At 43.5% G+C, this 60948-nt stretch overlaps 2 protein-coding genes across 10 annotated transcripts; one reads left to right on the forward strand and one right to left on the reverse strand.

The window, feature by feature from the left end:
- Positions 1-17797: 17797 nt before the first annotated feature.
- On the forward strand, positions 17798-37736 carry vwc2l (von Willebrand factor C domain containing 2 like). 3 transcript variants are annotated; one of them, XM_023794072.2, is made up of 4 exons: positions 17798-18684; positions 20343-20744; positions 32834-32963; positions 37027-37736. In XM_023794072.2, exons 2-4 carry the CDS (start codon positions 20358-20360, stop codon positions 37176-37178), a joined length of 669 nt encoding a protein of 222 aa, XP_023649840.1. In that variant the 5' UTR covers positions 17798-18684; positions 20343-20357; the 3' UTR covers positions 37179-37736. The 3 variants fall into 3 exon arrangements, with proteins under 3 accessions (XP_023649840.1, XP_023649841.1, XP_023649839.1); XM_023794073.2 differs by lacking the exon at positions 17798-18684 and adding an exon at positions 18700-19134 and having other exon boundaries at positions 33097-37169; XM_023794071.2 differs by lacking the exon at positions 17798-18684 and adding an exon at positions 18705-19134.
- Positions 37737-39450: 1714 nt separating this feature from the next.
- Positions 39451-60680, reverse strand: bard1 (BRCA1 associated RING domain 1). Of its 7 annotated transcripts, XR_002836041.2 has the most exons (13): positions 59104-59432; positions 58824-58880; positions 57670-57818; positions 56429-57369; positions 55569-55649; positions 53062-53234; positions 49714-49840; positions 49191-49323; positions 47878-47970; positions 45479-45576; positions 43145-43347; positions 41631-41747; positions 39451-40059 (listed from the first exon to the last, which is right to left on the reverse strand). XR_002836041.2 is itself a non-coding variant. In XM_072700167.1 (12 exons), the coding sequence occupies exons 3-12, from the start codon at positions 58868-58870 to the stop codon at positions 43006-43008; spliced, it is 2184 nt and encodes a 727-aa protein (XP_072556268.1). In that variant the 5' UTR covers positions 58871-58880; positions 59910-59956; positions 60347-60680; the 3' UTR covers positions 39451-43005. The 7 variants fall into 7 exon arrangements, 4 of the variants coding, with proteins under 4 accessions (XP_072556268.1, XP_023649837.1, XP_023649836.1 ...); XR_002836040.2 differs by having other exon boundaries at positions 39451-41747; positions 42329-43347; positions 59104-59431; XR_002836039.2 differs by having other exon boundaries at positions 41631-43347; positions 59104-59431.
- Positions 60681-60948: the final 268 nt, after the last annotated feature.

Genomic DNA, 60948 nt, shown 5'->3' on the forward strand with positions numbered 1-60948 from the left:
CTTACCCATTCGGCCATCTGCTCCGCCATGTCTGACTCCTCTCTAGTCCCTAGGGGGCGCCCTTGGATTCCCTCTCTCCTTTGTCTTCACCGTATACCCCTACAAGCCGACCAGTAGGTGAGAAGTGTCTCGATCATCAAACCCACAGCAGACGCATTGCATGCCTCACCCTTTCATCGTTGTTCAAAAGCAAAGGCCTCGCTATCGCAATTAAGCTGACACATATTTCTGCAGTTTATTCATCATTTATATATTTGCTGACTTATTCATCGCTTGCCCTTTGTGAGCTCGGGTTTTGAACACAGCTGGGCAGTAAACAAAGAAACGCCGCGTCTTGTTATACCGCTGGCTGTTTCTGTGGCCAAAGCTTTGATGCATTGGTGTGTTGACGTGCCCAGATGAGCTTTAAATCCAAATAGAAAAAAAATATCACTTCCACACACTATGATGCCATAACAGTGTCACTTCAAAGGAGTGACTGAACAGCATATACTCACATTGGGATGGGTGATATAAACATAGAGATGGGTGATATACACATAGGAAGGGGTGATATAAACATAGGAAGGGGTGAAATGTATATAGGAAGGCGTGATATACACTTAGGGAGGAGTGAGACACTGGACCTAATGACCGGCAGTTCACAGAGGCCGCTACTCCAACAGGACAGGTCTATATAATGTTCATTCTCTTACAGAGATTAAATTTTAAAATATTGATTGATAGTCTGTATTTTACATCCTGACCAGGTCCCATATTTAAATATAAAGACAAAAATTAACCATTTGAATTCACAGGTTTACTTCATTGCAACAGTAACGTTGCAAAAAAATTTGCAGCTCTGCCAGTTCAGAGTCCAATGCTGAATGGAGGACTAAGCCTAGAACGAACATTAAATCCCCAGCTAAAACAGAAATCATATCACTGCCCTGGACGGACTCAGACGGACTCAGTCTGTAGCAGCGAGGTGCGTTATGGACCAACACCCTGTCCAACCTTTCACATTCCTAGAGGCTGCAATAGGCGACATGCATCAATGCAGAAAATTGTTTTATGACACCAGGTCTCACAGGTAACTGTATCCATGGGGACAGAACTCTGTTTATCCATTGGATGAATAATTACATTGGTGGAGAGATTAGAAGACAAGAAATCCAACGAATGAAAAAAAAACATATGAAAGAACTATACACTAATAGCACTGTAGAGAGAGGGCTCTGGTTATGCTGGGGGCTCTGGTAATCCTATGGATTTTGTAGCAAACAACAGCAGAGGATGGTGTAGATCAGTCTGCACAGTTGCCTGCTGAAACACACCTACTAAACTTGACAATTAACTGATGAGCTGAATAAGGTGTGTTCAAGCAAGGAAATCAGCAAACTGTGATGTAAACTGGCCCTCTAGGATCGGAACTGGAGAACCCTGCTGTAGATGATTGACAGGGCACTAAGCAGGTCTCCAAGAAGGATATAAGATTCTGAGATGATGCCCTTGTAATACAGAATGATTTTGGTTGGGGTTATGTATACATATTAAATAAATGTGGCTACAATTTTTGAAAGAATATATTGGCATTTACAGAGCTATAGTTTGAATAGTGGAATTGCACCACTTTATTTGGTTGCTTATGTGACCTGGTACAGGGAGGTACACGTGATTGGCAAGGGTGGCCTCAACGGACATGACCAGGAGCCCCCCCCCCCGCAGGTTTTTGCTTGGACTGTATCGGCTTCCGGATTAGTTCATCAGTGGAGGGTGAAAATTCTGGCAGACAGAAGGAGCACACGGTCCAGCCAAGGGAAATAGCCAGCTCGGTACTGGAGAGCACTCTTTGCTGAGGGTCCGTGCATGGGCAAATGGCCATAGTGAAAGCGGAAAGCAAAGTAGAGGCCGGAAACACGCGGGCAGATTCCTCGGCTGCCAAACCACCGAAACGCGCGCCATCATCACGACCAAGAGCTAACCGCTTCTCAGTTGGGGACCCGCTGTTTTATTTTGGTTAATTCAGGCACTTAACCTGAATTACATCAGTACCTTCTATCAGTGGAAAATGTAATACTGACTTCCTTTGTTAGGCAATGACTGTACCAAATGAAAAACAAAATGTATATAGCAGAATGACAGGGTACAATACCTAATACATCATACAGGCCCTTGGTGTAAACATACAGTACTGTGGAACAGTGTTATGCCAAAGACGATGTTTAAATTATCTTCATGTGGCTGTAAAACTATGACATTATGTCTATCAAAGTGTGTCAGCTTAGCCATGTCAAAATGTCTCCTAAAGTCAACCCAGAATTTCCAGTAACCATCCAATACATCAACGTACTTTTTGACTCGATCACCAGCACGCCTTGTAAGGCTAATCAATACCTCATTGATGTTCTAAACTAATTAAATTGATTAAGTGAGCTGGCGAAAAAATGTAGCTAATACATGGAATGGCTGGGGTGCTGGGGGAGGTTTGGGAACCGAAGCCATATTCTTCTAATTTCCAAGAAAATATCAGTAACTTTCTGGAGAGCAGAAGAGATGCTTGTTAGTTTTTATTGTGTTGCTCTCATTTGCATATGTTCTAATGTTAAACTGTGTTTTTCATCAAAGCAAATACACACTATCCAGGGAAAGTGAATCATCTGTCAGCAAATAAACACACGCGGCACACAGGCCGGGTCAAGAGACTCACTTACTGTTCAATTGAGCGTTAGATCAGCGCGAAGGCTGCGTTGAACGAAAGTCATCTAGTCTGCGGCTGGCTGTGGCGGAAAATGCCAGAGATCAGAGGAAAATGGCCAGACTCACTAAAGCTAACAGGAAGGCCGCAAGTGCAAAAATAACAGCTCAGTGCAACAGCCGTATGCAGAATGGCTTCTCTGAGTTCACGGCTTGTCTGCGCTTCAAGTGGTTATGGAGGCTAAAGTGGGTCCTACTCAGTACTAGCTAGGCATACCTAATAAAGTGGCCCCCGAGTTAATATACAGCACTGTTCAAAAGTCTTAGGCAGTCAAAGAAATTGATGTTTAAATGATCTTTGTGTTGGTGCAAATCTATAATGTTTGTCAAAGTGTGTCAGGTTAGCTATTTGCAGACCTCTCCCAAAATGACCCCAGTTTTTGCAGCAATAATCCAATACACCAACCACTTTTTGCAGAAAAGATGAAATTCTTGTTAGCATTCATTGTGTTATTATTCATTTGCATATGTTCTGATGTTAAATTATGCATTTTCCTGAGCAAATATACACTTACTGTTCAGATAAATAGCTTTAAACATTTACTTTGACTGCCTAAGACTTTTGCACGGTATCGTGTGTATATATGCAGATGTGGGTGTGTGTGTGTGTATGCGTGCGTGTGTGTGTGTGTGTGGGGGGGGGCTCCTAAAGAAAAAATCCCTGAACCACAATAAAGAATAGTGCAGAATGTCTTTTGTCTAATTAAAGAGATTTGACCAACAATCTAAATGCCGCAGATGTCAGAGGACGATTGAAGATCGCTTTTGGAGGAGATGTACCACAGTTATGAATAATAGTCTGAGGCCGGAAGCATTACGCTGGGCTGCAAATTATGAGCACATTAGTTACTAAGGGAAGATTACGCTCTTTTGTCTCAGAATTATATCAGAGTTGGAGGTCCACTTATTAATTAACAAGAAAAATTACAATATGAAACACACAATGCATACCGCAGTCTGGGTGAAGACCAATTAATGGAAAAAAGAAGAAACACAATGTAACCAAAATGTTCTGGCCTACACTAGATCGAAACACTTTCTCATTAACGCAGACATACACAAGCAGTGCTGAAAGCCAACGTGTGTCACAGGGAGAGGACACAGTCCTTCTGTGGGCTAAATTGGTTCCGCAGAAAATGTAGTCAGACCCCGAATCCTGACCCCAGTCACAGCCGATTCTAGTCATACATCTTTAAACAGCCAAATTTCTGTGGCCAGTCTTTCTTTGGACGATTTAATATATTATGGTTTATAAAGTCTATAAAGTTACGTTTGCATCAGCATTAAAACCTCTGGGCATTTTTGCCTGGACCACGGGGTCTGGCATGATTGCCATATAAAATGGCTCTTTGCTGCCACAAAGAACCATTAATAGGATCTTCATCAAACCCTGTTCCCCACCCAGGTAACTGCAATGTAAATCATCGGAACGCCTCACCCCAGGTATTGCTGGAAAATAAATATCAGAGTAACAGATAATAAATATGATGAGGTATTTTGTATTTGTTAGGGTTTAGGAAAAAAAAAGAAACTTCGGAGAAATGAACTGCGCAGTGACGGCAGTCACATCCTCTCATGAACACGCACATAAAGGAACATCCCATTTAAGGAGCACAGAGCCTCGCCTGTTGCTCACTCTCAGATTGCTGGTAACCTGGATCAATTGCATGCCACGGTAACCTCACAACATTTCCTGGAGCACTGCAAATAACATTCAGAGCGTAATGGACCTCAAGGCGTTGGGCATGCAATTCCTCTTTAACTGAATGACCTTGTAAAGAACACCGTAATACAAAAGACCCAGCACACAGATTACTACACAAAGAAACCTCAAGGGGGCTCTTTGCGAAGACGCTGAGGAACGCTGAGAACCACTACGCTTGGTGCTGCGGCATGTCAGAGGCCACGGCAACTTTGCTCGATACGTTCCGGCTCAGGTGACGGCATCAGCTGGGGCTAACAGAGGTTTAATGAGGGCTCACAGCTGCAGGGTGAGCCGGTTTATTGTCATTGCTGTTCCCCTCTATGAGTCATGACCCCACCCATTCATTTGCTATGGACACCATCCATCCATTACATGTTTGTTTACTTTAGTTGCCATTTCACATTCTCTCCATGACACCTATGGCCATTTTATTCCAATGAAGTTTCAGTTGCTATTATACGTAGTTAACTCCTCAATAGCACCCATATAAGAATGACCGTTAAATATATCATACAGAAGAATAAGATATAGTAGTTTTAATTATAAACAGCAATTTTATGTATGACTATTGGGGAAAAAATCTAGTCTCCTATTGAATGCAGTTTTGACGAATTATTGTCTATATTTTTTGTTCTATTACCAGAAGCCAGATTCCTTTCATCATGAAAATTTACATCTCATTATCACAAAAAAGCCCTGCTTTCTGGTGCTCACATCACAGAAAGTGCTCCTCTGCACTGGCTGCTCATTTAACAGCATGTGGAGATATGTATGCTCAACACACACGCCTGTCTCAGGTCTAAATAAATAGCCTACCTGTTATTAATTAATGGTGAAGAATATTTACAACTTGCCTGTTCACAAACTGTGCCGGGAGTTTGTACAAACAAGTGCTTCCTCACAGACCAGACTGTTTGCATGCCTTTGTTACTGGCATTACATAAATAGATGGTTAATCCTCAAGATTAATTAAGATCACTGCAAAATACATATTGGAAAAGCTAAGACATACAGCTAGGAGACCAATTTATCACAAAGGTTATTTTCCTTTCAGTTCACTGAAACCATGAGTAAGCAAAGTGAAAATAGGGAGAAGGACTTTTTATAATAATTGATACTTCTATTGATCCCTGTGGGGAAATTTTTTTGACTGCTCCCTCAACTTACTCTTTGAAGAGTAAGTTGTCTGCGAAGGGCAGCCACCTGTTGGGGGTTAAGGACCTTGCTCAAGGACCCACAGACAGGCCGAGGCTGGGTTTGAACCGGCAACCTTGTGATTACAGGCAGACAGGCTTAGCCCACTGAGCCACACGCTGTTTGCATTCTGAGCTCAGTAGAGGTGAAGAGTTTACGCTGTTATCGCATGAACGGTCGCATGTGTGCCAAGTCGCATGTGTGCCACGTCTGCAAAGCTCACCGGTATATTAATGGTTCATTTTCAGATGGGTGAGCGGTTAAGCTATGTGTGGCTTTTGCATGCGAGTGAACGGCGTAGTAGAGTATAGCTCGCCGTACATAAACAGGCTGCAAGCACACGGTCGCAATGTACATGCCTGAATTCTGCAGTGAAAAGGGTCCATCTTTCCTCATGTGTGAGACAGGAAGGCAAAGCCGGGGCTGTTTGCCTCTCCTCTGTGCTCTGCACTTTCCCCTCAGGGGCAGAGAGGCATGTTATTTGGGCATGGAGGGAGATGAAAGTCTGCTGGCCAGGAGGTTTTTGTTCCCAAGCGTGCAGTCCCTGGGGCTCGCCCTTCGCAGTCCTGGGGGCTGCGTCCTCAGACTTCTCTGCTTCATCCAGAATCCAGTGTCATTAGTCTGAAACAAAAGGGTGCAGTTTTGCCCGTAGCGATAACAAAGGAAGTCTGAAAATCAAGTTTTTCCATTATTCTATTTCTTTGGTAATACTTTACTTAAAGCATTCATCATAATGCACTATAGATACCTTCATAATGCATTATAATGGTAAGTATAAGCCATTATAAGGTATTATGAAGGTATTTATAGTGCATTATAGATGAGAGCTTCACAGAGCATTCTTAATGCATAATACTTACGGTAATAATGTGTTATGCCCTTTTATAAATAGATTTAGTTATGTACATGTCTTGTATGTCTTCCGTGCTTTTGATTGTTGTTCTTTGTTTATAATGTTGCAGCTGCACAAGAATGCAATAACATAGAATTCTATTTCCATATGCACCGGTGTGTTACATTTACTACTCTGCGGAGTTTACAGCTACAAGAGGATGGTAAATATATTCGTAGCATCTACACTAGACACAGCATGTGGTGCAACAGGGACAACACGGTGATGGGCTCGTAAGGAGAACGACCCGAGTGTAGGAATTAATAGCTCAAATAAATTTTAATATTCTCCACCAATATGTTTGAATTAATTAAAGTTTAATTAATTATTATTTAATGCTGATTATTAATCAATTGTTATGCCGAATGGTCGGCTCCTCCAAACTCAATTGCGGTATCCCTGTGAGTCTGTTAATGTGAGACCTAAATGGGATTCACTAATTACCAGTATCGCTTAGTAACCTGGGTTAGAAGGCTCGTCCAGCGAGCTGCATCACCAGGTAATGTACACGATTGGTAGCGAAGCTCCCCTCACGGCCAATGAGAGAGAGTCTCGCGATGTTTCAGGCGAGTTTGAGGTTCAGAGCGTGTAGCAAGATCGCACAATGGCAGGAACTTATTATGAGACACACAATGACGGAGGCTAAAGTTGTGTAAAAGACATGCATTTATTCCTAGCTAACACTACAACTGACATAAGACAGACATTACACCTAACACAAACAACAAACACGAAATAACGGAATAAACAAACAATGTAATTATGAAAATGCAATGACCGGATTTAAATGAGTAACCTGAAATGGGAAATACTGTTCTGCAAAGCAAGCATAGTTTGTGGAAACACGACCCTAAAGTCTTATAGCAGGTTAAACAGAACAGCTTAAGTTGTTAGAATGAAAGGAAGTTGGTTTACTTGGTTGAAGAGTGGGGGGGGGGGGGTCTTGGCAGTTGATGGCAGAGTTGCTGAGCTGATGGCACTCAGGAAGGCGCGGCGTTTGGAGCAGTGGAGTGGAGTCCCTTTAGATTCTCTCTCCTGGTGAAGCTTTGTCTTGGGTGCTGTTCTCTGTTCAGCTGGGCCTTCACCGGAGGGCTTCTTGTGGGTTTCTCTTCTCCCGGGCTGATGTTCTCCTTCGGGCGGATGGTTTTCTCTGCGCCGGCTGGCGGTTGTTCTGCTCTGCTGCTGGTTGTTCTCTGCTCCTCTTTGTTCTGAGGTGCTAGATTTTTATGGTCTAAAGTTCATGAATAGGGATGACCAGGAATTCGACTCCTGGCCCAATGGCTGGCCATCCATTTGGCGGGCTTTTGGAAGGGGGTCTGTATCAGTCCTTTTGAGATTTATGGCCCGCCTGATTCTACCTTTACTGATGATTTTCATTAAGCTGTTATAACTTTTGATACATCCACTTTTATGGTAATCACTGACCAGATTTGGAATCAGGGGTGATTAACAATCAGTTTGATACCAAACATGCCATACCAGCTTCACAGGTACATACCTCATACCATCTGCATTAATTGATTAAACAATTAATTATTGTATCTATGTGACTGATTCACATCAGTATAGGATACAGGGGTTTTGGGTTGCACCTCAACAGATGTTACACTTTGTGCGGATATTACATCAAATATTCAAATTACAAACAGCACATCTTATCCATAGATAGGCGTGGCCGTTAGTTTGTGGTAATATCAATATAAGTTGCACATCTGGAAAGAACATAATTTGTTTGGTGTGGCTTATGCCAATTCATCTTCTCCAGAATGGATAAAATACACCTTAATTCAGTTCTTTTAACATAGCATGGTAGAAACAAAGAAACTTGGTGAGGTCCACCAAGATCAGATAAGGACCACAAAGGAATGTTGGAAGAGAAGGGGGGGTTTTAACACAGAAGACTCTCTAAAAGTTAGGACACATACAAACATAACGTATCTGTATATTGAGACTAGTAGTCGTGAGTAAATCAATATACAGGGTATACAAAAGCCAAACTTAAATGAAATTTCCTTTAGGGTGCTTGTCTGTTGGGTGAGTGAAATGTAAGGCAGAATGTATGGGGAGGGGGTTGTGTGCCAAGTCGAGGGACCCCTGTCCGTGAAGTCCACTCTGCTTGTCTGTAGGTCCCTAAATCTTTGGGCAATAAAAGTTGGAGTGCTAGCCTCCCTGGTTATCTGTGTGTGTGTGTTTGTGTGTGTAACCCCCCTTTGGTGCCTCTCGTACCAGGCTCGGCCTTGTCTCAGGCCACCTGGAATTTAGGCCCTGTGATATGTGCATGTGTGATCCTACATGAGCATGACGGCGGAAGCAGTTCACTCCAGGAACGATGTAGCTCAAGTCTGCCGAAGACTCTGCTGATTCCTGTTAGTCATGAGAAAATAGCCGAAGATTTCTGATCGGTTCATTTGTCAAGCACTAGAGAAAGGGAAGCTAATAGTTTTGTAATGGCACAGTCTAATGGCACGAACCTAACAGAGCTAACATGGATTTTTTGGAAGCTGTAACCACTGTGATCCTATTCCGCTTTGAATGCCGTTTGTGATTACAGATATAATAGATTTCTAAGATAGGACCAGGCATAACTCTGACCAAGGCCTGGCCAAATCATGTGACATAGATTAGATACAAGCTCACACTTACCTTCGTAGTGGCACTAACTACCACATTTTTAGAGCTGGTTTGACTCGCTTAAAAAATATTTGGCTTACACTGCATTCAGCCAATAAAGATCATCACTAAGGTGCACCAGCTGTGGTACATTCTTTGAATATAACATTCTAAATGTACAACTTTACATTCCACATAGACACTGTTCATTTTATACATTATACACATATACGGCTCTCTACCACCTACACCCAATTACCATCGCTCTCTTCCAATTCTGCACCTCTTATGAATTCTTTTGTACACTCCTCTCGCTCCCTTATATCGCCGAGCTTTGGGGAATGTACATTAAAGAGCAAGATAATCACTATGATGAAACCTTTGACCGTGGGAGGCTGTGAGTGGCTTGTCTGGGGTTGAACACACTTGTGGCAAAGCTGAACACGTGGTGTCCTTCATGGGAGCGGCACATTGGTCAGCATTCCCCAATAGTGGCCATGCCCCTCCCCCTCAAGGTAATTGGCCAATCATGGGAAACACCAACTTCCACCGGGATTGGAGGATTCCGTCACATCCTGTGTGTTGGGAGTCTGCATCTTCGCCTCATTGGCTGTGCATTGATCTCCTCCTGCCAAAGACATTGCATATGCTGTGCTTCTCTGTAAGTGCCCTGTGATGGACTGGCATCCTCCCCGGGGTTTTACCCCAGCTTTAAGCCCTGTGCTGCTTGGGACAGGCTCCAGGTGCCCCACAAACTAATTATATTTTTTGTCACATTGGTTATTAGGCACATATACAGTGAGCATCATATACACAAAGGTCCTGGGTTTGATCCCTGGGTCGGGCGTAGAACACATGCCCTCCCCGTGTTCGTGTGGGTTTCTGCCGGGGGCTCCGGTTTCCTCCCACAGTCCAAAAGTGTGTGGTAGGTTAATTGGTGACTCTAAGTTGGCCCCGTAATTGCGTGTGCCCTGCAGTGTGTTGGCGGCTGCCCAGGGTTGGTTCCTGCCTGTGCCCCTTGTTCCCGGGATAGGCTCTGGTCCCCCACGCGACCCCAGTTGGGATTAATCGGTTACGGTGATGGATGGATCGATGGATGGATGGATATGAGCTCTGTTTCATGTTTTCTTGTTTATACGTTATATGTATATACCTATAATGAATAAACAAGAAAACATGAAATAGAGCTTTGGTTTGCCTTCAGCTGTCAGGGAAGTCACGCGGCTGTTCAGGTTCCAAAGAAAACCATGTGTGGCTCTGAAGCTGGAGATGTGCATTTGTGAAATTGCCAGTATTATTGTGTTTAAGACCATAAAAGCTTTTCAATTTGGCAAGCGGAGAAGGGCTGGCCTCTCTTTACTGTCATCAGAACTCTTCATCAGATGGGGTTAAAGGTTGTTCTGATACAACCTGCGAGGATTTCTGAGGAACAGATGAACTGCAAAGACCAGCAATTCATTATGTCACTGCACTGTCAGTGTGATTACCTGTTTAGGATGCTATATTTAATCTGGGTGTGGTTCCTTTACAGTGAAAAATGACTGTGATGTATTGCTAAATATCATATTATCCATTATCACATTCTGGGTTTAAAATACACTCCCACTTGAGCAGGGTGTCACAGCACAGATTAATAATGTATTTTTGAGGACAGAATAGTGTATTTTATGATGTGTGCAGGTTGCACCAGTCTGGGTCAGAACCGATGGGGATGTGTGGTGAGAAATGGACTAGATGGTTTTGAAGTTTTGAATATAACACTTCTTTTGTTATTCATTTAAATCCTGTGTTGCGTTTCCCCCACTGTAAAAAGCACATGTTTTATGCTGCTTTACATCCAACACCTTGCTAATACCTTAAAGCCTAAAATGAAGGCCTATTTTCCCCCAAGAGAACAGGCTCTCTTCAGTTATTTTTTATTTTTGCAAAGTATAGCAAAATATTTCCTGTGTATTGTTTTGCTTTTTGTGTCCCATAATATTAAGGTTATCTGTGTTTGATGGTGTCATCAAGCCAGACGGTGGCTTGATTTTTTTTCCCCCCCTCATTTTAATGAGGTCTTTAGACCCACTCAGAAATCACCGTGTCATTCATTTCTACTTTGCTCTGGCGCAGGGACCACGGTCCAGCATAGATCATTCGAGACAGAGATGGGCATTACATTCACACCCACACACGCAGCTGCACCGTGTAGCAAAATGATGCATTTGTTCCATTAACGACTTGCTGTGAGGCAGAACAACAAGGCAATTGCACACAAGTCCAGTGTAAACAGCATTTTCATTGTACTAATTAATTCCTCAACAACTTCTGTGAATCTTGGTCGCCGTATGAGAAAAGGGATAAAGGTCAAGTGCGGGCGTGCTCCTGACATAATCCTAAACATATTAAACAGATGGTCACATGACTGGTGTCGCTGAACTATTCCTGGAGGAGAAATTGATTGGAATTGAGTCTTGAACAAGGATTTTCCCACATGAAACCACAGCCTGGGAATATTCAGGTGACCCAAGGCAGAATGCAATCTTAGAAGGGGTCATTGAGACAAGGGCCTAACCAGAGGCATACAGCAGAAAGCACAGTACTCCTAACATCTCTAACGGGGTCACAGAGGGGCTCAGCGCGCACTGTGTGTTTCCCACGGCTGAGCAAAACAACGAGAGGCTGAAATGCAAAAGATTGCGGGCGGAAGCATAGTGAGGGTACGACAGGGTGGACCACGCGGCACAGGGATTCGGAACTAAGGAGCTGAAGAACTCATTTATATATCTGGGGAACGGGGCCAGGTGGGTTTAAATAAAGCCAGTCACCTGACTGTGGCTCAGGATAGCTAGAGGTCTCTTCTTAACAGACTTCCCCTGGATAAAGGCAAACTTATGCCAATGAGTGTCAGTTTTAGCTGTTATTTGTTACAATTCAGTCTTTGTTGACTCATCTGTAAGACGTTTCATCTCCCTTTTGTAAAGCTGCTGTTCAGAAGGCTACAAAAATACATTCTTTTTTTCAGATAATATTAGTGGTTTTTCAGCATTATTTGTATGTAACAGGCCACCATCGTCCTGTGAGTCAGCAAAAACGCAGACCTAGTGTGTGAAACTGCAGCTGTACTGTAGGATACGTTTGCCATATGAAGTTCTGAGGTGCAAAGAAACTTTCTCGTGTTTCTTTGTTCCTAATTTGGACGTCATTGTTCATACGCTGAGCATCAGTTTGACACACGGTGATTGCAGCTTTCACCTCTCAGTAATATGGTCAATGCACCCATTTCCATTTGCCATAATTACTGCTATGGACCAAAGTCTTGGGAATAGGGTCATATGTTATATCTGACAAGTGTTCTAGTGAGATGATAAAGACCAAGAACATTGCTGTGTTATAAAAAGAAAACAAACGAGCAGATAAAGACTCCTTTAAAACGGAATCACATATTTGAAGATGATTTAGAGGGTTTACATAGATGTTAGCCTGAATCCGCATCCCCTTTTGCAGTCAAAAAACAGTTTTGTCATTTTCTATTATGTTTCTTTCCTCACTTGTAAACTCTGCAATAGTGTCCATAAAGGAGTGAAAAGTTTGGTGCCAAAACTGTGTCATTGTTATTATTATCCATCCATATCTGCTTGTCCTATCCTGGGTTGCAGGGTCTGGAGCCAATCCCAGAAGCTACAGGGGCAAGGCAGGGAATAACCCAGGATGGGGCACCAACCAATCACAGGGCACAAGGCAGGGAATAACCCAGGATGGGGCACCAACCAATCACAGGGCACAAGGCAGGGAACAACCCAGGATGGGGCACCAACCCATCACAGGGCACAAGGCAGGGAACAACCCAGGATGGGGCACCAACCCATCACAGGGTACAAGGCAGGGAATAACCCAGGATGGGGCACCAACCAATCACAGGGCACAAGGCAGGGAATAACCCAGGATGGGGCACCAACCAATCACAGGGCAAAAGGCAGGGAACAACCCAGGATGGGGCACCAACCCATCGCAGGGCACAAGGCAGGGAATAACCCAGGATGGGGCACCAACCCATTGCAGGGAACACACACCATACACACACACACACACACCATTCACACACACCATACACACACACATCATTCACACACACACACGCACACAGGCTAACGATTTGGCAGCACAAATTCACTTCTACATGCCTTTGTACTGCAGTGGATAAAACCTGAGTTCCAAACCATGCAAACCCCACACACATGGAACCCTGGGGGGGGGGGGGATTGCAGCTTGGTCCCAGAGGTGTGAGGCGACAGTGCACCACCATAATATTATTCTTGTTGTTGGTGTTAAGAAATTCAGGTAATCAATCCAACTGTGTGATCTGATAAAGGGATGTATGTACTGTAGTGAAATCTATCAATAACCAATATAATATATCAGTGAGTAATTTAAGCAAAGCTCATCAACTTAATTATGTTCCATTGCAGGCTACGGCTTTAGCAGATGCCCACACACTTGCCCTTGTCTTTGTACACCATTCCATCAAACTGGGACCAGAAAAGCGAAAGGTTCTGCATCTCCAGAGCTTCCGGATGTAGGTTAGGGGCTGCAGTCTGTGCGTTTTAACCCTCTAACAGAACATGGTTGTCACATTAGGCAATTATTACTTTGTCTACACGATTCCTTTTCGAGCTGATCTTAAATCCATAGGAGTTTGAAGTCTCTGGACAGAAACAATTTAATTTGTTTATCAGATGTGACATCATTGCCTTCTTTGCTCGGGTGACATCCTCAGCCTGATAGGGGGGCAGGGGTGCGAGTGTCCAACTTTATTCCAGCGGAGGAGGTAATTGGTGCTGATTACATGCAAAGCATGACATCCACAGCGGGTGGCCTTTGACAGTGACCACAACGACAATTTAATTTGTTCCAGAACGTCAACATGAGCTACTTCACTCCCTTGTCCAGACTTGCTCTCCCCCTGTGACCTTAAAATTTGCACGTGACTTTAGTCTTTCTCTGGCTCAGCCTTGGAAACAAAGAGCTCGGTCCTGGCAGAGATCAATAACCAGGAAAGTAAGTGGTTGAGCATGTGTGTTTGAATGGTGGGAGTGCATAAGGCAAGCGGCTCAGTAATAACATGGTTGCAGACGAAGTCTTTGTCCCTTAATGACTGCTGCACATTGACCTCTGGTACATTTTACTTTGAGACGCTGCTTTGGACAAAAATGACAGCTAAATAAATTAATTAAAATCCCAAAAAGCAACTCCATATCTGCTGGCTTGGCCACTCACTTATCATCACTGTAGCCACAGAAATGCTATCTATAAAATATGTTAATTATTCAGAATTTAGTCACACGACAGCCTATCATAATTAGATAGTCAGCATGGCCACGCCCCTTAAAGCAGCTGATTGACACTCTCTTCCAAATTAGTATAACACCTGGAAATTGCTGATCTGCTGGATCCTTTGTCACTAAAGGAGGAAGCACTGTACAAGGACCTCATGAGATGCTGTGGCACCACTAAAGTGGGCTCTTGTTTAATTTGGACCACTGCCTCCCGTAGTGCCTGAGAACCAGCATGCTTTTGGTCCTCCCATGGATTTCCATGTCCTCACTTTAGAAAATAAGGGCAGGCTGCCTCTGAGTGAGTGGATTCTGTTTTCAGAGAAGCACAGAGAGGACTGCGGGGCCATTGACATGCCGCTGAAAAGCTCTGACGGCCACATTAACACGCACCAATCACGGGAGGGCAACTGCCACTAAGACACAAATATGGCTCTTCAGAAGCAGTACACAGTCCAGCCTTGTTCCTCTGATTAAATGAGCAGGGTGACATTATTATTAACCATCCCCGCAGGTTCCAATGGACTAGACCTGTTCCCAAATTCAGTTTCTTAAGCCAGTGGGAAGACGTGGGTAGGTATAATGCGGGGCAACCAGGAAGCAACCATTTACTGTAATTGCAATATTTCTGTAGTTATAACAGTGCTTGAGGTTGTTGATCTGCAGGCACTGGGGAAAAGGGCAAAAAGGAATACTCATGAATCCTGAGACTAATAATAAGCTCTACTCAACTGTTTCTACTTCAGTCAGACACATATGAGACAGACTCAATCTGGTTTTCAGACTGGGAAATGTTCACGTTTCATACAGTAAATACACATACATGTAGACATACATACATACACACATATGTGGTAGTCTAAATGTTAGGGAAGCACACTTTTGATAGAAAGGTTGTGGGTTCAAATCCCCGATCAGCAAAGTACTGCTCCCTGGGTGTTGAATTAGCTGCCCCCTGCAATGTCGCATATGGGTTAAATACAGAGGACACATCTTGTTGTTGTGTAACAAATAACAATGAGAACTAATCACTTTCAATAGATACAGACAGCAAGAGCGTAACTTTGGCTGGAACATTGGGGGGGCCGAGGTCTCCACCCATTATAGGGGAAACATGACTATTGGGGGGGTTATATTGGCTGGATCCTAACCCCCCTGGAAATAACACCCATGACAGACAGACAGACAGACAGACACACACACACACACACACACATATGGAACCTGCAGAATTGCAGTAACAGGTTTCAAAGAAAAAGTTCTTATGAAGATCTGTTCCAAGCACTGACTTTAATACACTGCCATACAAATGGTATGTGAGAGAAGGCTGACTTTGTAAGCCAAATATCTGAGACCAAGTAACAGAGAATACAGGGAAAATAAGGAGCTGAGAGTATAATTATATGTGTCTCTCGGGAGCACCTCTTGTTATCCATGTTAGGTAAGTATGTCACAGTATGAAATATCACAGTCACATCTGGAAACGTGTTGCCTCATTTGGGGGAGCTTTCTCCATTCTCCATACCTGGGTATCCAATGCAGGGTCATGGGTAGCCTGGGGATTAGGCAGCATAGCATGGGGCACACCCTGGGTAGAGTGCCAGCCATCGCGGGGTCCATACACACACACATACACACACACACACTCCCTGCTTAATTATATAGACACTGCTTTACTTAATTGCATGTTTTTGGACAGTAATAGGAACCAACGCACTTGGACGAGGCCAGGCAAGCACAAGGAGAACGTTGAAACACCACATACGGAAATCCAAAGCCTTGAATCAACCCAAAAAAAATATGTTTATTTATCATCATTCATCTTTGCAAAGGTCCAGACATATACAAGGGAAAAACAAAGCCGGCACTTAGATTTAAAATGTCACAGAAACATACTGCATTGTGGTCTGGTAAAATTTGGATATCAGCAGGGTTGCATGTGGCAAAGCTCTAAGGTTCTGTGCATGTAAGTGGCAGCTGGAACAAGTCCAGTCTGGTCCAGCCACCTCCATTTAGCAGCGCTTTTCCAGATGGAGAGTTGACTGGCCTGGCATGTGAACAGTGATCTCTGAACACTTTGCCAGAGCAACAGTGACAGAATTAATCTACTTCCAGCACATTTCAAGAACAGCTGACGCCTTTAGCTAAGATGACTTACAACTACTGTGCTACTGGAAAGAAATGACAAATACATAGTCCACAGGCCACTGTTTAGATTATGCATTACAACTAGAGTTGGGATGTTAAAAAATTTACTTGAAATATCCATCCGTCAACCGTCCCTTTATCCAACAGAGGACCTTAGGGGGCTGCTGGACCCTGTCCAGGTGCATCCTGGGTAGGACTGCCAGTCCATTGGAGGGTACACTCACAGACACACAATGATCAATTTAGAGATGCCAATTTACCTAACTGCATGTCCTTGTATTGTGGAAGGAAGCTAGAGATTCAGATCCTCTGTAAAACCTGGTTAATGTTTCTATAGGAACAAGATTCAATAACTCTACCTGTGGGTCAGCTTTTATTTATCTCCTGGGGGCTGGCAGAAATGATGGTTTCATAACTCAGTACCTGTTAAATGTCTGTCCATTTCCGATGCATGAAACATACAAAAACCCTTGGATACACAATTATGTGGAATAATTTTCCTCAGTCTTGAAGCAAGCTGACCGATTTTTTTGTCATTAGCCTCTTTACTGATCTACAAGTCAGTAGGCGAAAAAGAAACAGATTCTAAAATAAAGAAATGAATGAGTCGCATTTTATAGTAATCACTTAATTAAGACGGTGTCCATTATGAAACTTCAATACATCTGCTTCAGTGTGACAAATTATATATAACAAGATTACATGTCCATACAATAATGCAGTACACATTCAATAAAAAGGATCCTATCAGACTAATGTGTACATAGGTTCCTCCAATAGTAGGGTAGTGTCCTCTATAGGCAAACTGAAATAAAGCAGTTTTCAAGAAAAGCACCTTATTCCTATACAAACACTCAAATATATTATGGTGAAATTAAATCCATGATAAGATAAACTGCCAGAATGATGTCATTTGTAATGCAGTGTGTGCATCTATTACTAAGCACACCTCATCATAAAGAAGCTTTTATTATTATTATTATTATTATTATTATTATTATTAGTCTTTTAGTGTGTAGTGGTCCATGTTACAACCTTCAAGAATATCCCGCAGCCAAGTAGACCTAAGAAAACCACCCTTTAAACCGCAGTCCTTAAATAGCCTGCATAATTTATGGCCAAATACAACGAGAGGAAAGACAATGGTAATGCTAAAAGAGAATGAATAAGCCGCCGATATTTACTGCTGGCCTTCCGTCGCACCGTTTACAGGCAGACAAATCGTTAGAGCCGCTGGACTGGGGCTGGAGTTTCCTGAAGCCGCCTCTGTCCGCGGTGCTGAAACGGGGCAGAGCGCCCCCTCGCTCCGGAACAGAGGGGGCTCTGTTAACACAGACCGCCTTACTGTTCTCAACTCGACTGGTTTGCTTGGACTTGGATCGGAGGCTTTTTTTTTTTTGCAACAGCACTAACGCTGTACTAACGGGGCTGCTTCGCTCGTCTCTCTGACAAGTCACGGATTACTCTGTGTACATTACGGCGTGTACAAGCGGAGCTTTAACTTTGCCAGGCTGCGCCGTGAAGAATGCTCCCAGTTTGTATTAGTCAGCTCTTTTTCTGCTTAAAGATGGCAATGCTGAGAAATATTTGTATGCATCTTCTAGCTGGAGATTTGCAACAAGATCGACAGGCTTTTGTGATACCCTTGAAGAATTTGGAAATCGATTGAAAAAGGAGGAAAAAAGAGCCGCTTGCACTGGATGTTGAAGTGAACTGGAAATAAGCCGGGAAATACAATTCCAGACGTTGCTATCCCCACATTTATGTTGCTCACCATAGCTGGCCAGGGTCTTATTATTCTACAGTGAGCCGTCGGGGAAAAGCGGGCAATCATGTTTCCGACTGGGTTATATGAGAACACCATGTTGCTGGTGCCGCTTGCTAAACACTGGAAAGGACAGCAGGTGTGATGTATAACTCTACTTAAACGGCATTCCCTGAATACAGGATTACTTTTTTCCTTCCGGAATTTTGCAAGCTGCCTTTGCTAAGCGGTTTAACTGGAAGTTGCGCTATGTGCTGGTCCGCTCCTGGAGGACCTGCTTAATTCCGACTAACAAAGTGGAACCAGGCAGTTCTGCGCGGTGAGTTAGTAATGACCATTATCACTGTACCATTATGCGCGGTTAGGTGTCGTGCACTTCCTTGCAACAATAAGTAAATCTTTTATCCTCCTGCATACAAGCTAAGGGTTATTAATATTCCGCAATTTCAGATTCAATTGTTTACCTCGCATCGCTTAACGATAATGCGATGCATCAAGCTTGGCTGCTCCATACAGCGGTTCGGCTTCTCCAGATAATGATGCGTCGCATAATCGCATAGAAAGGCCGTGCGGCTCCTGGACGTGGCTGCTTTGATGGCTCACTTCTTGTTCCGTCGTAAAGGGTCAGCCATTTGGAATAAAGCCCAGGCAGACCGCGGTTATTAATGACTGGGGGAGATTTCACTTGCTCAAGGCTGCCGGATTAACGAAGTTAGGCACAAGAGGAGATGCGCACTTACGGTCATCATCACGCACCCAGTGACAAATGGTACGAATTATTGATTAGAGGAACTAAGTACATAACTACCTGTTGGTCGTGTGATCCTAATTAACCTGAACGGTGTGTAGAAGATGTATGTATGCTGCCAAACCAGATTTAATATGATTTTTAGCCTGAATAAATGTAAATGAGTCTTGGGAAGTATAAATAAACAAAAACAATTTGATAATCCGTTTAAAACAAATATTTCGGACTCAGGTGAGTAAATGGGTACCCTGTGAAATTTCTTCGTCTTATATCCATGGTTAATATGGTTATAAATTTAAACAAACAAAATGTATATACACATGAAACGCCTTCCCTGTAAATGCATACTCAAAAAATAAAATAAATAAATTCAGTGTAATTGGCTCCCCAAAGTATAGCAAACCCACAGTAGCGGATTCTCACATCTCTTTGAACCATATTTACCGTGACTACACTACTGTCTGAAATACCAATAAGCAATGTTCTGCTGGTATTTTACAATGAGGTTCGTACGCGTTTTTTTTCTTTTCTTTTTTTGCCGTAACTTGTAATATTGTCAGTTATGTACTGACATAAGAGAATTACAAAGTACCAACTCGTTTTAAAATACAGCAGTAAATTCAATTTTAATCTGCATATAGCAATCTCGTACATATATGCATAGGCTACATGTATAGATATATAGGCTACGTTAATAAAACGGATCAAACTACCAAAATGTTTTTGCAGGCAATCATGAAATAAGCCTGATGTAACACTTTAACCCTTTCGATAAAGGGGCCGTTGTAGTAACTTTAGCAATCACTGCAGAACATTAACAAAGGTGAAATGACAGTTTTATCCAGGGTATTTCTACTCAAAGCCAAGATCTAGATGTGCGCTACGATTTCTTTTCCAGTTTAAACCGTCAGTTCGCGTTTTATTTATCTAACGCTAAGCGCTACTAATCGGTCTTTTCTTGAACTGCTTAAATTATTTTGACATCCCATTAGCGAGATAACGTCCTTTTCCTAAGGACAGCCTGCATTGTTTCTTTAAGTTAATCATGGATATGCTCCGCTTAACATCAAAGTAATTCTAGGCCTATGTTCGGAGCATTTTAAAGAATAAGCAGAATTCACTTCACTCCGTAAAGAACAGTTTAATGAGAAAAGTTGCATACAATCGGATGTTGCAGATTGGTACCGTGTCACGGCTGCTGACACCCACCCTCCTTTCTGGATGCGTAGGAATTACCGCGGCCAATGATGGGTCTCGCCCCTGCGACCTGCGTCCTGCTGCTCGCCCTGATCGCCGTCGTGTCACCGGCCTCCGTCAGCCCCGAGGATTACCCAGCGGATGAGGCCGAGAGGACGACCAACAATGACATCATCTTCGACGACTACCGTGGGAAGGGCTGCGTGGACGACAGCGGCTTCGTATACAAGCTGGGGGAGCGCTTCTTCCCGGGACACTCGAACTGCCCGTGCGTGTGCACCGAGGACGGGCCGGTGTGCGACCAGCCGGAGTGCCCTAAGATACACCCCAAGTGCACCAAGGTGGAGCATAACGGGTGCTGCCCAGAGTGCAAGGAAGTGAAAAACTTTTGCGAATATCGAGGAAAGACCTATAAGGTCTTAGAGGAATTTAAGGTAGGAGCAGTGTCAAAGGCATAATGCATGGCTTTCTGAAGAATCATACCTAATACCTACCTGATTTATAATCTCAAATAATAACCATCTTCACCAACCATAATACCCAATTTATACCGGTAACCAATGGAAGCTATTGGTAATGGACCAGTTATTATCAGTGCCGGTAATTGGACTTAGAACTGATATACAAAATGCTTAATACCCAAGGGAAAGTACTACCCCCACTATTTTCTTTAATCGATTAGATGTTTTATCGATTGGATGTAATGGTCCAGTTGACGCCCTGTTTTGCGAAATTAGTTTTTTTTTCTCTTCTGCTTGCGTGACCCATCAGCCAGTCTTTTTTCTTTTAGGGAGAATTGTAATTTTATTCATCGTGATATCCTGTGCCTGAAAATAATCACAGGATTCGGCAAAGAAAATCGTTCTTCCGACTGAACACGCGATCTACGTAAAATTTAGTGTTGCACCGCCTTCGGTTTGTTTGAAACACAAAGGGGGCAATTTCATGATTAAAAGCCAGATGCAGGTGCTACGTTTACTTCTTGAGCGTGATCCCAGATTTTCTCATGATGATTATAAACGGATTATAGATCGTCGGAGGAGTGCAGCGAAGACCCATTCAGTTGCCGTGGTCCTGTTTGCATGAAAGTTGCTTGCTTCTTCTTCAGTCAGCTGACCGCAGGCGCCTACATTGAATCTGCAGTCCGTCCGCAGTACCAGACAGCGAACGAAGAAGCATAAAATTAAAAAGGTGACTTACATTTACGGCATGGTATCTGTGGCTGCGAGACAGGATTGGTTATAAAAACAGGGTCAGGTACAGCTCTGAGAATGATGTCCTTAAGGGGAGGCTTAATTTCCTAAAGAATAGACATTTAATAATGAGTCCTTCAAAACAATCTGATTTGCGGGTTTAGACTTTGATTTTAATGGCATTATAGAAATCAAATTATTGACACAATGGCCTCTGGTGGAATGTCTGAATTTGAGTCATGGTCTAATTATAGTCCTGGTATTTTGGGAATATTCAATTATCCTTGAGTCTAAATGAATTTAATTTGGGGGATTGCATGGCACAGGCTGCCTGTGTCAGTAATAAGCCAGATGGAGGAAAGGATGGAGCCTGCAGTGTTCAGTTTCAGGGCCTTAGTTTCAGGGCTAAGGTCTGGGTGGTGCTCCATTGCGGATGCTTGTCACATTTTGAGGGGAGGCTAATGATTTCTGCCATTTATGACAGAGTGGCCCTGTTATTGAAGCCAGGTCACATCTAAAATGATCCCAGCTATTTACACAGGCTTTGCTTTGCTACAGAAGGCACTGAACTGATGATTTTAAGAATAAACCCAGCTACAGGTTGCTTCGCAAGTAAAATACAGTGCAAAAGTCTGAAATTTTCTATCAGGTTTTACTACAGATGGACGTCACGTTGAGTGCTGAAGGTGTAGAAAGGGGAATACCTGGAATCTCATTGTTATTCACTTAACTTCATGTCGACTGATTTCCGTGGCATTTTGCATAGAAAGTAAGCTCAGAACGAATCTGTTCTCCCAACGAGAAATGCCGCTTCCATTTTACTTTAGCCCTGGAATTTGTACTGACTATAGTTCAGAGGGAAAAGCAATTATCACATTGTTGCATTATCTATTTTTATTGTTATTATTTTATTTTATGCAACCGTGTTCTTCATAACAGCTGATGCTGCTATCTGAAGACTATAGACAGCTATGATGCAGAAGTCTGCTTCAGCAAGGTCCATCGTAAAACTGGATGCGCTGGAGTCCATGGGCCCTTTGTAGTAGCTGGCTGGAAATTTCAGCTAAACAAGCAAAATACGCACGACACAGACCAAGATGCAGTAGGACCGCGGTGACACATCGCTGACTTATGCAGATATGTAAGTGAGGCTGTCACTCTTGCATTAATTTCAATGTCGTCAGCTATAGGACTTGTAAGTACTATTTCTAAGTGAAAAAAAATAAGCAATAAGCAAAGGTGCAGAAACTGGGCGGTCGGGGAGGAACAGACATCCATCCATTTTTTGTAACTGCTTGTCCTATTCAGGGTAGCAAGTCTGAAGCCTATACCAGAGGCTATGGGCGTTAGGCAGGGAACAATCCATTATTAACTTGCGTCCCTCCAATATGAAACTCTGTGTTACACTGATGCCAATAAGGTAGTTCAGTGAATAATGGGCACAGTCACTCTATAAACGTATGCACATGCACTTTTAGAACACTTTCTATACAAAGTCAGATCCCAGGCTTAAAATCAATCAATCAATCAATCAATTTATTTTTCAACGTCCCCAGAGAGTAAGCCAGAGGCAACAGTGGCAAGGAAGAACTCCTTCATAGTAAGAGACCATAGAAGTAACCAAAATGATGGAAGCAGCCTTGGTTACATGTAGATTCCGTGTCCAAGCTGTGAATAGGGATTATTATAAGGTACTTTGCATGCTCTGGTGCTGGAAGATATTATTGGACTTATTTGTGCACAGGCCCATTAGAATATTTGTTTCTTTTATATGTCTCCTTTCCTCCTCTATGCTCATAGATGGGGGGGCATCGCTTTAAAAGCACAAAACACTGTGGGGAGGATGAAATGGACTGACCTCTTTGCTGTTAAAAACATCACTTTCCTGCCCTTTTCTTGCAGGAAGTGCGTGGGGCATGTTTGCATTCAGGCAGGGTCGCGGGAGGCGCGTGTGTGAACTCATTTACTGATTGCTTGCAAACAAAGCCTTCATTTGTAAAGACACGCCCCCTCCGCTCTCCGTCTGCTTCGGCCCCGTGGAGGAGCGAGCCCGTTCCTGAGTCACTCACCGACTGGAGGAGTACAGTGGGAATAATGTGCTGTCTGGAGTCTGAATGAAGGATGACAAGTACTTGATCACAGCCTGTTCTGTATTAATAGGTTCCCGTTTTCAGGAAACAACAAAAGACATCAGACAATTTCAGGAAATATCAGAAGGGAAGGTTTTGCAAAGAACACATATTGTGTGTCACCGGCGTAGCTTACAGGAGTGAAGCAGTACAGAAGAGGAACTATCAAAGTTCTTCAGTTTTTCTTATTTTATTAAATTGATTAAATGGCTAAGCGCCATGGTACAGGGGTCAGAGTTGTCGCCTCATACCTCTGGGACCAGTTTCATGTCTCCAGCGTGGTTCCATGTGTATGGAGTTGGCGAGTCTTTCCTGAGGGGTGGCATGGTGGTGCAGTGGTTAGCACTGTTGCCTCACACTTCTGGGACCTTGGTTTGAGTCTCTGCCTGGGGTCCATGGCTGTGGAGTTTGCATGTTCTCCCTGTGTCATTGTGGGGGTTTCTCTGGTCTCCCCCCATCCAACAGCATGCTGAAGCTAACTGTAAGTGGATGGCATCCCATATTGGTTTGTTTCCTACCTTGTGCCTGTAGTCTTGGTGACAGGCTCCAGACCCCCACCCCCGACCCTGAATAGGACATGTGGAGGAAGGATGGATTAATCAAACTTAAACTGTGGTTTTAAGGCCTGTACAGTTACATTAGAACCATTCCATCCACCATCTCCTAACTGGTTATTTTCATCAGGGTTGCAAATACATCTGGTTCAGCTCCACCAGTTAAGCACAGCCTGAAGCTTTCAGGGTCAGCACTGGGTGAAGAGCTTTTGCCATTTCTCCAAAAACCCCCACCATCCAGAGGAGCATCCATCTCTGTGTCAAGAAGGCAGGAAATGGAGCACTGCTCATCTGTATGTCCATCCATTCCTCATCCAGTTTCATTCTCTTGACATGGTCACAGTGCTACTTATTTACTTGAAAATAAATTAAAAAGTAAATAGTGGCTATTTCATTGCATTGGATAAAATAATCTGGTAGGTTTTGAGACAAGCAAAGTAATGCGGAAACTGCTATTGCTGATTGTGCAGTGAATCAGGTCAGGTTAGCAGACCGGTGGTTTGTATTGAGCTGATATTCATAGCTAAGAGGAGCCAGAACTCTGCTAGTACAGATTCGGCTGAGCAGGGTTGCAGAAATTTGGGCCTGTCGTATTACAGAACATGGAAGCGAATCCTGCAATGGATTGTGAAGGTGAAGGGGAATTCATTGCTGATAAGGAGAGGGACAACCTCAATAAAAAAACCTCTTTCACGCAATCAGGTGCTGCAGTCCAAACTAATTGCTGATGTCAAAAATAACAAGAGAATCGGGAGGGCTCTAACTCACGCCTTGATCGAAGTGTGTCCTGGCCCGATTTCCTATTATCCTCAAATTCACCACTCAGACTGCCACCTCTCCATAGCCTTTGAAAGACTGCTGTGGCTGTCTTGATTTTACATGCCCTAAAAATACAGTGTGCCGAAACTACGCTTGGTTTGTCCAATCGCACATTTTTGTGAGTATTAGGGTTGCTGTGGGAACTGCAGTGGGTTATGATAACTTATCATCATAAGACTAATTAGACTCGGGGTATTGTAGTAGGTTCCCCATAGAATATTCCGGAAAAAAAGACATATCGGTGGACTTATATTTATCAATTAAAAAAATAAAATAAAGTGCTTGTTTTCTGAAGGATGCTCATTTCACAAACCTGACTGTGGTGTAGTGCAGTTTTATTGCACAATCAAAGGCGCAAATCGCATTCATTAGCAATGGTGCTGACACGAGCAAGTTGACGCGGCAATTAAAAGGCTTCTCAAACTGGGTGTAACTTGATCTGTTTTCACCAGAGGATAGCTTTAATTAGGCTAATATTATCAAACAAGTTCAGTAGAGTTCAGGTACTAAGCTTACGTTTTAGTAGTGTTAATTATGTTTGTGTGTAATTATGATTTCTTGCTTACTCCTTGTCCGTTATTGCCTCTTTGTCTTTTGTAAGGGCCGTTATATTATTAATTACAAATATCACTGATGAATTAAAAACGACTTTAAACATTTTGTTGGAACAATAAAAGTAAACGTTGGGGGTAGCAGTAAATGTTAGAAAATGAGGGAATCGGTACGACAGTCATATTGTAAACTAAAGGCTACTTTTACACAGACATATGGGTCCTGCAGTTTCAGTAATGAATGGGGTAACATCTCCTCTCTATATTTCTGTGCTCCTTGGCACTTCTTGTCCATCTAATCTTGATCCATTCATTCAGTAACAAGATGTCAGCATAAAAGTGTCTTCCTATAATTTATTTTACCCTCTATGCTAGAGGCAGACTTAGAATTAAAAGCAGAAATTAATTAAGGCCCCCTAGTGGGTCTAGTGCGTGTAACTAGGATATGAAATTTGGTGGATCCACTTGGTGTGGTGAAATGTCCCCGGGCCTTGCCTTTCCTATTAACTGGTTGCCATATCCTGGTTTGTTTTGACTCCTATGCTGTGGTGAAATGTCCCCGGGCCTTGCCTTTCCTATTAACTCTAGGGTTGCCATATCCTGGTTTGTATTGACTCCTATGCTGTGGTGAAATGTCCCCGGGCCTTGCCTTTCCTATTAACTGGTTGCCATATCCTGGTTTGTTTTGACTCCTATGCTGTGGTGAAATGTCCCCGGGCCTTGCCTTTCCTATTAACTCTAGGGTTGCCATATCCTGGTTTGTTTTGACTCCTATGCTGTGGTGAAATGTCCCCGGGCCTTTCCTTTCCTATTAACTCTAGGGTTGCCATATCCTGGTTTGTTTTGACTCCTATGCTGTGGTGAAATGTCCCCGGGCCTTGCCTTTCCTATTAACTCTAGGGTTGCCATATCCTGCTTTGTTTTGACTCCTTTGCTGTGGTGAAATGTCCCCGGGCCTTGCCTTTCCTTTTAACTCTAGGGTTGCCATATCCTGGTTTGTTTTGACTCCTATGCTGTGGTGAAAAGTCCCCGGGCCTTGCCTTTCCTTTTAACTCTAGGGTTGCCATATCCTGCTTTGTTTTGACTCCTATGCTGTGGTGAAAAGTCCCCGGGCCTTGCCTTTCCTTTTTACTCTAGGGTTGCCATATCCTGCTTTGTTTTGACTCCTAAGCTGTGGTGAAAAGTCCCCGGGCCTTGCCTTTCCTTTTTACTCTAGGGTTGTCATATCCTGGTTTGTTCTGACTCCTATGCTGTGACTCTGGTCACATCACTAAATACCCACTTATTACCTTCTGTTTTCATTTGGGAGAGAAGTACAGTTCTGTGCAAAAGTCTTAGGCAGTCTAAGATAGTGTTTAAGGCTTGTTATCTGGGTAGGAAGTGTACATTTGCTCAGAAAAAAAACACAATTTACCATAAACAATACAAAGTTAAAGATATGTTGAACACTGCTTTGGTTGCCAAATTTCTCCTCAGGGGCACCCAGCCATTCCATATATTTGTTAAATTTAACCAACAGCTCAATTAATTCATTATTTTAATTAGTTAAATGACTCAGTGAAGTATTGATTAGCCAAACAAGGTGGGATAGTGGTCAAGTCCAGGAGTATTGGAAGGCTGCAGGAAAAACTGGGGATGAGTTTAGAAGCGTTTTGAAATGGCTGAGCTGACACAGTATCATAGTTTGATGGGGAGGGGGGGGGCAAAAAGAATGGCACACAGTCAAGTCAACTCTACATCATTATTCTCAACAAAAAAAAAAAATCACAGTTCTTATATTTAGTTGGTTATTTTCTGAGAGCGATTTTCTCAGATCTATACTTTCTTGCATTTAGTTTCATCACTACATATTTGATTAAATTATACTTGTCGATTTAATGTTCACAATTCTGTAGATAGCCCCAAAGATATATTGGTTGATTATCAATTCGGGAAAGACTGTTCCAAGTCAAGTCAAGCGCGGCTTTATTGTCACAGCAACCATATTCAGTACACGCTCCCCGGACCACGGGGCTACACATGAAGTCCTTGGATGGACAGGACAAGTGAACAAGGTTGAATCTGCGAGCAGAAGGAACTGGCACATTCGGGTGAAAATGAATACTTGAATCAGTTGCTTTCTCAGACGTATTACAGATCCCAGGACCGTGAAAGGAGACTGTTCCTCACAGTGCCATAGCTGACAAGGGACTGACTTTCTTCTCAGAATGAGCCTCGTCATCTCTGTACCAGATTAAACGGTGATGAGAACACCTGCAATTCTCCGTTTTTGTTTAATCCCAGTGTAAAACATCACGACGCTTCTTTTCTGCAACTAACCCAATTTGTGCAGTTGACATTGAGCGATTGGAGATCCCCGCTGCTCTTGTCTTATGTGTTTTTCTTCCCAAATCAATTAAAGCTTTTTTTTTTCTTTTTATTTAACAGCACATTTAATTATAGCACTTCAACTCATCACATTTCGTTGAGTTTATTCCTGGCAAGAAAATTCCTGTTCAAGTAGCCTTGAATTTCTCAGTGGTTGAAAGTGAGCCAGCTTTTAAAATGCTTTTATTCATTTATTGTAACCATCACACAACTCGTGTGCTTTTCATGGACGTCTTCTGTTTTGGATTCTAGCTTGATCGCTGTGTAAAATCTAATAATTTGCCCAAGAATGGGCTTTTAAAATGATTTAATTAATGCATGGAAGCAGTCAGTCGATAAGCCCTTTCTCCTGATGAGTCTTGCCTAATGCCAAGAAAATAAACAGCGTGAACTTTAAAATTCTGTAAATATAAATCTTACTTTGATTAGGGGATGCGTTTTTATGTAATCATAAAATGCTGCTATGGTTTCATTACACTTGGAAGTCAATGAAAAAATGTAAATATGTGAAAGATTCTTCTATTTTTGAGGGTCATACCTAGTGGACTCAAGAAGGTCATTAAAGACAAAACCCTGTGTATGGGAAGCCCCAAGCAATATACTTAACCTGGGCCGCTCCAGTCAAACAAACAAGTCCGCTAACAAGGTAATAAAAATTCTCATCACGATTCTGCCGTCACTTCCTAATTCCGGCAAAGCTATGCAGGTATATAAACCCTTCTTATGACAGTATTTTATAGTGAGAACTCAAATGAACAACAGACTGAGTGAAGCTGACACAGTAGTAAGGACTACAGAGAGTTACGGCTTATATAGAAACATGAACCGCTATATATGTGTTGCCTAGCTAGCTAACAAAATCCACTGTTATGTCAGCTAGCTTCATTCCCAAAACTACAAGATAAGACAGAATATGTTCCCCGTAAGCTTAATATTTACAGGCAATGCACTTCTATGGCCCAGTGACAAATAGTGAACAGGATTTATCTGGAGCCTATTTACGCTTTCTCACAGAGCAAAATTAGTGCATCCTGTTCTCCTTCGCACTGTAAGGTCAGAGGTCAGTAATAATCAGGCAACGGACACGTGAACATAAGACGTCCCTGATTTAGCTAGGGGTCAGCATAATCACACGATAAGGGTGTCAGCTACCCTCGGAAATATACGTGAGAAAAATAAACAATTTTATGACAAACTGGGTAGCAGTTTCTGCAGGATGATTGCCAGGATTAGCCCAGTTGTTCTTTTGTGTCATAACCTCCAGCCCTGGAATTGGCTGGAGGAGCTGCATCAGCAGCATCCGTTGTATCTATTTCCCTGTTAATAGGTTCTCCTCTGCCTTACCATTCAGTGCAGTGTTTATAATAAACACCAGGTCAGCCGCAAAACCCTCGTGCACAGAGAACGAGGAGGGAAATGCGACATAGTTATTGCGTTCATCTCTGCAATAACAAAAGGCATTTTAATAGGAGGGATGTCAGCATGCAATGGGCTCCTCCAGTCTATCGGTAACGGGAAGCCGCTGAGATTAGGAAAGATTAGATTATAAAAAGTCTATTTATTACCAAATTCTGCACAACAGTACTGTATTGTACACTCTGCATGTCAAATCGTCTTGTCATTACTTATCTAGACCTTTTTATATAATTTACAAACCAACCAAGTTATGCGCCTGTATGTACAAAGTCAGTACTGGATGCACTGGGAGCACTGGGTGTTGGACCCATTGTTAAAAATTCAAAATTGCAGGCACTGAAAAATTAAGTGAAATTCCACTGTTACAGAAACGGGTAAGAAGTCAGTGAGGCAGGTTGCCAAGACTAAGATGCGCGGCGTACCAAAGCCAAGGCTCTGGGACCAGGGTTCGAGTCTCCTCTCTGTGTGGAGATTGCTTGTTCTCACTGTGTTGTCCTGTGGTTTCCTCCAGGTTCTCTGGTTTCCCATCACAGTCCAAAAACATGCTGAGGTTAATTGGCATTACCAAATTGCCCGTAGGTGTGTATGTGTGAGTGAATGGTGTGTGAGTGAACGGCGTGTGAGTGAGCCCTGCGATTGGTTAGTACCCCATTGTAGGTTCTTCCCCATCTCGTGCCTGTAGCAAGAATAGCACCAATAAACCTTTCTCTGAATTGTTGTGTCCAAACGTTTGACTGGCACTGTGCATGTATATGTCTATGTATGACCACCCCCACGTGAAGCAAATAGTGTTTATCTAGCAAAAGCGGTGCATGTGAAGGTCTGGGTTAAATCAGACAGTGAGCTAATATTCAGTGCTTGTAGTCGACATGTTCAATGCAAAAGAGACCGGCAGGGATTAAGATCAGTGTAATTTTGACAAGAACTAAATCATTATGGCCAGACAGCTGCAACAGAGTGTCTCTGAAACGGCAAGGTGTGTGATGTGCTCACGGTCAGCCATGGTGAGCACCTACTGAGAGTGGTCTGAGGACCATCTGAGGATGTTAGGCAGCCAAGACTGATCGACGCGAGATGTGAACAAAGGTTTTCCCATGTGGTACAAACCAACAGAAGGGCTACTGTGGCACAAATGGCAGATAATTTTGATGATGATCATGAAAGTAATGCTCCATGTCGCTGTGGGCCACTCAGAGTGCCCATCTGACCCCTTGTGCACCATCAAACATGCTTACAATGACGAGTTACAGCCAGTCCCCAGGATAAGAACATCCAACTTACCGACTGCTAAAGCCTGCTAAAGAATTCAGGTTAAATACAATGGTTCTTGATAATGAACTAAAACACTATTTTGTGATGCTTGTGTAAACATTGCACAGCTTCAGCGATTCGTCAGCTCGAGGTACAGTACTGTATGTAGTTACATTTATTATTACTGTATAATAATAATTATTATTATGCACTGTATTGTTTTATTCCAATTTACCTGCAAAGTAGACTTAAGGACAGATATAGGGAATGGATCTTGTTCATAGCCTGGGGACAGCCTGTATTCCAAAGATTTTCAGCCTTAGAGCAGACTAATGAGTGTCATGTGCTTTTCAATGGCAGGATGTCTGTCACCTTCGCCACTGAGTCCACTTCACAGTAACGGGATGGAACAAGGAGGGTCATAACAGGGATAGTCCAAACCATCTAGAATTCAGTGTGAAGATTCACAGCATAGAGGCTTGACCTCTTAAAAAGACTCGACTCTCTCAAAACTGCTGTGTCACATTTGTTTTATAGTAAGACAAAGTAAAACTCTGTGAGGCTGGTTATTGGCAGATTTAGCGGATTGGCACAGAGGAGGTCTGTTGACTGAGGGGAATGTTTGGTTTTGTGAACAGAATCTAATCGCGTAGGTTTGCGAACAGCAGGTGGGGGGTTCAACATGTGGGGGAGGGGGGACAGCTTGATATTCACTCTCACCCAGGTATTTATAACTCCAGAGCCTTCCTTAAATCATCAGAATACTGTAAGAGTTATTGAGGTTAACAGATCACAGAAAACGTATGGCCGAATACTTTTAATAATAGAACATACTTTTATATGACTTACGCCATAAAATGATTTTACCCCTAGGAGATAAATCTTGTATGAACTACTGGCCTTCGCAGTACAACTGCTAATCTAGTGGGTGTTTGATCAACTTTTTGAAAACTTAAATTGCAGATGTGGTACTCTTGAATAAGTTACTTGGGTTGAATTTGTTGAGGTAAAATACTCATCTCAATAAGGAGTTAAAACTGTTAGCCTTTGCTGAGTAAATGAATAATTAATAATACGTTATCGCAAAGAGCCGTCTTACCTGCAGTCCAAGTCACAGCATAAACAAAGATTACAAATCAAGATCAGACACTGAGAAGCAAAAATCTGCTGCTTTGATAAACTGGGAGCAACCAGTGATCAATATAAAATTAGATAAGCTACCATCAGATGAGAATGCGAGTTGCTGATTTCATGGTAGTAAGTCCAGTGGGGTGATCACTCTGATGCCGATTGGTCATGTCTAATTCCCAGATGCAGTGAAAAATGTGGAGTTACGTGCTTGCCTCACAGATCACCATCCATCATAACAATATGTGATGCATTTAAATGAGCATCTTTGTAAAGGACCCGCAGTCATGAGCCTGGCAGAGACAATTAAACTGATAGTACCTCGCTCACTGTAAGAGGACGAGGTGCATCCAAACAGCCCATTGGGATTCTCTCCATCAATAAATGCATTTAATTGTTCTGGCCCACGTTGGTTCATTGATTACTGATGACCTTGTCTCCCCACACAGGTTGACTCAGTGTTTTTGGTTCGTGGAAAGGCAGATCTTTTGTTTTCATCCGAAATGTGTTCTTTATCTCGTTCCCTGAATTCATATCCTGTGTCAGTGTTGAGGACAGCACTCCATAAAAGCTGTAAAAACATGCAATACTACTACTATTAATGGAAAAACATAAAAGGTAAAAAGCATGATATCTTGTGAAATGGTGTCTTCACGTGGAAGACTATTTTTGTAAGATGTGAACATAAAGACTGCTCTTGCATTGTACGTTTTTTTTCTTTTCTTTCTTTTTATGCTCCTTTCTTTAAAATGGAGACGGGTAATGTAGAGTCTGTTACCCTGCATGTATAAAATTAGCAGGGATTCCATCATGTAAAACAGAGCCTGAGTCAGTCAAATCAGGGAAGAAAAGATTCCTGTGAGAGTTTAATTGCACGCTGCCACCCTGCATTGTGCTGTACATTATTGTCACAATGCAGTGTGCCCAAGGAGTCATTAATGGCAAATTATATCAAGAAAGATTTACCCCGGTCACTTGCGGAGGGCGCGTGTGCCAGGCCGCCACTGGGTTTCGGGCCAGTGTTTGTCAGCATGGACTAAGGCAGCCGGGATGTAATGAAAGAGCGGGAGACGTAAACACAGTGCTCTCCTCCTCCCCCCCCTCCCTCCCTCCAGCCCTCCCCCTGCGAGTGGTGCCGCTGTGAGCCAAATAACGAGGTGCACTGTGTGGTGGCGGACTGTGCGGTTCCCGAGTGCGTCAACCCCGTGTACGAGCCGGAACAGTGCTGCCCTATCTGCAAACACGGTAAGGCTGCTCCCGTCGCCATGCGAGGACCTCCATTACACTCAATGGCAGGCGTTTTCATTCACAACGTCTTAAGTAGCTCAACTGTTTATAGCCATTAATCGATTCCTTGTTTTGTTCTACGCTGCTATAGGTTGTATCCTTGCAATGACATCAGCTGGTGATATCTATGGTACTAGACTCTCATGAAACCTAAAAGTGTCCAGCACAGTGGATGCAAGACAGCTAATAGCCTTAATGCTATATTTTGCTTAACTTCTGTATCCTAGTTTGTTGTATCTTGTCTACTATCCTGTCTTAAATAATCAAAGTACTGCCAAACGAAGCAGCTGAATGTGCTTAATGCAGTAACGGTCTTTTACTCCTGATATAAGGCAGTAACGCGGTTAATTACCCATATGAGAAAGACTCCTTCACATGTTAGCGTCTTCATTCAAAGCTTCTCAGTTTGTGGTCATGTGATCTAGTTCCCTCTATAATAACGTTACATATGTAGGATATACTTAAATGCAAATTTCCTTATAGCAGAAATTTCCTATTGTGTTCACCTGCATATTTCAATTACACACTTAAGTACCCTGTTATTGTTATTCCTTGTCATGAATAGTACGGCTTGCTAAATTAGAGCCTTCACAAAGGCGGGCTCTTTAGAATGTGCTGTTTCACACTTTAATGGCTTTCACGCTGCACAGGGGACATTTTTCTTATTTGCTACGAAGTTACAGCACAGGCGATGATCAAAGAAGCAAAAGGACGGCCTTGTCACTTGGGTCTGACATAGTCATAAATGACAGAGAGGTCACCAGTGGAAATCCACATGAACCCCTAGGGGGAGCTGAGTGTCACAGTCGCTGATGGAAATTCAGTCATTCCTTAATATTAGAAGATTATTTCAGGTCAAGAGTGGAGAGTATCGGGAGCTTCTCATTGGTGGTCAGTGAGTTTCTCAGCTAAATCTGATTGGCTCCTGCACTGTTAAAAGGAACCAAACCCATGATGTTTTCCTGCCTTCACACAGCTGGTACTTCTACCTGAGCTGCACTGGCAAAACAAGAAACTTTTAACTCCTGTTTATCTTTAATGCCTAGTGCCTTTGCACACGCCAGTTTACTAGCTTTGATATCACCGTAAGAACCATCCATCTTCCAGCCTCTTATCCAGTACATGTCTTAGTGAGCTTGCAGCATATCCCAGGAAGAACAGGGCAGAGGAACACTCTGGACAGGATGCCAGTCCGTCGCAGGGCACACACTCTGGACAGGATGCCAGTCCGTCGCAGGGCACACACACTCTGGGCAGGATGCCAGTCCGTCGCAGGGCACACACACTCTGGGCAGGATGCCAGTCCGTCGCAGGGCACACACACTCTGGACAGGATGCCAGTCCGTCGCAGGGCACGCACACGGGGAAAACATGCAAACTATACACACACATGGGTGGGAGCTGAATCCCAAACACTGAGGTGACAGTTCTGTTCTGAGTGACCTGCCATCAGAAGATGCCCCCCCCCCCCAATTTAACTGTCATTGATGATGCATCAGGGAGTCTTTCTGGACATATTAGCACTTGATGGAGTATCTCAAGGACTTTAATTTTGTTATATTGATAGTAATTTGTGGGAGGGGACTCACAGTCACTATAATGACTTAGCAGCCACAACACCTGCAGGTCAGACTAGGTACCCGACCTTAAGCAGGTTTGGGCCTGGCCAGTATTTCAATAGGAGACAAACTAGGAAAGCTGGGTTTCTGCTGGAAGAGGTGTTGGTGTGGCCAGCAGGGGGAGCCCATCCTGTGGTCTGTGTGGATCCCAGTGCCCCAGTGCAGTGATGGGGACACTGTGCTGTAAAAATGGTACTGAGATGTAAAACCAAGGTTCTGACTCTCTGAGGTCTTTAAAGATCCCTGGGCATCTTTTGAAAGAGTAGGGGTGGCACCCCGATGTCCTGACTAAAATTGCCCACCGTGGCCCTATCAAATCTGGCCTAACCATCCCCAATATCTAACTGGTAAATTCTAACCTGCCCCTTCACCACCTTAGCTACTGTGTGGTCAGTGTACTGGTGCAGAATGGCTGCCGTCGCATCATCCAGTGGGGGGGGGGATGAAGTGGCTCCCCACTGGTTCTGTAAAGCGCTTTGGGTGTCTTGAGCGCGACATAAACATAACATTCACTCGTATAGAGACCCAGGTTACTGTCAGTACCAGACAACAAAAAAAAACATTCGCAAAAACTATAACACAAATGCTAATCGAATCCCTGATGACATATAAATAAAAAAAAACCTTACGTTGAGATATTTCTCTTTGAGGCTAATACTTCCTTACTGCCTGTTCATTATGTGGCAGGAAGAGAAGATTCAGCACAAACACGACATTCATCAGCATTCCTGATGACAGCACAAACAAGCTCAGGCTAAACGATGGACCTAATCTAGGCCGCCTGCGGGGGGCTGATTTCTGCAACGCTGCCTATACATCCTCTTTTCCCTCCATAAACCCATATGTGCCCCTGAAACACCCAGTGAGACCAGGCCATGAGAAGGACGCCATGGTCTGGCAGTCCTGTAACCTCCCTAGTCGGGGACAGGCTAATGAGGGCAGACGGGCCAGTTAACACACGCTGAAGGTGCTGTTATTTTGGGAGGATGACTTTTCCGAAGCTTTAGTACCCGGAAGACGAGTATACTCCCTCCTGCAGCATCCACAGCATGTCTAACACTTGCCTTTATCTGCCTTGTCATCTCTGCTGAAAACAGACCGTCATGTTACATCCACGGGGGATAGAATGGCATAAGGCCATTTTATGATAAGTGTAAAGGTCTCTGGCCACCAGTTAAGTAGGATCAGCGGCTCCACATTCTAATGCTGCACATATTCTGTATTTGGAAAGATTGCAATCTTATCCTCCTCCGGAGAAAACGAATACAGCAGGGCCTACAGCCCTGGCCGCATGCATGCTTGGATAAACACATTAATTCAGCTGAAACAAGGTGGAGCAGTGTTTGTCGAGAGCATCAAGCATCAGCCTTCCTGTTTCCCACAATATCATTATGTTAATGATATTTATCTGCTGGAAAATATATTTATGAACTTGATTTTATTTTTCTTACTTGGTGCTTTAAGTCATACCGGGAGTTATCCTTGAAAATTTATCACTGGGCTAAATGCAGTGACTGAAATTCACTTGCGTAGTAAATGCTACAGATGACTGCCTAACAGATACAAATATTTTACACTTATTTTCCTACTTATACGGCAGAATATATTTACTGTAGCAGTCCAAGTTAAGTGGCTTGCCCAAAGATACGGCAGCAATCTGCTGTTGGGAACAGGTAACATTTACCTACTCGCCTTTTATTCAAAGCTAATTTTCCACATCTGTTTTGCAGTGACATGCCCTTTCATGACATACAAACTTAAGCATTAGATTAGAATTAAATCTCAGAAATCTTAAGTATCCATTTAAGACTGGGTGGCTCCATAGTCAAAGACTGCCTCCTGCAAACAAAGACCCCAGATTGCAGTGCTTATATCCACTTAGGGGACAGGGGAAATTGCGTCCCTGTGTGGGAAGGTGGGGGGAGGCTGCAAGGGCACTACCAGCTGCATGCCTGACTGCCTCGCTCTCCCCTGCTGGGGTTTATTTATGGCCCCTGCCAAAGGATCAGCAAATCGATACGTATTAGTACTTGGAAACAGCTTGCAACATCACCCCCACTTGGTGCTCAGTCTCACCGGCGGAATTTTCTTTGGACCAGGGTTCACCGGGAACGCTTCAGGTCTCCATGGGAGGGCAGTCACAGGACAAAACCCCTCAGCGCTGGCTTGAAAGGGTCAGAGAGGAGACTATGGAATAAAGGGTCACTCGGAGCTATTCCTGCGGCGCTTCACTCGCTGAAGTTCAGGTCTAAGCAACATACAGCATTACTCAAAGCAGCAGAGCTAAAAATCGGGTAGCCAGGGCTAAGTCAAAGCATAAAGAAGCATTCAGCGCACAGACAGGAGACGCTCCAGTCTGTGCTGTCTCCCACACTCCCCTGGTCTTTCTCTTTCTGCAATAGGCCCAAACTGCTTTGCCGGAACAACAATCATCCCAGCCGGCATTGAAGTGAAGGTGGATGACTGCACCATCTGCCGCTGCCACACCGGGGACTGGTGGAAGCCAGCGCAGTGTCTGCGGAGGGAGTGCCTCAATGGGCAGACGTTGTCATAGGAACAACCCAATGCCCCGCCCCTCGGGGCGTGGTCGAGATTGGCACCGCCCCCCGACCCAATGATACAGACTGACTGGAGCACAATCCATGTGGAAAAAAGACCGAAGAACACTGTTGATACCTGAAATACAAACTAAATATACTGCTTCAACAGTCAGGGGCACGGAAGAGCTGAAAGACAGACGTTTTTTTTTTTCCTGTTCACTTCACAACTTGTTCATTTTATCACTTGCTAATGCTGCTTACACAGTTTATATTTTATTTGTTTATCGTAAGCTATGGACAATAACATTGATAACAAGGACAAATTTTAAGCAGTATGCTTAGACTTGCATAGAATGGTGGAAACATTAAACAATATAAAGTGTTGAAAGACCATGAAATAAATTAAAGGAAATTATTACACATTAGCAGCCAGGTAGTGGTATCATTATAAAAGTCTGACATCCAAAGACTAACAAGCCTATGACGAACTGGCTAGCCGTACATCAAATGGTCGTCTTCTGAAATATGAACAGAAGAGAGCTTTGAGGTTTTCAGAGACCCGGTGCCACTGGGTGAAACCATGAGCAGGTTACCCATAAATTGTCCTACTCGGTCCACCGTCACTCATTGGCGGTGTTGAGAAGCATATAGGAGAATGTGCAATCAGACAGCCTCTTCTCCATTAGACAGATCTTATTTTTTCCCATTAACGGGCATTGTGCAATTACAGGGACAGTAATCCAGCCACAGACACACAAAGAAGACAGATCACCGTGGCTTAGAGGCGTCCGCTCTCTTTGCATTGCAAATAAGCCTAGATCAAAGAGCATGTAGGTGGAGAGAGAGAATCAGCCTTGCTTGGAGACGAGTATTAGCAAAGTGGGAGGTAGAGGCCAGGAGGAAGGTTATGGAAACAGGAGGGAGATTAATACCTACGTCAAAGATCTGACAGGAAGGTGCAGAAACATGATGCAAAACTTTTCGAAACTCAAAAAAAAAAAAATGTAAATGGGGAGCTTCCATTTTTAACAGATAACGCTTGACGTTAATTATTCCCTTATAACCACAAGGCTGGTTATAAGCTTCAACATGAAAAGTTCCATAAAAAGGAGTCATCTCGATTTTCACGCAGCAAGCTGAATTCAATGTTAATAGGTGTTAAAACAGTATTCTGCCCGCTAAGACGGATTCATTAGAAGTCACACACCCAAAAAAAAAAAAAGTGGTTACACGTGGAACACTCCTGTTAATTGCTCTGGTTATCCTCCTTAGCTCAAGATTACAACAGGCTAATAGCTCCAACTCGTTATCTAAGCAATTAAGTGAGAAACAGCCTGCCTTTAATTTCGGTGCCGCCGTGTAGCGTTTTGATAAATGCTTAGCTCAGGGCAGGCAGGACAGCAAGACGTTCCGCGAGCATAAAGTCGGAAGGAAGCACCGCTTGTCGGCATGAAGACAGAGCTGCAGGCTTCTTCCTGAAAATGACAGGCTTCTCCTTTTATCATCATATGGTTTAAGAATTGTTGATGCTGGCCTCCACAATGATTTCTCTTGCAAGAATGTGTATTGATCTACTGTACCCATCAAGGTATCGAACCCCGGACACTTTTCTCCATATTTCCAAAATTATGATGCATTCTCAGATGTTCATCCTGCTCTACAGATACGAACAGCACTGCTGTTTTGAGGAACCATGCTGCTTAATATGGATGCACTTTTGGCTTTGATAATGGATTCGTAGTTTTGCCTCAAGCAATGGCTCTGCCATTTTCTATAAGACAAATGCCAACATTAATTCCAAACTAAATTCTCCAATCCCAAGCGTGATTCATCGCAGTTGATTTTTTCCAGAGAGAGAAGCCACGACGTGACCTTTTCAAGCCCAAGTCACCACCAGTGATGGATGTTTACCTAAACAGTGAAGAATCAGGAAATGAGACGGAAATTCGATCAAGAGCCCGACCTGTGACAAAGGAGATACTCTTTATTACTATTCTCACAAACCCTTGCAGTTCCCAGATGGTTGTTGATCGGTGCTGAAAGATTTTATTCCCTCATTTAGCTAGTCTGAAAGATAAATACCACCATTTCAATCAGGAACTTTCCGAGTAAATGATCTTATCCCTTTGAGATCCACTAAGGAATGGTTCCATTTATTTAAAAACATCTTAACCGGGGGGTAACTTTGATATTTTGAATATCCCAATGAATTTTTGAACCTCTTCACACATTTTCCACCTCATACTGGCACTGAATCGCGGGTGCAAATAAATCGTGTGATATGTATTAGTTTAGTCACAGTTGCCTTTAATTATTTTCCACAATGTGTTTATTTCACTGGGTCTTGGGTCATCCAGACCTAAGGAGGAGAACAGTAAGAGGACAGCAGCCTGTAACCGGCAGACAGAGATCTTGTCAAGAGGCAGCTACATACCTCAAAATACATTTAGGGACTTTTCAATACTCTCTAATGTTGAATATAATTAGCATTTGGAAAACACCCAAAAAACACTGTTTAGGAGCAATCAGTTCAGATTCAGTAGTTACATTACTCCTTAGGGGAAGATTGGGACTAGAACAGATTATCCATGGCCATGATGAAGCAAGCTAACGATATATGTCTGTAATTCAGAAAAAAAAAAAAGACTCATTCATTCACTCCTTCCATCTTTGAATGACTCCTTCTGGAACACCCTTGAATATTACTGCCTAAAATAAGCATTAACACATTTTAATCATGTGAGATAGCTAGGGGCCAAACGGCTTTGGCAATAACGGTGAGAACGCTGGATGGATGTGAAGACAAGTCCATATCTCTCTAAATTTCTACAGTGGAGATACTGAGACAGACTTTCCCAAACTACGAAGGTTCCTGTCTCTGCACTTCAGTGAACCCTGGAAGCAAAAGGAAAAAGAACATTTCTTCGCAAAAGAGGAATGTATTTGTAATTCTTTCTATTATTAATACTACTGTTTTTTGGTACATTGTGAAAAGAGGTTTTAGGAACTTTTCTTTTGGAACTTTAAGCCTTCCAACCATCAATGCTATACGCAGGCAAGATCCACATCATTAACCTTTGCAATTTTATGTTGCGGTCACCTTGCGAACTATGTCAACAGGAAGAGGGGTGAAGACCCTGCTTCAGACGTGACGCAACGTGAGTTGGGCAGTTGAATGCATCTAATGATGTATACGATGTCACCTAATGGGATGTATTTTTAACACGCACGCGCACACACACACACACGCGTGCACACACGTCTATCCATGTACTGTTATCGCTAAATTAAATATTGCTCTGTTCACAAGATGCCGACTCACTGTAGCTGGAGCCTACGGAAGACTTTTTTTATTTTTTATTTTTTTTTTTTAAACAAAACTGTTATACGTGTGCCTGAAAACTAACAGAGAACTTTATCAGACATGAATAGAAAATACTGTTAAACAATGTTTGAGGCTGCCATGAGTGCATTCTGGGTGTTTTGTTTTGTTTTGTTTTTTTGCTTTATTTTTTAACATTAATATGTATTTGGAGGCTGGAACTAAATTTCTTTTAGTTGTCTTGCAATAGTCATTTTCAGACTGAACATCTAAAGAAGTTTAACTGCTTTCAATAAATGTTTCTTTTAGCCAAATGTTTTGTCCTACCCCAGAAACGGACACTCTGGTGTCCTTCAACAAAAACAAGTAAATACCTGTAAATACCTAAAAGTTTATGATGTGTATTCTGAAATCTGAAGTGGAAAATGTGTATTATTTATGAAGACAAAAACTATTTTGTTAAAACAGATGAACAAAGTGTATTAAGCAAATATGGGTGTGTTGGTTTAATTATTTTTTCTTCCAGAAAATGATGTCTAAGAACAGTTTACAGGTAAGGCCTCAAATTCTTGGATTACAAATAATTGTTCATGTCAGACAGTTACTAACTACTACTGTGACCAAAACAACATTCATATTCAGTGTGAAAATGCATCGTCTTTGTAGGTTCAAGTCTTTATAGGAGGGCACGTCTTGACGGAGGAACTTAAACACTTAAGCTTTTTCCCCAAGCAAGTCTTAACAACAACAAATAAATAACTGTATGAATAGACCGATGGGGTATGGAATGATGGAGCAAGACCAGAGGTGGATAATTCAGGAACAGAAAGTGAAAATCCAGACAAATATTTTGTAAAGCCACAGTTACAGAGTACTCAAGTGGTTGGTTTGAAACAAAATCTTGGTTTGGATTTTTACTTTCTGGACCTGAAATATCAACCTCTGAGTAAAATCAATTGATCCTTAAGAGAACAGAATTGAGCAAAATCTAGCAGATAGAGGGCTCTCTGGAGCCCCCTGACACCAAAGTCACTGGGCCAAGCATAAGCAGGTCCCCTTAGGCTCTGTCTGGATAAAGGGACAACGTGGATTCTACTGCTGTGTTTGATAAAAAGGGAATGATGCCTCCTGAATGTCCTCTCACCACACTCTGTGAAGACCATCCGTCACCTCCTTGGAGTCCAGCCTGCAGCAGCAGCCGTCTCCATTGCTCTTCCAGGACTGGGTCACCTACACTTTTTAAGTGGCATCCAACATTCAACTGCAAATAAAATTAAATCTTGATCAAACCCATCAGAATCTGGATCAGGTTCAGATTCTTAGGGCTGGGTGATACGTAAAGAAATAATATGTGGTATTTTAATGTAAAAATTCTGTGATAATAATATACAACTGTTGTGTGTAGCCTAAGTCTACTTGTCCAACAATAGCTGGTTAGTCACTGTCAGGTACTGACACAGTTTCTTGTCTGATATCGTCAATTACTGATAATATTGTCATGTGGCACAAGCGTAGCTCAGAATCACCTCTATACTTGTTATGTTTAAGAACCAAGGGTGTAGGTTTGGATTCAATATTGGTTGGGACCAAATCAATCCCAAACCCCCCATCCCCTAAACACACGCGGTTCCCCAACAATATTGGTAGGGGCATGACCCCACCATCCATACCCAAATCTATGCCCTTGTTAAGAACAGCGCTCGATGACAAAACTGGACCTACATCCCTGATGAACATGCTTTTTGCTTTTAAAATTGACATTGGAATTTATTTATTTATAAAGTGAATGTTGAGATAGGACCGCAAGTAAGCTACTTCCTGAAATGTTCAATAGCTACATACATTTTCAGTGTTTCTTTTTCGCTTTCCCTCAAGCTTGCATCCAGAGTGTACAGAAGAAAACAGACCAGAAGAAAATGTAAAATAAAATAAGGAACATCGATGTTTAAACCATCGATAAAAAGCAGTTACAGGACTTTCTTCTTCCTTCTGGAGTACTGTAAGGATATCTCAATAATAGCCTTCGATCGTGGTCTCAACTGTAGTTATTTTCCAGTTATTTCAAAGCCAGAGAGTGCCTTAATACCTATGATTTGTCACCGCTGAAAGACATAAGAAGTGACGACGTATGCACTTAGACGACAAAAAAGTCAAAGAAGCAAAAATGCTCAGAGTTAATTTGCGCCTGCCGTTCTCCACCCTGTCTGTAAAAATCGAGCATAACGCCAGACCTTTTCCTCCGATACAATTGAGAAAAAGAAAAAAACAAAATGAAACAGGCCCGCATCAGCATAGATAAAACAACATTTCTTTTGATACAGGTGTTCAAATATACTTGTGCCAGAAGTGGAAGGCGGAGGTCAGTGTGGGATATCAAGGGAACGCATATGAGGGCTGGTAAGAACAGCCAGTTCTACTCTCCCGTTGGCTATATTCTGGGTGGGAAGTGACTGAAGGCAGAGAGACGGCACTCTTTGGGGGCAAAGAGAAGATAGCAGAGGAATAAAGGCATTTACTGCCTAGGATTTGGGTTCAGGCACTGGCAAGAGCTGGAAAGCGGAGATACAGTCTAGCAGCCAGGAGGACGGGGCAGACCAGACTTTGCCTAAGCGTAGCTGGGGTGGTCTGTAGGCACCCTGGGGGTCGTGGAGGACGTACTGGGTGCAGAGGGCCTGGTCTGAGCCCGATGGGGCGTGGTACGCAGCTGCGCTCAGAGTCTGTGTCACGTCGCTGTCCGGCTTCGGCTTACGGGTCAGAACCCGCCCGCCTCCCTCCTTTACCAACTGGAGCAGCTCCTCCTTTGCAGGGTTTTGGAAAGAGCCCAAGAAGAAAAAGAAGCAGCCATCAAAGAGTGGAGGGAGCTGCGGGAGAGAGAGAATGAGAGAAAAAGAAAATAAGAAAAACATACGGCGGTAGCACAGGGTTTGAGGAGAGGCGTTACTATAGGAACCGAGAGCAGGGCGTTCCAGGTTCATCGCTACATTTAAACTTCTAACAGTATGTGTAACATGATTTGTATCTATTCATACAATCACATTTTAACAGATAAAAACGATAAACAGCTAAAAATAATCGACTTATAAAAACATATGCTATTAATTCAGAGGTTCAAAGCAACATGTGATTCCTGACGGACATCCAGCTAAGATGAGGCCTTCACCCAAGCAGTTCGGGGAAAAGGAGAGAGATAAATAAATAAAGGAAAACGGACGCACGAAGCACAGGGCCTGCTGAATCCAATATCTCTGGGCCTAGATTCAGGCCAGTCTTCAGGATTAACATGGCTGGGCTCCGAAGCAGCCACCCTTTAGTCTTTACCCCAGTACTCCAGCAGATGGGAGCTACATGCAGCGGAGAAGCTGCCAGGGATTAGCAATGTCCAATAATTGGATCTTCCATAGCTTCGAGAGCCCCTCGTTCATGGGCGATAAGACGGGGGCATAAGCCTGGCATACTGGAGTAGGGTTAGTGGCTAAAGAGCATCAGTGCAGGAACAGGGAGCTTCAGGCAAGGTTTCCCAGAATGCTTTGCAGCCAGGCTAGCCAGTATGCAGACAGTTCAGTTATTTCACTAATCATGTCAGCCAGGTAGGGTGACCCACCTTCCACAGCAGTGCAGCGTGTGAACAGACCGAACAGAACCGCGCCGTCTCAGAACTTCTAACAGTTCTTCAGATCCCTAAAACAGCCACGAAGTTCTTCACCCTAAACCCTAACGAGCCGCATCCCAGAAGACGTCTTCATTAGCAAACGTGTCCAAGTAGAGCAGCTTTCCGTGCCTCTGCGGCGGACATGATCAAACGGTTTCATTTGGCCCGCCGACAGAAACTAGAAACACACGACGGTTCATGAAGAGAGAGCTTTGATAAGTCAAGTGCGAGGCTGCAGGCCAGCCAAGAAATATTCATAGATTCAGCTATTCGTCCCCAGCATTTATTTGTGGACGTAAACCCCACAAAATCTCCAGCAGTAGGAGCTCCAATACCCACACACTGCACCAACTACAAAGCTGACATCCATCTATAGGTCCTATTTAACAAACCAGCATAAAACCCGCAACAAACAGCAGAGGAGAGCTTGCCACCCCCACAACTCCTCAGATTGACACTTAACATCTCCCAGATGCTCCCCCTCTCCGCCCTCCCCATCCTGTTAACGAGTTATAGGTCTCGCCTTTTATTCCTGGGTAACACTTAACCTTTACCGTGACAAGCGCTAAGATTAGCTCGCCAGGGGGCCAAGCCTGGTGACAGATTAGTAATAACAGAGCGCAGTAAGACACGGTAATAACACCACGCAGCCTCAGCTGTAACCCTACTCGCAGCCCTCCATGCGCGGACCCTTGCAGACATCCTGCGATGACGCATTTTCGCGGCGCTCCTTTATTATCGAAGGAGGCGGTGCAGCAGCGTTGTGTGAATGTCACAGAGAGGCTGGGAAGTTTCCTAGCCATCCTGCCAACTGCTGGGAAATCATATATCTAAAGCCCCCCCCCCCCCACCAGCGCTGTCAGCCGTTCAATGGATATTTCAATGCACTAAATTGCGGCTCGTAAGCGAATGTGGCTCATAAAGGGAGCCGCTGCTCGCTGCTTTAATTCGCCTTTCTTGCCCGCAGAGATATGCGCACCTTCCCCGTTACTGCAGAGAGCTCCAGGGAACAGGGTTGGCAAGACAATGAGGGAAGCATTAACAATCAAAGGCGATCCTGCAGTGTCTGCGCAGCTCTGAAAGGAGCTTGCAGAAACCTGCACTGCACACGTGCATTTCAGGCCGATGACCTGCTACGTATCACCTCCTGTTGGTCAACTGAGGAGATGCAACAGGGGTTTCTCGTAACCATGTACCACGTTCGGGAAAAGCTCTACGGAGGCTGACCTAGTATGCTCTGCTTTCTTGTTGATCGCTTGTCAGGATACGCTGACCTACTACATGTCGCCCCCTGCTGGCTAGCCTACTACCTGTGGCACTGGTTGTGCCGTTCCAGCACTCACCAGATTGGCTCTGTTCATACGGCTCCTCAGTGGCCCTCCTCCCAACTCGTACTCGCTCTCCTCCATCCATCCCTTCGCCTGGAGGCACGCCGTCACCCCTGTGGAGGGATAGCATGGAGCAGACCGGCAGTCAGGCAATCCGCCCCTGGTGGCACACTAATAATAATAATCTTCCCAGCCCCTGACTTTTGTTATGGTACAGGTCTCCATAGCAATGAGCAAGTTTTTGGCAGGAACACCAGAATAAAATTTTAATCAGAAGAGAAACTGAAGTATTTACACAGAATTCAACCCGGATTTTAATAGAATTTATTATTTGGCTTTACCCATTAAAAATAGCTCACTGATTTACTAAAGAGTAACAAATACAAGGAGTAATAAACTTGGGCCTGTAGGCCTCTTGGGGGACATGGAGGATGTGGTGGAAACAGTGAGCCAGGTATGAGGGTTAGGGGCATCATAGGGGCATCATAGGGGCATCATGCCCTGCTGTACCAAGGGTTTTTGTGATGTCACGGTGTGGGCTAATGGGTAACGGACTTGGAAAACAGGGAGATAAACCGAGTGACGGAGGGATATATTCCGTGCATCTAGCAGTGAGCCTCTTTACGGTAGCGCAGCAGAACTCGGAATAAATGGCTTTTACACCCGGCTGTGTGCAGAAGATGGCAGGACCCTCAAGGGCTCCATGCTAGAAAATGTATTAGCCTCAGCGCGCACGTCCAGCTAGGCCCCGAGGTGATAAGATTGGTTTTCATGCCTCGGTTGCCTCAGTCCCGCACGCTTCCCTCATTCTGACAAAGGAGCAGCGTCTCCATCGTGGGGCGCCGCGCTAATTAACTGCCCCTCCTATCTGACTGAATCAGCGAGTGCGGTCACGTAAGACAGAGAAGAGAAAGGGGGGAAAGAAATGACGAAGAGGCCCGCAAAGCTTCATGCACGGTTCTGCTGCTGGAATGCATCCGACTGCATGCGCCGCAGGTACTTTGTTCCGCATACTCCTGCGGCCGCAGCAGCCAATGGGAGCCGAGCGATCCGTACTCTCCTGGTGGGTCTGAGAAAGAGAGGGAAGTCCCCCCCAGGATGCGTCTTCCCCATTGGTTCAACCATATGGTCCTGAAAGACCATGATGCACCACTGACTGAAAATAGAAAATGTTTCTCACCCCAATCTTCAGGGACCCTGAGACAGTCCAGGTTTTTGCTCCCGCCCAGTTCGCACCTCTACCACGTCTTTGGTTTCCTTGGTCGCTTAATCATTTTGTTCAGGTGCGCTAGCAGCTGGGAGGGAGCAAAAATGTGGGCAGTCTGGTTCGGGGAGAAAAAAAATCTCATGGGAATTATGCAAGCAATAAAACAGTAAAGTGTGAGCAATCACGCCATATCAAGAGACCAACATGACCACCCTGAATGAGGTCTAGTCCTGACTTGGTAGAGAAGGTCATTCCTTAACTGAAAGTTACAAGTATAAGAAGTAGAAGGGCTTATCCAGCAAGGAGACCAAGAGTAACTCCTGTCCAGGACACGTGGGCAAGAAGAAGACGCCTTACATCCCCTTCGACGACGATTTTTCGGCACTTCCCAAAAACACAACTATCTATTCATGTCCGTATAGCACGGCTGCCCACAAGGCACAAAATCAATATCGCTTCAACTTGATTCTGATATATGTTCCCTATGAGATAATGTTCATGGCATGGTCGACATCTCCATCCTGGCGGCCCGCTTCCGTGGATGGAGAAGAAACTTAATTACCCGGGAAAGTGCTCGGTGTTTAACGCCCCATCGATTTATCCGCACAAGGGGGCAAATGGTGGCATGCTTGCACAAATATTTAATTGGAGTTTGAAAAGTTACCAATGGCTTTTCCCCAGCGGATGCACTCACTGGCTTGGATGCTTTTAGGACAGTCAGACATGTTCCCACAAATACACCCATAGTCCTTTGTCGGGAAATCCTTTCATGTTGGTTTTTTCCAGAAAAACACAGAGGGGAATTTAAAGTGCAGGGTCTGGGAGAATAATGGCGACGTTTCCTTCAAAAATCCTTTCATTTTATCATTATTCTCAAAAGATAAAAAGCTACCTAATATAAGAGCAGAAGACCGAAAGGCCCGATTCTGCCACTGATGTTGTCTAGACTGTATTTGGTGGTTGAAGCAGGACACCAAGCCAGTGGAGATGTCAAAGCACAGAACACTTCAGCAGAGCCAATGACCTGAGCTGAGATGGTGAAGTTTTCTTCATGAAGGCTTCTGCATAATTCACCACCAGGAGAGATGACTATCTCCAGTCACAAAAAGTGTAGCCACTGCTGTATGCGTAACTGCAAACATATCGACAATGGTGCTCCGAGGACCCGCAGTCAACGCTCATTGTGACCGTCACTCCGTGGGCTTACATTTGAAGCTCAGCATCCAGCAGCCGTTGAGGACCCCGTGGAAGCAGGACATGGTTGTGGGCATGGTGCTGTCCGGCACGATGACGTGACTCACTGAAAAACAGGAGGAGGATTTGGCCGACCTACCCACAAGAGCACCGATCAACCAAGACGTGTACGATCGCTAGGTACACCCCGACATTTATTTCACCTTTCATTTTCTCTAAACTAGCGCGAGACATTATTTTGGAAGCCATTGGCCACTAACTGCGTTTAAAAAAAAACAAACATCAGAATCAGAGGTGGACCAAAGGCAAGACATTTGCAGTAAATACCATGAAAGCAGGGCATGTGGGAATGCCAGCGACACGGGTACTGCCCCACGCCACCACTCCCCATTGCTGTATTTAACTGCCCGCCTTTTCCACAAAATGGCAAGTGCAGTGCATGGTTCAATGCCTCAAAGCCCCCCCCCCAGCAGCACCGGAGCTCCCATCTGAATCAGGCACATATGCTCTAAATTCCTTCTATTTCCGACAAACCCTTCATTGCCTTGCAGAATTCGCGGCAGTTTCACCTGATGCAGACTACAGAAAGGCCAGCATTTGTTGAACCACAGTGGGATTCATATTCGAGGAGGGTTTCCCCCGATTCATTTTCAGCTGTCCTTCAGGAGAAAGATGTTCGTAAAAACAGATGTTTCATCATTATGCAAAATGAACACCTTCATTACGGAACATATTTGTGAAACGCCACTTCTAATTACTGCTATTCCACTGAAAGTTTAAAAAAAAAAAAACAGATCTGGTAATTCCGTTGCTTTTTGTGCTGTGAAATCGTTAGAAAGGTGCATTTGTTTTACAAAGAATAATGAAATTGCTGTTTAGAGTCTAACATTAAGCACAAAAGAAAATATTAGGGTACTTTGTGTTGTTTTGGTGGTTGAAAGGTCAAACTGCATACTTTTTTTAACTAAATATGTTCACTAACGTCTATGGATGCAAACATCAGTGAATCTCAGGTCTACCGTCAGCTAATGTCTATGGATGTCTATGGAAACAAGAAAAAAAAACTTCAGTGAATCTCAGCTGCATGATAGTACCAAAATAGTGAAATCTTCTGCATCTACTGCATCCGTGCAAAGGATTTCATTTAGTCCGACCTTTTTTAAGTGAGATGAAGCCCACTGAGTAGAACCACTGGCCAACGAGGCTTTTAACACTAACAAGATGGCACTATTGTGGTCTGTCTTTCACCAGCAGTTTTATCCCACTTCCCACTGGTTCAGTCACTGGTCTCCACCTCACACTATGTGCCCCCCAGGAGGCCGATACCGGTACTGGAGAAGGAGTCCACATGCTGCCCTCCGAGAAGCCTGGCCAGTTGGGTCAGCTGGTTCTGCTGGGGCTTGGTCATTCGGCTGCCCAGCAGCCTGATAGTCCCCTCCCTCTGCGGTAGACCCCTAACCTGGAACATGGTGGTCTATCGATTATAAACAGGCACAACTCCACCAAAGGGCTACATATGCAGACACATGTGCATATGCAAGGACAAAAAAACAATAATAAACACATTTTATTACATTCTGATAGATGCTTCAAAAACATACTAATACTGGGTCGTACAGATACAGATATATATGCAGACGGACAGGGAGACGGACGTAAACTCCAAAGGGAAATTCAGAATAGGGCCAATGACAAAGTTCTCTGATTTTTCTGGTCCAGCTATTAAGTAGTATTATTCCTACTTATGCATATCATAGACAATTGTTGATACCTTATCACCGGAATCTGACAAGTCTGCTTCATCAAAAAGGAAATGAACTCATGCATGGGAAAGCAGTAACTGTCATACCTTCCGCGTGCCGCCCGGGGAGCTGAGGGGAGAGCAGGGGGGGGCGGGGTCTTTGCGGTCGTTTTGAAGGATTGCCCGCATTTCCTCCGTCCTGGCACAGTCCACAGGACGGAGCCCAAACATGTTCCTGCAGGAGTCATCACAGCAATATGCTACAGACAACGTACCGTCAATATATTATCTAGCTAGCAAAACTGTGAAAATAACACTGGTATACAGTGATTTTGGTGCCAACGATGTCTGAATGGTTTTATATTAAGTTTATGGTGCTGATTAAGAATATGACTTCGGTTTTGCCCGATTGGCTCTAGTTTCTGAGATATTTAATACTTAACGCAACATGTTTGAAAAGCATTCAGAATTGCAAGAAAATTTTATTTGTTATTTTTTTTAGTAGTTTATTTTACTACTAGTAAGTCTAACATCATACAAAAAAGAAATTCAAAATATCTAACAGTGACAGGAAAAAGATATGTATTATTTGATTAAATAATACAATATTAATTAGTTATTAATTGTTATTAATGTCAATGCTTCAAAAAAAGTACTGTGGCTGGTTGAAAAAGACGACTAATGTCTACGAAGTGCGATGCGACCTTTGTAAAAAAAAGTCATAAAACTGGAAACAATGGGCTCTAAAGCCATTGACTCACATATCAGGGGAGAGAAGCACAAGCGTTTTGTCTGGACCTGGTGAAGTCAAAATAGGTGAAAACCCAGATATATCTTCTTTTGACTGCATTTGTGAAGCCCGAATGGATCCCCTTCTTCTGGCCAAACTACATTTTTTCATGGCCCTATCACGAGCATGTCAGCCATTTCTGGCTAAATACCAGACAGGTGTTCCCATGATGCCCTTCCTTTGGAAGGACCTGGCAGATTTGATCTGGGTAAATATTCACCACCACAGTAACAACAGCAATAAATGAACATGCAAACACGCACATGTCAACTTTACTCTAATTTTATTTTCAGACTCTCTTTCAAGGCTTCATCATTCATTTCATTACCTAAGACACTGTTAAAGAGTCAAAAGACAGACCAAAACCTATTGCATTTGTTATCACACACAAGTCGCATTGGAGGAATGCATTATCTTCATGGATGTCCATTATCGCAAAAACTAGAACCAATTCAGCAAAAGTAATGTGATTGTTGAATTCAGCACCCTCCACCCTCGAAATACCCTAAATCCATTCAAAAAACCTTGACACCTGAAAATACTTTTATGTAGACCTGTGTAATCGATTCAAATCAACTCTTCAGCAAGACACATAGCTATTTTCGTAAGCGTTCTCTTCTGCTAAAACCTTCTCCAAAAAGTCCAACAACAACCGTACATAATTTATGTATTTCTCAGGCACCTTTTGTCAGGGGCTCGAGATTATAGGGCTTAGCCCTACAACATTCGCTTGAATGAAAAACGATTGGCTTAGCGAGAGAACCATTAAGATTGTAGAGGAGGTGGATCCAAGCAACTACAGGAGGCGGACCAAGACTTCTGATTGATTAGTCCCGCCTTCTCTATTTGCTTGGATCCACCTCCTCTACAATCTGAATGGTTCTCTCGCTAAACCAATCATTTTTCATTCTGCCCACAGAACATTTTTGTGTAAGTAAAACTACAACAAGCACAACCTTGAGTGCCTTATTTCTGTTGTCTAGCCTATGTCTTGATCTGGAGTGCTCCACACTTAGGGAGACTGAATTCCCTGAGGCTTTTCAGGCAAAATACTTCAGTAAAGAGTGCAACTTACTGACTCATAACTCACAAGGTCCTAAGACTACCAACTGTCCACTTTAGCACCCAGATCTCTGGTGCAGCCCTCGGTCAGTAAGGTACGTCAGTCAGATCCAAATATGGGAAAGCACCCCCCCCACCCCCACAAGGATCATGAATACACACACGCTTGCTCACAGAGGACTCCTCCCACAAAGGCCCTCACAGCATGATTGTGGAGCTACAACAAGCCGTTGACATGAAGCATGGACACCTGCATTTGAATTCATGAAAACCCAACTCCGCCCCATCAAGGTAGAAACTTGACACAACGGGTGAAATATCGGTACAGGTGAAAAACATATAAACATGTAAAGAGAGAGAAAAGTTGAGCCCAAGGCAGGGGTTGGATCAATGCAAAACGCACCGCTTTAAATCAGGAGATGTATCTGGTATTTCCTAACAGCAACAAGCCACAACTGATCAATTTACCACTATTCAGTCAATTTCCTGCTATTCTATTGCGTGCAAAATAAAATTAACCTGTTCAGAAATAACTAGAAAGCTAAATCAACTAGCATCTGTTCAAACTACTGTGGTACGACGGTTTTGGGAAACAGTCGTACTTCGGATGTTGGTTAGTTTGAACTACCATGGTACGATGCATCGTTAATGCTAACTTCCGTCGTTGTTTGGGAAACGCACTCCTGATAGGCTACTTGACATCCAATCACATCCATATTTCACGTTTTTAGAGATGACATGTGCCACTACACATGAATGGATAGACAAGCCAGCCAGCTGAAAAACAGCAGGCATCCACTTTGTGGGGAAGCCTATGCAGAAAATGTACAAATGGGGCTGCAATGAACAGATGAGAAGAGACCAAGCTCCAGAGTTCCACCTCGTCTCCCCGGGTGCCTATCTGTCAGCCCTAATTAACATGCTTCTTCACCACCTGTGTAACCAGCATGCATTGCAGCTCAGATCGACTGTGCATCCTGCCGGTCACCAGCAACGCCATCGATCGTCGCGCTCGACCCGAAAGGTTTCTCGCAGCTGCAGCGATCTCCGAGGCTAAACCCATCCCCAGGGCTGTTTAATTACACACAGATGGTAAATAACAAGCAAACATTCTCCAAACATTACCCTATAAGATCTGGCTGGGTGCAAAATTGCCTTTAAAAGGCCAGCGAATTATCTCTGAACACATACATGTGTACTGACTGAGAAAAGAAGAAAATCTACGGCCCACTTCAGGGTAAACATAATCACAAACAGGATGAGGTTTGGTCCTTAACGGCTGTGGTGCTTGCAATGTTTTTCAATTCCTTCCATATAGTACCCATAAGGCCATTTGAGAAATTTCATATAAAGCTTTTATAAGAAACCTAACACTTAATTGACTGAAAGATGAATAACGTGGCAAGGAAAACCAGCACTTTTATATCTCAGGTGCTCAGTCTTTCACTCTGGTTATAAATTTCATTTTCTCATTCCTCAGAACTTGAAATTCAAACAGTCATAAACTCAAAACCCACGCGGGGAGTTTGGGGGCACCAAATGAGCAGGGTTGTTTTTATTTCTGATACACGTTGGTTAGGGTTGTGACTTGAGGGTATACTCACAGCACACTTTTGGAGGCCCCGTTCTCCAGAAGAAGCCTGACCACATCCACATGGCCGTTTTGCACGGCGTCGTGTAGCGGCGAGTCATTGTGGTAGCCTGGGGCATTCATCAGCGCCCCCTGCTGGAGCAGTACTGCCACAACACCCAGGTGCCCAAGATTACATGCCTCATGCTGAAACACCAATAAAAAGCAGCTTTAAAACTGTGACATCTTACATTTGACCCTCCGTAAAAAACCATGAAGAGACAAAAGTTTTTTGGATGGCCAAGAAGGCAAAGTACCTAACCCAGCTATTTTCATAAAATACCAAAAATGGTTCCATACAAATATTTCTTTAGGGTGCGTTAGAGCTGTAATGGTACAAGTATTCATTGTATACCTTTCGGTACATCATTTCCAGTTTGGTACACGCGATGAAATGAATGAATACATTTATTGGCACGTTTTAGTGTCGGGCTAGTGAGGCTTAAGCTGTGAATGTTTTTAGCAAGCACCTGAATCTTGTTTTTATTCGTTATTGGTGTAACTTGGTTTATGGTTGTCTAGCCAGCATTAAAACATGCCGACCAGGTTGGGGGGGGGGGGGGGTACTGATTAACGGTGTTGATCATCACTTTTTAACTTCAATGGAAAATGTTGGATCGGCAGGACGGATTTAATTGATTTAAAAACATGTTGCAGCCATCTAAAACTGTATAAAGCAGTGGGTCATGAACTTCATACACAGCATACCACCTCAGAAAGTATTAGGCTCTCTGCTTACCACCATTGAGAAATTAGACTTGAACAATATACTGGGTAAGAGCTTCTGTTATTTTCTCTGCATATGGGTTATTGTTTGACATTTTCTCCCTTCATGCTAGTGTTTGCTGCAGGGTGGATTCTTGCATAGTGCTGCAGGCGGCAATTTCGTCATATTCTCTCTTATGTTTAGTTCTTAGATGTTTAATTAGATTACTTGTGTTGAATGAACTTGTTTTCATACCTCCTCTTTATATCGTAGCAGAGCACTGTTTGCAATCTGCTCTACTTTGTTTTTTATTGTTAACTTTAAAGCACGGGAATTCCCCCATGTAACGAATGTTCACTTTACCTCTCTTTGCTTTTACGAAAGACCTGCATTAACACCCGTTTTTGTTAACCGAGAGAACTCCAAAGAGGATTTCTGCTTTCGTGCGAAAAGAAGAAATGTGAAAACAGCATTTGTTTATCAGTAAGCCAATTATAAACGTTCAATAATGTGCCACATATTGACGTTTTGTCAACAGCAGACCGCATATACAACGGCAGTCCAATAACATTATAACGGAGCTGAAAAAATCCTCTCACCTGGCAACATCATAGCCGTCGTAATGTCATAGCGCAACGCATTTCTCATGTGTTTGTGGTGATGCTGCTGTAAACAAACACTGTGCTGCCAGATGTATAATAATATAGAGCATATGATTATAGTACAATATACCAAATAATAAAAACAATAACAGTTACTCGTTTATGCATTTGCTATACTGTATTTTTACACATTTGCACATTACCTGGGTGCGTAGTAGGCAAATCCATCTAGGTTTATGCAAGTATACTCTATAACGATCTCACAATGGCAAAATCACCTAACGACACATTGGTCAGAGCGTATCCCTGTGGTTAAGTGACACGTGACTGTATCAATTCTGGTAAATGAAACTACACTGATACATAAAAACTAAAATAACACTAACATAGGATAAAAACAGGAATGATATGATAAATGTACAGCCTATATACAGTAGAAATAATGTGTTATTTGGTATGATGTGGGTTTTTTTCTCAGTCTGGGAATACTCAAAGAATTCTCACATATAAATTCATAATCGCTTCTTCGTTTTATGTCATTTCGCCTTGCGAAAGGCTTCATAGGAATACTTGTAAATCCACACCGTAGACATATTGTGTCAACGCTTGTTTTGCGCATTGACGATGTTGCTGATACGTCCTGACGTGATATTGGTTATAGGTATCGGCACATTATCACAAGAATGAGTATAAGAACGAGTACTCTATCGGACCCTACTGCTAAACCAAAGAAAGTGACTGTAAATACCTATTCCTCTTTTGCCATCACTAAGGACAAGATAAGCCACGGAGAATATATACTCGGATGGGATAAAACACAGGTCTGTCTTAAACGGGGCCAACAAAAAATAGGGTACCTTTAATTATAAATAGGATGAAACTCAAAAGTGACAGATATGCATGTAAAAGACTACAAGCTGCAGATTAAACTGCATTTCTGCAGATCCTTCAGAGACTGCCTTACAATTACCACGGAACTGATGCTTCATGTTTACGCCTGTGTTTTAAGGTGGGGGAGGGCAGGTTGCATCAGGCATGTAATTACTTTTTGATGCTTGATCAGCACAGGCCTGGAAAGGCTTAAGATCAGCCTGTAATACTGATGCATCCTTCCACTCGCCGTTTCCTGCAGGGTAGAGGTAAGAGGGATAGGAGAGACTCGGGGGGACTCACCAGGGGAGTCCAGCCAGCATGGTCCTTCAGGTTGGGATCTGCCCCATGGTCCAGAAGCTCTTCAACCGCCTTGACGTCCCCCTGCACGGAAGGAGGCCCACCCAGACTCAGAAAGCCTCTTACTGACCCGTGATTTCCAAAGTCCGAGACAGAGGTGTTTGGTTCGGGTACAGAAAGTAAAAATCCAGACCAGGATTTTGTTTCAACCTACCAGTTGAGCATGAAGACTGTCACTCTTATGCTCAACTGGTTGGTTGAGCATAATCTTGATCTGGATTTTAACTTTCTGGACCTCAACTTTCCACTTCTGCCAACAGACACGTGGTGGGGGGGGTCGATTGTGCGCAAAAACATGCTGTTTTGCTTCCCAGCAGGAACAAATATTGATTACCACAGACAAAGGGAGGAAATTATGTTTATTCCTGACAGCCTGACTTTAAGCCTTTGTACATCACAGCCATCATGCCACAGGATAAATCAGATATCCCGCAAGTATAAACATAATCCATCAATTACTGATAGCTGAATTAATCATTTACAGTAGCAAAACTTTTTTTTTTTTTTTTTTTTTTTAATCGAGGTCCTCACCTCCTCATAATGAATATAATGTTAATATACTGATTTTCTATTGATATGACTAATTGCAAGTGGCTGCTTACTGGATTTAAATCATTGGGTCACGTCCAGATGGCTTCAAGGTACATTTCAAATCCTAATTGAAAAACCGTAATGGAATATCTGAAAGCCACACACAAGCTGCATTCTATTACCACTGTAGAAGCAAGTGACTGGGAATTCTCAGGGTTCCTGTGGGCACAGGACCCTCCTAATGGTGTACAAAGGCAGTTAACACTCTCTACCTTTATGGCGGCCAGGTGCAAAGGAGTCTCCCCCTTGTGGTTCCTCTTGAGGAAAGGTGGGGTTCGTGGGGAGGTAGAAGATTCTGGCTGCTGTTCTCCGAGCTTTCGGTAGGATGCTTTGGTGGCAGGGCTGGCAACTGGTGTCACGTGGGCCGGGCCTTTTTCTCCAAACTGTGCCCCAGGACCAGGGGACAGCCTGGGCTTCTTTGGGGTCCCCTGGGCACGCTCCCCAGTGCGAGGTCTGCCTCTTTTGGGCATGTGGCAGGAGGGGTCCGAATGTTCCCTGTCTGCTGTCTGGCTGCCCGGACTGGATTCCGCCCCCATTAGCTGCCGTCTTGGCCACTGGTTTGTGCCCCGCGTAGCTCTCTGAGACGGACTCCTGGTAGGAGTCAGGGAGCCACTGTCCTCATGCAGGACATCTGGCGGGGGCCCTGCTGGAGAATCACAGACTTCCACTGGGGACTGGAATGACACCTTCCTGCTAGACCTTCCCACCTGCACGCCATTCCCTTCCCTGCTGTCACTTGCCCTTGCTGGGTCAATCCCCCACTGGTGGTTAAGTGCATCCAGCTTCTCCTTCTGCGCAATCTTCTTTGTCTGCTTGCGCAGAACATGCTGCTGGCACATTACGGGTGGCCTTCTAACATGCTTCTTTCCAGCCTTCTTTTTCAGGCCATCACTGTTGGCTCCACATGAGTAGGATGAGTCCTGGGAGGAGGAACTGAAACTAAAGACAGAGTGGTCTTTGGACCTGGTAGAGCTCCCAGACAGTTTTTCTGGCATTTTCCCTTTCCTGGGGTCTTGTGGGACCATCTTCACCCGTTTGTCTACCCTGCACCGTATTTTGCGACTTCGCGGGCTGAACCAGATTTTAAAGTTTTTTGCAGCCTTAACAGTAGCAGACTGTCTGGGATGCAGGGATGATTCTTCAGATGGAGAAGCTAAAAGAAAAGGAAATTTCATCAGTGTCATGCACCCCAGACAAGGCCTGCCGATCGTCTGCTTAAACCCCACCCCCCATCAGTCTTGGATCTCCATAACAGTAACTTGTAAGGTAACGTTAAAACAATATGGATGACATGTCCTTTCACATAAATATTTTCCACCTCTAAAAAATCCAGCTCTTAATTAGTAGCATGCACTTCATTTGCAGACATCTATCTCCTTCCAAAAATATCTAGGTGTACCACATTCAACCTTCAGCTGGTGAGAGGAACCATCTAAACCAGCAGATTGCGTACCAATGACTTCAGCAGGGCTCAACAGCGCCTCCAGCTGGCAGAAGAGCTGTGTAATGTTGCTGAGCTGCCGGTTGATCTGGAGGTCCTTCACCCAGGCAGGGCTCTGGCATACAAGGCAGCCAGCACCGGCACAGGGACCAGCACACATCCTGCAAAGTGAGCAAACACCAGCCGTGCATCCAGTTTGGGTTAAACGGTGCAGAACATATTTCACACACGCAGAGTCAGTCAAGCTCAGCTTGATGTTCTGAGCTTATACACCGTTTTAAGCGATTCAGATTAATCATATTTCACGGTAGCACCAAAGACAGACCACCAACCCACTGTTAGTTTAAGATCTAGACTTATCTATGCTGTATACCACCTTACTGTATTGATAATGGTCCTGTATTTTAACAGCTTAAACTCTGCAAAGGGATGTATATCCAGGTCCATTTACATAATATATTAAGAAATACAAGCTTCAATTTTAAGTGTCCAAAGCACATTTTAAGCACTTGAGCAACCAAGTATAGCCTTAGTGAAAAATGAAATTACAGTATTGAGAAACAGATTAGCTTTGTTACAATTATGGATTTCATTCAGCATTGCATTCTGCATGTTTAGTTTCATATATGTGTATATACTTACACACTAATACACTGCTTGGGGTACTTGATTAAATTAGAAGCTATTCTAACCAGCAGGTTTTAAAAGGCGTCTGATGCTTCTTCTTTTACTATTTTAATGATAATTCTAGCAGACTTTATTTCCGGAATAACGGCATAGCATATTCAGTATTTCATCGCAATAAAACCTTAATAAAACAGTGGTTGGAATGTATCCTCCATAGATGATAAAGGTCAACCTATGATAATTTTAAAGGTACTTTTATAGACAGACAGAGACAGATGTGATTTAGCCATAACGCAGTCACAAACTGTCACGCATCTGAGGCGACACGCTTTCGGAGTGTCACGCAAGTCTATCTTATTCCATCATAAACCTAAAATTAGCTATGCCAAAAGCGTTGGATTAGTTTGCAAATCTTACAGACTATTTATAAGGTAATACAACTGTTACATACATGTAAATATGTGTGTGCAGATTTGTCTCGGATTGAAAATCTCATGCCAGCCAGCTGACCAAAGTTGGGAAACATTATTCAGACTCACCTGCAGAACATGTGCTCACATGTACCCAGGTACACCGGCTCTTTCATCAGCTGGGAACTACGTCAATCAAAATAAAATTAATAAATACTTCAAATGAACCATCGCTCATGAACTGGGAACTACAACAATACATTAAATTATACTATGGCGATTTCTCCGAGCAGCCCTTCATAAAACACGACCGCGGCCCATTACCGACATGTACCGGGCGCCCGCCCGGGCAGCCGGTACACAGAAGCGCGGACGCTGCCTACATGCTCGGCGGCGGCGGTCCGATTACCATTTCGCACACAACAGGAGCTGCCTGAAACGCGCCACTGCCAGACGGGTTCGGCCCCAAGGCCCCGAACCAGCACCGCTTTCCATACTCCGTTATTGTGCTTGCTCTGTCTGTATTACCCCTCACTGTCCTTCACATCTCCCGCCAGTGCGAGTCGGAGGAGGAGCCTGTCCGACATTAGCCGACCTTAGCATATGTTAGCATTTCTTTGCTTGGCGGACATTAGCCAACCATAGCATATGTTAGCATTTCTTAGCTTGGCGGACATTAGCCGACCATAGCATATGTTAGCATTTTTTAGCTTGGCGGACATTAGCCGCCCTTAGCATATGTTAGCATTTCTTAGCTTGGCGGACATTAGCCGCCCTTAGCATATGTTACCATGCTTTAGCTTGGGTAGATGAGCGTATTTCAGCTCGCTTATACTTATTGGGTAATTAGTAACACAAATGTTAATGACGGGAAGTTGTGTACAGATATGTGCGCTATAAGAAATTACACGTTATATGTTAACGTGTTTATTTAGCGATCATCATAGACATCTGTTTTTAAGGCGAGGTATGGGGGTGGGATGTAGCGTAGCGCTTAGCGCCGCTGCTTCCCATGGCTTTGGACGTGGGCTCGCATCTCCCTCCCGGCTCCATCTGGCATGACACTCACACAAAAATCTTATGACAAATCTGTATTATTCCATCATAAACCTAAAATTAGCTACTTCAAAAGCGTTGGTGTAGTTTGCAAACCCTATAGATTATTTAAAAAGTAATGAAACTGTTCCATACATGTTAAAGCATGTGCAGACTTGCCTCGAATCGAAAATCTCGCTCCTGCCAGCTGACCAAAGTTGGCAACCCTGGAGATGCATGTATATATTATGCAGGGAAAATTATGCTACTGCTGTGTGTTAAATTCATGTTGGAATATGATTCATATTCACTGTGAATACCGGTCAAAAGTAGGTTAATTTAACAAACTACGGCAATTTTGACTGAAGAGCAGCAGTATAAAAATGATTTATAATTATCACTACGTTGTAATGGTTAGATGGATAATTAAAACTCATTACAATAAGTCGACGAATCAGCATCACAGCTCACGGGAAACATTTCTCTGTACATTTTTAACGTATACGATGAAGCAGCTATGTAATTTGCCATACTCCCATGGCACTGTACATCCCCATATCTGCCGAAAATTAAGCCCCATTGCTCCATGCTCTAACTCAACCAAAGCGTAAACATACCTCATCTAATTCATGAATTCATTAATTAATTTTCCATCCTGGCAATAAAAATGATGGTGGAATCAGCACTGTATAATCTTTCTATTTCATGTCAGACAGGCGGTTCTGGTAGTCAGCCGGGGGTAATATGGGGTTCTGGGCATCTGGGTGGCACTGGAGTCGGTCATGCCAGTGTCAGCTAGTCCGGTCAACATCCCAGCTACGTCACTGTTATTTGTATTAAAATTCTCCTCTGAGCTGCCCTTATAATCATAAAAAATGGAAGATAACAGGGCTCAAAACAAATTATAAAGATGTGTAAAGCTTCATAATGAATACCCGAACAGCCATGTGAGAATGAATACTAATGAAAAACCACGTGACCCTGACTGGGCCTGTGTACAAAAGCACGTGACGTACAGCGGCTCAGACCTGATCATTTGACTCCTCCTCCCGTAATGCCCCCGCCCACATAGACACAATGCGTATCAAGTTTTAATTGATTATTGATGGGTAAAACCGTGGGGGACATTTCAATAATTATTATTGCTCTCCTTTGTTGTGTCTGAATTCATCTGTTCCAAACTTTTGAGCTAGATTTTTTATTATATAATAATCCTGTA

This window comes from Paramormyrops kingsleyae, chromosome 16, assembly GCF_048594095.1.
Source record: "Paramormyrops kingsleyae isolate MSU_618 chromosome 16, PKINGS_0.4, whole genome shotgun sequence".
Taxonomy (NCBI): domain Eukaryota; kingdom Metazoa; phylum Chordata; class Actinopteri; order Osteoglossiformes; family Mormyridae; genus Paramormyrops; species Paramormyrops kingsleyae.

Bases quoted from the DNA above. Each gene is read 5' to 3' on its own strand.
- vwc2l (XM_023794071.2), top strand. The intron at 20,745-32,833 runs GTAGGAGCAGTG...CCCTCCCTCCAG, and splicing joins AGGTCTTAGAGGAATTTAAG to CCCTCCCCCTGCGAGTGGTG. The intron at 32,964-37,026 runs GTAAGGCTGCTC...TTTCTGCAATAG, and splicing joins CTGCCCTATCTGCAAACACG to GCCCAAACTGCTTTGCCGGA.
- bard1 (XM_023794066.2), bottom strand. From the start codon at position 59,189: ATGGAAAGCGGTGCTGGTTCGGGGCCTTGGGGCCGAACCCGTCTGGCA. The intron at 58,881-59,103 runs GTAATCGGACCG...TGATTGACGTAG, and splicing joins CTCCTGTTGTGTGCGAAATG to TTCCCAGCTGATGAAAGAGC. The intron at 55,650-56,428 runs GTAGAGAGTGTT...CCTTCCGTGCAG, and splicing joins TGCACCTGGCCGCCATAAAG to GGGGACGTCAAGGCGGTTGA.